Consider the following 72,089-nt stretch of genomic DNA (forward strand, 5'->3'; position numbering starts at 1 on the left):
ACAATGAGGGCTGAGAAGCAAGAGAAACAGTACTTGTTTGACACATGTCCCACATGACTAAAACCCTCCCATGCATGCACCCTCACTGCGTATGAAGGGCAGGCAAATGGCACACACTGATGACACCAAGATTGAAGATGAACACATTTTCTGCATGCTGCCTGGCAGTGGCATCACACATTGGCCTGTGATTGGCAGGTGAAACACACATGCCATCACACAGATGGCATCTACCATTGCTATTGAGTGAAGATGGAGAGGAGGGCAGCACCTATGCATACTGTCCAGTTCCCGCATGTAATAGCTTTTCTAATTCTAACAGGTCAGATTCTTCATCTGGAGCTGGCAATCCGAAATGGTGCAATTGCACAGGGACATGTTTGAACAAATGATATCCAGGTAACAAAGTCACTCAACTTTACCATAGCCATGTCAGACATGTGACTAGAGGACTGGGACATGCCTAGTAAAAGTGGTGTAATGGAAAATATCTGACTAAATGAACAGTGCTAAATTTTGCAACAATGTTGTGGCAAGGTGACACTTCAAGGGCAACTGGCGTGCAGTTGGACTACATGTCTACTGTTGGCAGAAGGGATACAGCTATGGCCAAATGCAGCTGCGCAGGATGTATTGCATGAAGCACATGGCTGACCCATATGACTCAGGCGCACACACTCTCACCTGGCACACAAACAGAAGCCCTCACACACACCATGCACATGGATGACACACACATGCATGTGCACTCACCGGACAATGCCTCGTAATCAGGGAGATCTCCCACGCCTTGGATCTGTTCCTCCGTGACGTAGGTCCCAGCGACTGACTCATGTGGAGTGAGTTCCATGTCTACTACTGGAGACCCACCTCCAGTCACTAGAGTTGCGGCATGACTTGAGGCCAGCTTACTCTTTGCCCTGCGCTTTAGGTCATTCCAGCGCTTATAGCAATCATTGGCTGTGCGCCTCACGATTCCAAGGGCACTTACGATGTCCGCAACGGTCTGCCAGTGTGCCTGGCATTGTGCAGGTGTGGTCTTGGATCCTGCAACAATGACCATCTCGTTGTCATGTGCGGACACATACTCGACAAGTGCATTCAGTTCGTCATCCGTGAAGCTGGGCTTCCTGGACGGGCCGGACTGTGTAGCCGTGTCTGGGGCATCAGCCTGTGCCGGACGAGCACTCTTCCTCTTCCGCTTGGAAGGTGGTGGTGATCCTGAGTGTCCTGCGCCACTCTGGACACTAGGGGCAGGAGCCCTGGTGGACTCTGTATCAGGAGTGTGGGATTGCACACTCAGCATGGGAGTTGGTGCAGGCATTGGCTCTAGTGTGATGGTGTCAGGGGGAATATCAGCAGCATGGACTAGGACCGACACTGTCCGGGCTGGGTGTGTGAGGGCTGGGGTGGATGGAGCCGCAGCTGCCCCTGCAGCCTCTCCGCCCTGCCTACTTGGTGCAGCAGATGACCTTGCTGCCCCAGATGCACGTGGCATGGTGACATCAACGTGCACCAGCGCACGTGTCATAGGCCTGCTGACCTGGAAGTCAGCCATGGAGTCAGCCAGGTCTGGTGCCACAATGGGCTGGTCCAACAAGGGCTGAGCATGGATGGTGTCAGCCACATCAGCCTCAACGGGAGGGGGGGGGATAATGGGTGCCCTTGACTGGTCCTCCACACATGGGGGGACAGGCTCACCCTGCAAGTAACGACCACGTCCCCTACCGGATCCACCACGGCCACCACTTGTGGCTCTTCCACCTTTGCCACCCTTACGGAAACCTCGCCTCCCAACCATGGCACTGATGTTGATGTGCGTATGGGAGTGGCTGTAAAATATTGTCCTGGGCAATTGGGGGTCAAAGGGGTTGGGTACCAGATGGTAATTGTACCCTAGTGCTCTTGCAAGGCTGATTGTAACCCCTGGGGAAAGATGACGGGTCACGCTACGCACAGGAGCCCCAAAAAAGGGAGATGACGTGCACGCAACCCCTCCTAGACCACGTGTGCAGAAAGAAAAACCTGCATTACACTGTGGCACCCAGTAACACAAGAATGAACGTATGCGTGTCACACGCAGCCTAGAATGACCTCTGAAGGGGTAGGCTAGACACGGGGCAAGCACAGATGTTAGATACGTGCGTGACTCACCGTCTACCAGGTAAAAGAGCGTGAAAAAGGAGCGCGTTTGGTTGGCAACACCCCCGCCAAAAGAAGATTTGTACGCTGTCTGAGGAGACAGGACAACAGTAGAAGGGAACACTGTTTGAGGGAACAGGCCCAGGTAAACCAGTAAAAGAGAAAAAAGAGAAAAATCTGTCAGAGGTAACAGGGAATACGAACTTGAAACGCCGTGAAGTAAATCTCGTGTGAACCGACAAGAAGTACAGAATTCACCCACTCGCTCTCCACGAAAAGCACGTACAAGGAAATGGTGTTCTACGCGTACCTTTTATACAGGCACACACGTTCAACGTCACTTACGTGGCGTGTACGCGCTAGGCCATTTCCACCAATTACACGCTTTGTGACTTCTGTGTGTACGGCCATTTCCACCAATTACACGCTTTGTCACTTCTGCCTGTACGGCCATTTCCACCAATCACACGCGATGAGACTCTGACGTGCAGTCTTTCCACGTGTGCTCTGTCATCACGTGCTATGTGGGAAACACCCGTGCGGGTCACGTCACAGACGCGCTTACGCGCTGAGGGCCTTTGGCCCAATAGAATCGCGTATGCGTGCTGACGCGCTTACGCGCTAAGGGCCTTTCCTCGGTTTTCACGCTGACGTGCAGGATTTTCACGTGCCAAATCACTCCGTACCAAGCTGGCCACGCGTAAGAACACGGAAGACCACGCTCCTGCCCAGAAGGCCGAACTACTGCCCCCCCAGAGCCCCGAGCACGCTCCCACCTGCCATCTGCTGCTGCCTCACTGCCTGCTGCCCACGTGCACTGCCATTTGCTGCCTGCACATCATCCAGGGGTGCTGTTGCTGTGACCACCCCTGCTGGAACCGAAGACTCCCGACTGGAATTCCATCGCTCCACAGCCCAGCCCCAGGACCCAGTTGCCCACCCACTCCTGCCTCTGGGGTTGTCATGTCGGGGCAAACACCATCTGTGACCACTGACAACCCCCAGCCAGAGAGGCAGAGGGGCACCAGCTTCAGTGCCACCGAAGTTGGTGTCCTGGTGGAGCAAGTCCTGGGGCAGTATGATGCCCTCTTTGGAAGTTCCCGCGCCGACAAGGAAGGACAGACTCGGATCTGGACTGACATCGTGACTGCCATCAACGCGGAGGGGGTGGCAGTCCGGGACTTACAACATGTCCGGAAGCGCTGGGAGGACTTCAGGTCCAGGACCCTGAACAAGGCCCGGCGCCTCTTGAAGGCAGAGGATTACAAGGGGCGCCGGGGCCACTTGTCGGAAGAACAGATGGGGGTCCTGGAACGCATATCCCCAGCGCTCCACGTCCAGGTCCTAGAGAAGCAGACCCGTCTGGAGTCGAGCGGTGAGTGGACATGCATCCTGGTTGTGAGCAGTGCGTGTGGTGATCATTCGCCATTGTGCCGGTTGCACATCTGTTTGTATGGGGTTGAGTATGGGTGGGGGTGTACAGGGCCGTGGGGATGACACATGCGAGGGCTGTAATGTGTGAGACATGGATGGTGCTTGTGTGTGTGGGCTTGCATGGCAAATGCAGTTGTGCGTGCACACATGTTTGGATGAATGTGTATGTAAGTAGACATGTCAGTGATGTCAGGCATGTATGTTGTTTTCGGCTGCATGTATGAGCACTGTGTACATGTGCATGTGTGTGTATTTGACAAGGGTGCAACAGTGATGCAACATGGATGCATGTGACAGCGGTATGTGGAAGCCTGATTGGCAGATGTGACATGGATGCCCGTCTGAACAGTGCGACACTTGGCAGAGGTGTAGACATGCATGCAAGTGTGGTGGTGTGTGTACATGTGTGGTGCACTTCCTGTGTTGCATGTGATGTCTGGCTCCCCTTTGGCTGCTGATGCTGTTGTATGTGTAGGGATGGTGGTGGCAGTTGCGATATGGCTGTGGTATGGCTCATGTGTGCCAGTTGCAATGACATGTGTGTTGGGGATTGTGATGACATGTCTGAGGTATGCCAATGCCACTCCTGTGCAACTGTCATGCGTGTATGTGTCCATTGTACAATGCCCTGATGCCTGTGTTTTGTTTCTCCCTGTCTGCAGCGTCAACTGATGAAGAGGGCGGAGAAGGTGCTGTGGAGCACAGCGGCGGGGATCCGACCGCCAGCCGGAGACGCAAGGCCCGGCTCCCCTCCCGTGTTGTCATCTCGTCGGGGAATGAGGAGTCCGGTGCCGCGTCCCAGGCCGCAGCTGCCGGGGGGAGGTCCAAGAGGCGGAGGTTGCAGTTGGACTCCTCGGCAGCAGAAGGGGCAGCTGGGACCCCACAGGGCCCAACAGGGGAAGATGGCACGGAGTCATCCAGGTTGGTGGAGGGTTTGGTGGAGGAGGGGGCCGCGCAAGCACCAGAGACGGGGTCTGGAGGTGGGGATCCCACTGGTGCTAGTGGTGCAGTGCAGGACCAGGGACAGGAGGCAGCACAGGCGGCCGTGGAGGTGCCTGTGTGCAATCCTGTCCCCGATCCTGTCGCTGCATCATCTTGCACCAGCAGGGATGCCTACGTCCAGACCCGTTTTCAGGCAGGGGATGAGCTGACGTCAACTGGCCTTCCTCTGCCTGCGGACGTGGCCATCCAGGTCTGGGTTGAGCCTGTCCTGGCTGGTGTGGCGTTGCGTCAACGGGCCATGCGAGGTGACCTGCAGTCTTTTCATGGAGAGATTGCACGTCATCTCGAATGGCTCATTGACCACGTCAGCCTGCTGGGACAGGTCACCCAGGCCGGATTCCTCCATCTGATGGGGCTTGCTCCGACCCCCTCCTCAACTGGACCCCCTACGCGCCAGTCGTCCTCTGTGCCATCTTCCCACCCATCAGTCACCTGGGTGCCCTGTGGAGCTGCCTCTGACGGTGCGGCCAGGCTGGTGGAGAAGGCATCCCTGCCACAGTCGGGAGTCGGACATCCAGCAGGGGTGGCCACATCAACAAGTGCACCCCAGCCGGCGGAGGATGTGCACGTGCAGAGGCAGAGCAGCAGCAGCAGCAACATGGTGGGAGACATGAAGGCTCGGGGCTTTCGACATCGGAGGGGCGGCCATCGGCCGGAGGGCAGGGGGACCCAGGACAGAGAGTGTCTTCCGTGTGGCAGCGGTTGGGCCACGCCATAGGTGCGGAGCGGCGGCGGGCGGAAGAGGCGCGGCTCACAATGGTCAGAGCGGAGAACTCCATGCGGAGGGCCCTGAGGCAGGCCGAGTGCCTCGAGGCAATCCGCAGGGGGTTGGAGGAGGGCACAGCGTCGTCCCTGCGGACCCTCGGGGCCATGGAACTGGACCGCCTCTGGGACATCGAACAGGAGTTCGATGATGCCCTGGCCCGGGACACCACAGAGTGAGCCGCTGGACTTGCCCGCCGCCTTTGTATATAGTTCTTTAGTTTTAGGTTTCCTTTCGTTCTTATTATGATTTGGAGTCGACGGACACTGCTCCACTTTTTGTATATAGTTGATATTTAGGTAGGTTTTTTAGGAGGTTTCCTTAGTTCAGTTGGGCTCATGGACCCTTGTTATTTTTGTACATAGTTCTTTGTTGCATGGAGATTTTTTTACATTTGACTTTGGACAACATTTTTTAGGATTTGGATTTCTTGTTTTGTGTTTTTATGCGGACATGCAGCTTATTTTTTCACATTTACATTGTAGTTAGTTTTCTTTCTTTAGCATTCTTTATTTTTTTAAATACAATTTTGTTGGCATAGTTCACTGTGTGGTATCATCTCATTGGTTTCATGCATTTCATGTTGTGTTTTTTCACATTCAATTGCAAAAAATGTGTGTGACGGACATGGGTTCATTAGCTTCATGAACATTGGGGGTGTAACATGTGATTTCCATTTCCATGTGGGTGAATGGGTTACTTGGTAGGGCTTTTTGGCTGTGGAGGCTGACCATTACGCACATGATTGGGGATTGTGAGGACCTGGTGGGGGCTGCCCATGGTGGCAGGGGGGTGGGGGTGGTGGGAGACATGAGTGGGTGCCTGATGGAGGGTGCCCTGCACTGCCGGGGGGTGGAGGTGGTGGGAGACATGAGTGGGGGCCTGGTGGGGGCTGCCCATGGTGGCAGGGGGGTGGGGGTGGTGGGAGACATGAGTAGGGGCCTGGTGGAGGGTGACCCTGCACTGCCGGGGGGTGGGGGTGGTGGGAGACATGAGTGGGGGCCTGGTGGAGGGTGACCCTGGATGCTGGGGGTGGGGGTGCAGGGGGACATGAGTGGGTGCCTGGTGGAGGGTGACCCTGCACTGCCGGGGGGTGGGGGTGGTGGGAGACATGAGTGTGGGCCTGGTGGGGGCTGTCCATGGTGGCTGGGGGGTGGGGGTGGTGGGAGACATGAGTGGGGGCCTGGTGGAGGGTGACCCTGCACTGCCAGGGGGTGGGGGTGGTGGGAGACATGAGTGGGGGCCTGGTGGGGGCTGCCCATGGTGGCTGGGGGGTGGGGGTGGTGGGAGACATGAGTGGGGGCCTGGTGGAGGCTGCCCCTGCACTGCCGGGGGGTGGGGGTGGTGGGAGACATGACTGGGGGCCTGGTGGAGGCTGCCCATGGTGGCTGGGGGGTGTGGGTGGTGGGAGACATGAGTGGGGGCCTGGTGGAGGGTGACCCTGGATGCTGGGGGGTGGGGGTGCAGGGGGACATGAGTGGGGGCCTGGTGGAGGCTGCCCCTGCACTGCCGGGGGGTGGGGGTGCAGGGGGACATGATTGGGGGCCTGGTGGAGGGTGACCCTGCACTGCCGGGGGGTGGGGGTGGTGGGAGACATGAGTGTGGGCCTGGTGGGGGCTGCCCATGGTGGCTGGGGGGTGGGGGTGGTGGGAGACATGAGTGGGGGCCTGGTGGAGGGTGACCCTGCACTGCCGGGGGGTGGGGGTGGTGGGAGACATGAGTGGGGGCCTGGTGGGGGCTGCCCATGGTGGCTGGGGGGTGGGGGTGGTGGGAGACATGAGTGGGGGCCTGGTGGAGGCTGCCCCTGCACTGCCGGGGGGTGGGGGTGGTGGGAGACTTGAGTGGGGGCCTGGTGGAGGCTGCCCATGGTGGCTGGGGGGTGGGGGTGGTGTGAGACATGAGTGGGGGCCTGGTGGAGGGTGACCCAGGATGCTGGGGGGTGGGGGTGCAGGGGGACATGACTGGGGGCCTGGTGGAGGGTGACCCTGCACTGTCGGGGGGTGGGGGTGGTGGGAGACATGAGTGGGGGCCTGGTGGGGGCTGCCCATGGTGGCTGGGGGGTGGGGGTGGTGGGAGACATGAGTGGGGGCCTGGTGGAGGCTGCCCCTGCACTGCCGGGGGGTGGGGGTGGTGGGAGACATGAGTGGGGGCCTGGTGGGGGCTGACCATGGTGGCAGGGGGGTGGGGGTGGTGGGAGACATGAGTGGGGGCCTGGTGGAGGGTGACCCTGGATGCTGGGGGGTGGGGGTGCAGGGGGACATGAGTGGGGGCCTGGTGGGGGCTGCCCATGGTGGCTGGGGGGTGGGGGTGGTGGGAGACATGAGTGGGGGCCTGGTGGAGGGTGACCCTGCACTGCCGGGGGTGGGGGTGGTGGGTGACATGAGTGGGGGCCTGGTGGGGGCTGCCCATGGTGGCTGGGGGGTGGGGGTGGTGGGAGACATGAGTGGGGGCCTGGTGGAGGCTGCCCCTGCACTGCCGGGGGGTGGGGGTGGTGGGAGACATAAGTGGGGGCCTGGTGGAGGCTGCCCATGGTGGCTGGGGGGTGGGGGTGGTGGGAGACATGAGTGGGGGCCTGGTGGAGGGTGACCCAGGATGCTGGGGGGTGGGGGTGCAGGGGGACATGAGTGGGGGCCTGGTGGAGGCTGCCCCTGCACTGCCGGGGGGTGGGGGTGCAGGGGGACATGAGTGGGGGACTGGTGGAGGGTGACCCTGCACTGCCGGGGGGTGGGGGTGGTGGGAGACATGAGTGTGGGCCTGGTGGGGGCTGCCCATGGTGGCTTGGGGGTGGGGGTGGTGGGAGACATGAGTGGGGGCCTGGTGGAGGGTGACCCTGCACTGCCGGGGGGTGGGGGTGGTGGGAGACATGAGTGGGGGCCTGGTGGGGGCTGCCCATGGTGGCAGGGGGGTGGGGGTGGTGGGAGACATGAGTGGGGGCCTGGTGGAGGCTGCCCATGGTGGTTGGGGGGTGGGGTGGTGGGAGACATGAGTGGGGGCCTGGTGGAGGCTGCCCATGGTGGCTGGGGGGTGTGGGTGGTGGGAGACATGAGTGGGGGCCTGGTGGAGGGTGACCCTGGATGCTGGGGGGTGGGGGTGCAGGGGGACATGATTGGGGGCCTGGTGGAGGGTGACCCTGCACTGCCGGGGGGTGAGGGTGGTGGGAGACATGAGTGGGGGCCTGGTGGGGGCTGCCCATGGTGTTTGGGGGGGGTGGTGGGAGACATGAGTGGGGGCCTGGTGGAGGCTGCCCCTGCACTGCCGGGGGGTGGGGGTGGTGGGAGACATGACTGGGGGCCTGGTGGAGGCTGCCCATGGTGGCTGGGGGGTGTGGGTGGTGGGAGACATGAGTGGGGGCCTGGTGGAGGGTGACCCTGGATGCTGGGGGGTGGGGGTGCAGGGGGACATGAGTGGGGGCCTGGTGGAGGCTGCCCCTGCACTGCCGGGGGGTGGGGGTGCAGGGGGACATGAGTGGGGGCCTGGTGGAGGGTGACCCTGCACTGCCGGGGGGTGGGGTGGTGGGAGACATGAGTGTGGGCCTGGTGGGGGCTGCCCATGGTGGCTGGGGGGTGGGGGTGGTGGGAGACATGAGTGGGGGCCTGGTGGAGGGTGACCCTGCACTGCCGGGGGGTGGGGGTGGTGGGAGACATGAGTGGGGGCCTGGTGGGGGCTGCCCATGGTGGCTGGGGGGTGGGGGTGGTGGGAGACATGAGTGGGGGCCTGGTGGAGGCTGCCCCTGCACTGCCGGGGGGTGGGGGTGGTGGGAGACTTGAGTGGGGGCCTGGTGGAGGCTGCCCATGGTGGCTGGGGGGTGGGGGTGGTGTGAGACATGAGTGGGGGCCTGGTGGAGGGTGACCCAGGATGCTGGGGGGTGGGGGTGCAGGGGGACATGACTGGGGGCCTGGTGGAGGGTGACCCTGCACTGCCGGGGGGTGGGGGTGGTGGGAGACATGAGTGGGGGCCTGGTGGGGGCTGCCCATGGTGGCTGGGGGTTGGGGGTGGTGGGAGACATGAGTGGGGGCCTGGTGGAGGCTGCCCCTGCACTGCCGGGGGGTGGGGGTGGTGGGAGACATGAGTGGGGGCCTGGTGGGGGCTGCCCATGGTGGCAGGGGGGTGGGGGTGGTGGGAGACATGAGTGGGGGCCTGGTGGAGGGTGACCCTGGATGCTGGGGGGTGGGGGTGCAGGGGGACATGAGTGGGGGCCTGGTGGGGGCTGCCCATGGTGGCTGGGGGGTGGGGGTGGTGGGAGACATGAGTGGGGGCCTGGTGGAGGGTGACCCTGCACTGCCGGGGGTGGGGGTGGTGGGAGACATGAGTGGGGGCCTGGTGGGGGCTGCCCATGGTGGCTGGGGGGTGGGGGTGGTGGGAGACATGAGTGGGGGCCTGGTGGAGGCTGCCCCTGCACTGCCGGGGGTGGGGGTGGTGGGAGACATGAGTGGGGGCCTGGTGGACGCTGCCCATGGTGGCTTGGGGGTGGGGGTGGTGGGAGACATGAGTGGGGGCCTGGTGGAGGGTGTCCCTGGATGCTGGGGGGTGGGGGTGCAGGGGGACATGAGTGGGGGCCTGGTGGAGGCTGCCCCTGCACTGCCGGGGGGTGGGGGTGCAGGGGGACATGAGTGGGGGACTGGTGGAGGGTGACTCTGCACTGCCGGGGGGTGGGGGTGGTGGGAGACATGAGTGTGGGCCTGGTGGGGGCTGCCCATGGTGGCTGGGGGGTGGGGGTGGTGGGAGACATGAGTGGGGGCCTTGTGGAGGGTGACCATGCACTGCCGGGGGGTGGGGGTGGTGGGAGACATGAGTGGGGGCCTGGTGGGGGCTGCCCATGGTGGCAGGGGGTGGGGTGGTGGGAGACATGAGTGGGGGCCTGGTGGAGGCTGCCCATGGTGGCTGGGGGGTGGGGGTGGTGGGAGACATGAGTGGGGGCCTGGTGGAGGCTGCCCATGGTGGCTGGGGGGTGGGGGTGGTGGGAGTCATGAGTGGGGGCCTGGTGGAGGGTGACCCTGGATGCTGGGGGGTGGGGGTGCAGGGGGACATGAGTGGGGGCCTGGTGGAGGCTGCCCCTGCACTGCCGGGGGGTGGGGGTGGTGGGAGACATGAGTGGGGGCCTTTTGGGGGCTGCCCATGGTGGCAGGGGGGTGGGGGGGGTGGGAGACATGAGTGGGGGCCTGGTGGAGGCTGCCCCTGCACTGCCGGGGGGTGGGGGTGCAGGGGGACATGAGTGGGGGCCTGGTGGAGGTTGCCCCTGCACTGCCGGGGGGTGGGGGTGGTGGGAGACATGAGTGGGGGCCTGGTGGGGGCTGCCCATGGTGGCTGGGGGGTGGGGGTGGTGGGAGACATGAGTGGGGGCCTGGTGGAGGGTGACCATGGATGCTGGGGGGTGGGGGTGCAGGGGGACATGAGTGGGGGCCTGGTGGAGGCTGCCCCTGCACTGCCGGGGGGTGGGGGTGGTGGGAGACATGAGTGGGGGCCTGGTGGAGGCTGCCCCTGCACTGCCGGGGGGTGGGGGTGGTGGGAGACATGAGTGGGGGCCTGGTGGAGGCTGCCCATGGTGGCTGGTGGGTGGGGGTGGTGGGAGACATGAGTGGGGGCCTGGTGGAGGGTGACCCTGGATGCTGGGGGGTGGGGGTGCAGGGGGACATGAGTGGGGGCCTGGTGGAGGCTGCCCCTGCACTGCTGGGGGGTGGGGGCGGTGGGAGACATGCATTGTTGATCAGTAGTGCAAGGTGACATGTGGGTTGGCTGGGGGGCATGCCCATGGTGAATGGGCTGCCTGCGGGACATGGGCAGGGGTGCAGGGTAGTCCCCCGTGGTGTGGGCTGCCTGCAGGGGCCGTGAAGGTTGTGGAGCGTACACCTGGGAGGACCCACATGGCCATTTCACGTGTAGTACTCCCCAGAACCCCTGAAATACACATTCCCTGCTGGTATCGCGTGTGGAACTTCCCGCGCACCCCTGAAATACACGTACCCTGCTCGCACTGGGACTATCGCGTGTGGAATTTCCCGCGCACCCCTGAAATACACGTACCCTGCTCACACTGGGACTATCGCGTGTGGAACTTCCCGCGCACCCCTGAAATACACGTACCCTGCTCGCACTGGGACTATCGCATGTGCAACTTCACGCTAACCCCTGAAATACACGTAGGCCGCTCCCCCAGGCCCGATCGCGTGAGAAAGTTCACGCGAACCCCTGAAATATACGTAGCCCGCACCCCCAGGCCCGATCGCGTGAGAAAGTTCACGCGAACCCCTGTAATACACATAGCCCGCTCCCCCAGGCCCGATCGCGTGAGAAAATTCACTCGAACCCCTGAAATACACATAGCCCGCTCCCCCAGGCCCGATCGCGTGAGAAAATTCACGCGAAGCCCTGTAATACACGTAGCCCGCTCCCCCAGGCCCGATCGCGTGAGAAACTTTCCGCGAACCCCTGAAATACACGTACCCTGCTGAAATCGCGTGTGGAACTTCCCGCGCACCCCTGAAATTCACATACCTTGCTCGCACTGGGCCAATCGCGTGTGGAAATTCCCGCGCACCCCTGAAATACACGTTCCCCGCTTGCCGTTTGCTGTTTGCCAGCCCGGTGAACTGGTCCAGGGTTAGCGCAGCCCTTTGCGATGATTTAGCGATTTTGATGGCTTTTCCTTGCGCGAGGGCGTTCTTCGGGGCGTTACTGGCGCTGCTGCAGGGTCGCTGCGATTCTCTGCGCCACGGCTGGTTTGGGAGCCTGAAATCCATGAATACACTGTGCGCGGAAATCGGTTTTAGCGCACGTGCCTGGCGCAGACAATCGCACGCGGACACTCTGCGCCAGCCGCTTGCGACACTTTTCTGCGAATTTCTATGAATTACCCTGTAAATGTACTAATACATAAGAAATGTAACCGATATATACAACACACTAACCATTCATTTAAATGCACTATGTTCTAAAATGGAATATACCACAAGAAAATAAATTGGCTTCCAACATAATTACCTCACAAACCTGACATAACTGAGAACAAGAGCAGACCCACTGAGTACATAGGACATATCTTACCTGAAATAGTAAGTGTACATAATTTTATTCATATATTTATAAACTTTCTGTATTAGATAACAAAAATATATTATCTTTTTTTTTCTCTCACAGAAATGTCTAGTACTCTGGAATGGCTAGAGGAGCATTATTCACATGAAGAAATGTCACAAGATAGTGAAACTAATGGTAAACACTTTATAACATAAACCATTTAATTATTATTATTTTGTATACATTTAACATATATATATATATATTTTTTTGTACAGAGCATACCAAAATAGAAAATACTTCAGAAAAACCTGTTATGGATAATACTTTTCACAGTATCGAAGAAAAAATGGATTTATTGTTGACTAATTTTAATAATTTGAAAACATTTGTGGAAGATCATTTTAAACCAAAAACCTCATACCATTGCCCCACATGTACTTGTCCCTCCTCACCATATCCCCGTCAATTATCCCCAAACCCTCTCCATAACCCAAAACGTTTTGATGAGACTTCCATCCCTTCTTCACCTAATAACAATCATGTTGAAACCCCTAATTCTCCTGTTTCTGCCTCACCTTCTCTGTCATAAATTATTAGTATATGTTAAATAAAGTTACATTTTTATATTGTGTTGTAAGTAGTTTAGTTTTTTTTAAAAAAAACAATGTAGGTGTCCGCTGACAGTGCAGGTGTTCTGAAATGTTCGTAAATAAACGAAAATGGAGGTGTCCTGAAGAACACTATACCTGTTCGTACTGTTCGCTAGCAAGATGAAACTATTCTAAGAACACATGCGGTGTCCTGAAATGTTCGTAAAAAAAAAAATTAAAGTGTCCTAAAGAACACTATATCTGTCCGTAGTGTTCGCTATCAAGTTTAAACTGTTCTAAGAACACAATTGGTGTCCTGAAATGTTCGTATGTAAACTAAAATGGAGGTGTCCTGAAGAACACTATACCTGTTCGTAGTGTTCGCTAGCAAGTTCAAACTGTTCTAAGAACACACGCGGTGTCCTGAATTGTTTGTAATTAAATGAAAATGGAGGTGTCTTAAAGAACACTATACCTGTCCGTACTGTTCGCTAGCAAGTTGAAAATGTTCTAAGAACACAATTGGTGTCCTGAAATGTTCATACATAAACGAAATTGGACGTGTCCTGAAGAACACTATATTTGTCCTTACTGTTCGCTAGCAAGTTTAAACTGTTCTAAGAACACACGCAGTGTCCTGAAATGTTCGTTTCACGTGTGACGCAATTTTAATTAGTTCAGGACCCGAACAGTGTCCGTAGAACATCAACGCGCATGCGCTAGCCAATCTCTGTGCATTTGATGCCCTGCGGACTTGCGCTTCATTCACGGACTTTTTCGCGAACAAATTAAAAGTACATTTTCAATTAATCCATAATATTTTTCAATAAAATCTCACCATGGCACAAGTCCCACATAGTAATCCTGGGTTTCTACATACCTTTTGAAACTTTTCAAACTTTTTTTTGTGTTCGATCTGTCTGCGGACAGCGCGCATGTCCGCGGACCGCGCACAAGCACCCCTATAAAAGACCACGCTCTAGAGCTTATTCTCATTGTGTTTCTGGCTATTCTTCAGAAGACAGCTATTTTTGCTGCCACCTGCAGATTACACCATCATCGAGATGGCATCCCTGTCTGCTGAACTGCCAACTGGTGCTGCACCTGCTTCAGCACCACCCCGACCCCCTCCACCACCACCACCTCCCCAAGGGCCTGAAGAGGGGAACAGGAGTGAGGATGCAGAGGAGGAGGAAGAGGATGATGAGAATCTGGCGTGAGTCTTGGGTGTGGCGGTTATTTACAATTCATGGGAATGTTCCTAAGGCTTGTGCGAACTGTGTTACCTGCAATGAGTGCAAAATGATACTGAGTCGCGGGAAGCACGGTGAGTACAGCTTTGGGACCACTACTATGAAGCAACACCTGAGGTCATTTCACTCTGGGGCTATTCGCAGGGTTGTACCTTGCGAAGAACTTATCAGGTTGATTTCCTCTACTTCATCCTCTGTTTCTGATCCTGTCACCACAAGGATCACCTCTGTGGGACAGAGTCTTCCTCAAGCTGCCTCACAGGCCATACAGAATGCTGATGACCCTTACCTTTCGAGGGTCACAGTTGTATGTATGTACTGTGACACAGTACTCTGCAGGGGGGAGCGACTTTGTAGTGCTTTTGAGACTATCGTCTCAGAGCACGAGATGATTTGCTCACTACCCAAATAAAAGCCACTCTACATCTTCCTCTCTCAGCTCGCCCTTTCTTATCCCTGTGGTTGGTGTCCCCCCTTTACCTTCCTTTCCCCTCCTCTCCTAGTGTGTCGTGTATAAAAAAAACAAAAAAAATACAAAATATCAAAAATCAAAAACAAAATAAGGCTCTTTTCAGAGCCGCCTTTGACAGTTAAAAAATAGAAGTGAAAATAAATGAAGCAGTGCCCTTTGTATTTTTTAGAAGTCCGCGGACAGTTCGCCGAACATTTAAACATTTAGGTTGCTACCCTATCACAAACATTGCAATTTTCTCTGGGAGGAAGTGGTGGCTCTGAAAAGAGCCTTTGGGAGGTGTTTGTAAGTCAAAAACTATAAATGCTTAACACCTACTTCAAAATGGATGTTGTAATTCCAAAGAAGGTCGCAATGCATTTTGTACATTTCTCAGAAAAATCTAATTGCCACCATAAGTAAGATGGACTCCATCTTTGCGAAAAATGTTTGTACTACGAAACAGAATATTTTCATTGTGAAAAGAAGACATGCCAAAATCTTTTAGAAAGGCACAAACAGCTTTATTAATATTGCGCCTTGCTTTTTCCATTTGTGGGCCAAATGAAGAAGAACAAAGCCACATTTGTCTCTGCGCAATCCGTGAAAATATCACTTGAGAATTAGAAAACATGTCCATAACCTTCCCAAGTCCTTCTTTCATAGCAAATTGCAAAAAAATTCCAGTCGCATGTCCTAAACTGTTCCCTCCACAATGAATTACAATTATGTCTGGATGTTGCTCTGTCTCCAAAGTAGCACAGAGAGGTAGCAAGTCCAACCACTTCATTCCACGTACTCCATGCCAGTGTACTTCCACATGTGGGAATCCAAGATCTACAGCTACTCCACAGCTTTCTGCATGAACCTTCAACCAATATATCCATGAATCTCCCAAAATCCATACAATCTTTTTCCTAAAATACACAGACATAGCTATCTGTTGTTCTGTCAGCAAACACAGTATATGAGAAACTCTCTTCTGGCACAACACACCCACTAAACTTTCCTGACTAATCCCTTTTAGTACTCATTCTCATTTGCATGACTTCTGAACCCAAAAATCCCCAGATGTAACTCCTGATGTCCGCGAATACCGCCATGTCCGCGGACATATCGTAACATGAACAGCCCTTCTACCATTTCCACTTCACTCTCTCTGCCATTCCTTCATTGCATGTTACTAAGAAATCACATGACCATGCACCAATCACATTCAAGACCTCTACATCTAACTGCATCATCATAGATCACCACTGCAAATGTACTGTGAATCTCTCTGAGTACAAGTGTCTTATCATTGGCAAGCACCATCTACCGGAAATACTGTACAAGTCTCCAATATTTCTACTTGCAGCTACATGCATATCCATATGCATGAACACAAACTTCAGGTATGCATATTTTCTGTACAGTAGATGAACACATTTTCAAACAGACTTTTAGCTTGTGTAATCTGTAAAATGAATTTACTGTATTTTTTTCAATTTCCTTAAATCAACTATCACTCATAAACCTTTATACTATTTACTTTCTTTATACACACACACTCAAATCATGTTAAACTAACATTTTTTAAATGAAATATATAGACTACATATATTCAAACAAAATTGCATGCAAACACAATCTATGTTTAAATCTTTAAAAAAATACTTATACAATTTCATATTTTTTTGTTTTTATTTATTTATTTACTTAATCACTTTAATTTAGACATGGCATTGATGCGCTATTACCTAGAACAGCTTAGTTACAGAAATAGTGGTATTCACTGGTATATTATACATTTCGCAAGACATAGTAAAGATATTTTTTTTTGCTACAGTTAGTCATTCAATACAATTTGTTCATTAAGACCATATCATATGTACTGAACTGATGCAATGTATTTTATGTAAATAAATTAGTTTAATGGTTTTAAAGAAGGCACTGAGGATTTCAATTAAAAAAATCAATATCTAAATTAAAAACAGCACTATATACAAACAAAGTTACTAATTTGAAGCTTTTACAATTGCAGTGAAGACCAGTCTCCTGAAAAGAAGCAGCCGAATTCGAAGAACAAAGAAGAACTAAGAAGTTACCTGTTAATTTAAGAAAAAAGTAAGTAAAATACCACCATAATATTTGTATAATTACTCAAACATACTATAACGTTAATACAAGCTATTTCTGTGCCTAAAAATAGAGATTTTGTACCATTTTGTCCAAAAATCACCATGTCTTAAACAGCGATTTACAGCCAGAATGCCCCTCAAATTCCTATTTTTGGACACACAAATTATCCAACTGAACCGCTACAATTTTCATATTATAGAACAAACAACTGTTTTAATTGTATACATTAGATTTACTATTTGTACTTTTCCACACCACTAGCTTACTTTTTTTTTGTCATCTGAACCCCAGTTTAGTAACACATAAATTCAAGAATACCTATCCCTACTAGTTGTAGTTCCCAATGCACAATCACATACCATTACATACATCTTTATCATCTTACTCAAACACTCATGCACACAGCACACATACATTCTAGAACATCCCAACCTATACCTTCTTTATTTTTTTCAACAGACCCTAAAGAATGCCTACCAAAAGTCAAGTCCGTAGAAAGCAACACAAAAGTAGAGCAAATGAAAATAAAAGTGTCCAACATAAACATCCATCTCTAGCAGAATTTGTAAAATAAGTTGAAACAAAACAGTTAATACAGTCATTTAGTGAAACATAAGAAGTTTCAAGTACAAAAACTTTGCCTCCTCTATCAAAATGTAAAACAAACCAAAAAACAATTAACAGAAATCAGCTATCACCACAGATAAAACTACTTCTTCAAATTTTAATATAGTGCAAAGTAAGCATACCAAGAAAAGTATTTTAGCCAAAATGTACCGTCACAAAGTCCTTCAAAATCTTATAACAACAGGAGAGAAATCAGGTTCAATGCTTAAAACCTATCGTAGGAAATTAATCTTAGAAGCGTTGATGGACAGTGCATTTCTTCTCAAAATAAAGTTATTTATTTTACTGTTAAACAAAATGAAACCACTAACAAAACTAATAACTAAATTACAAAAAAGACTTCTCAATAAGCGAAATGTCAACAGAAAGAACTTCTTAAGTATCTGCGGAGGTGAATGGAATCACACTACGAGCACAGAACCATATTTTAATGAAGAAGCGTACAAACAAAAGCAAACAAATACAATTGCCATATATAGCAGTGGTCGAGGTTATGAAAAAGTGAATAATACCAAATGGAACAAGTACTCCTTACAAAAATATGCCCTGAAAACTTAGAATTACCCCTCCATTCAACTGAATCAGAACGTCTAGTGTACAAATGGCCATGCACGTCAATGTGTAACCTTCCCAAACAATGTTTCAAATCTTTACGCCAATTCCTCAATAAATATGTATAAAGCAAAGACAAAATCAAAATTAAATTACTGCAAAATATGGATACCTGTCCAGTGCGCAAGTACACAGGACTACAAGGACATTCATTGGCCTGCATTACAGGACCTACTTGTAAAACCACTTTCCATGATATCAAAAGGATATCAACACATCATTCAACTATAAGAAATCTAGTGTATAAACTGTACTATGCTAAAAGTCCTGCTTTAGCACTAGCAAAGTTAAATAACATCCTTCTACATGGTACAGCAAATGACCTACTTGAAGAAATTCACTATATCCAGAAAAAATATTTTGGAAGTGAAAGCCATTTACAGAATGAAATAGCTATAAAACCAATTAAGCAACAATTCTACACTTGGCAACCTTTTGCTAAACACATACAAAAAAGAAATACTAAAATTTAAAAGTACATCAGCTGAAGTACCAAACCATGTATGTGTATGTTGCCGTGGAACTTTTTATAAAAGTAACACAAAAACTGTCGACCTATCATAAAAAATAGAAGACAATGAAGATTCTAAATGGTTTGAATTAGCTCTCTACCTTGTAGCAGAAAACAAATATGAAATAACTGAGCCCTTAATACTTTGCAGTTACTGCACTACAAAACTTGACAACAACCAAACTCCTTCATCACAAGCTAGTACAAATAATTTGGAATTATACCCAGTACCAAAACCCCTACAACAACTTAATTTATATGAGAGCATCATAATTCAAACAGTACACCCATTTCAAGCAATAATACGCCTTGAACCAAAAACAGCAAAATTACCTCCCTCTGAATTGGTAAAAGGCATTCGTGGAAAAGTAATTTATTTACCATTAGATCTAAAAGAAAATGTGCATACTCTAGGAGTGCAATGTCCAATGCAGCAATCTTTAATTATCTTAGTAAATGGAGTACCTACAAAAGACAAAAAAATATGGCAACAGCTGGTAGATTTATATAAAGTTAGACAAGTCTTCCAATATCTTAAAGAGAATAATGAATATTACAAAGAAATTAATATTGAAGAAAACTTGAAAGATACAACTGAAATAATTCAAGAAACACAAGAAGCTGGTCAATTTGAGCTACTAGATCCTGCTACAATATCAAATACTTTAGACTATTAGACAATTCATCCTTTGTACTGTTATAACACGTAGAAGATGTACTGGAAACGTACCAAACGCGTCAAACAAAAGGATTGCCAATCAGCATCTTTCCTACTGGAAAAGGAGGAAGGTATGATGATAGACCTATTCAAATATCAGCTTCAGAATACCGCTCATTACGGATGTATTCTGAAGATCCCAGATTTAGACAAAATGTGGAATACATATTCCACCTACTCTTTGAAAGTGAACTAGCAACACATATTAAAATCAGGATCACACTTTCAAAATATGACAGCTACACAATTATTAAAAAAAGGGCAACAAAAGGATGAGGTTTTACAATCAAATATTGCAAATCTATTACTAAAGAGTACTGGTTTCAAAGTCATGGAGATGTACGTTGTATGATCAGAAACCTTGGCCCACCCACTTGGTTTGTTACATTAAGTTGTGCAGAATATGCATGGGAAGATTTACATAATTTCCTACGCATATCAAATAAAAACAAACAAACATAGATATACTAACACCTGGAGAACTTTGTTCTTTGGATCCTGTTAATCTTTCAAGATATTTTCACCATCGCTTCATTGCTATGCTACATTTTATTTGTAATAAAACTGTTCCTCCCCTTGGAGAAGTGCAACACTTCTTTTGGAGAAATGAATACCAAGCCAGAGGGGCACCGCATATCCACATGCTTTTATGGATTAAAGATGCTCCTAAATTTGGTCAAGACAGTGATGCCACTGTTTTACAGTTTATTGAAAAATATGTCACTTGTGAAATTCCATCAGAAGCCACAAATAGTGATCTTCATGCACAAATTTTACAATTTCAAAGACACAAATGTGGAAAATATTGTCGTCGCAAATAAAAAAAACAAAGGGAAATACTACACCAAATGCTGATTTGGTTTCCCTAGACCAGTTACAAATACAGGTCAAGTGAACAACCTCATGTCTTCAGTTAGACATAGTGTTAAAGGTAAGTTACCTAAAAATACATATTACATAAAAAGAAAAGAAGAAGAAAAATATATCAATGATTATAATGCAATCATTGCCCACTTATGGAATGCAAACATAGATGTGCACTACATTGCAGACATGTCTACTGCAGTTGCACGATATGTCACAGCATACTTAACTAAAGCAGAAAAGACAGAGCTCCAAGACCTCTGGAATGACCTGTCATCAGATAAAACAGTGTCTCAGAAATTATACAGCTTGGGCATAAAAATGCTCACCCATAGAGAATGTGGATCATATGAAGCAGCTGATCGTTTAACTGGTACTGCATTGTATGGTAAATCTGAAAATATAGTATGGCTAAGTCTTGGTCCAGCTAAATCTAGAAAAAGAGTTCTAAAATCATATGAAGGTATAGAAACAATAGCCAAACATGATCCCAACAGCCAAGACATTTTAAAAAAAACTATTTATTGGACACATACTACCCAAACAGAAGTAATACTTTGGAAAACATGTGTCTATACCACATAGCCCAAAACTACACATACAAAAATAATATGAAACCTGATGAAAAAAAGGTAAATATAGAGTGACAAACTGTGAAGGCAGCTTAGTTGAACTCACTAAACAAAATTTAATTAATCATATCAAATTGTCATTAAAGACTCATCAACATAAAGAAGTATATTACATGTCCCTGCTACAACTCTTCAAACCATGGAGAAAAGAAGAACAATTACTAGATAACTATGACTCATATGAGGATGCTTTCAAAGAAAATGAAAGCACTATAACTGATGTAAACTTTACACAGTACAAAACAATGTTGCAAAATTAACAGCAACACGAAGAAGAACTCCAAGCCCAACTAGATAAGGACACTCCTGACAGTAGTCAACCTTCTGTGACAGGAAGCCAAGAATCACTGGGAGAACCACTAATAATAAATGAGGCAGAATTAGCTATGATAGAAGTAGAAAACACCATGTGTCAGTATGAAGATAAAGAAGACTTAACTATACTACAATCAAAACTAAACAATGAGCAAAGTAGCATTTGTCAAGAAGTAACAAAACAAATTGCACATGGTGTAAAACATGAAAATAAAGAATGTTCCTGCCATAATTATAAACCTATACTACTGTACGTCAGTGGTGAAGCTGGTTCTGGCAAAACATTCCTAATCAAAATCATTAGCAAGCTCCTTCAACAATTGACAACAAAAAACTGTGAGCTGTTGTCACTGCCCCCACAGGTCTAGCTGCCTACAACATAGGTGGTGTTACATTACACCGATTACTACTATTACCAGTAGAACACCAGAACAAATTAGACTATTACAAACTTTCTACAGAAGCTGCAATGGAATTATGCAGAGTATTGAAACAAATGAAAATGCTACTAATAGATGAAGTGAGCATGGTCTCCAACCTAATGTTAGCTTTGATTCACCTCAGATTACAAGAAGTACTCAAAACAGACTATGAAGAGCTCTTTGCAGGAAAACACATTATTGTTTTTGGAGATCTGCTTCAAATAACACCAGTAAAAGGTGAGCCTATTTTTAAAACATTAGGACACAAACCCTGCTGTAAAACTGTTGGCAGCATTGGAAATGTCAACCTTTGGCCACATTTCCAATACAGAGAATTAACAGAAAACATGCAGCAATCTGCAGATCTCACTTATGCCAACATTTTAAAAAGTATCAGAGTTGGTATACATTCTAAAGAAGCAGAAGCAATATTGAAAACCCGGCACATTAATGCACTTTATGGCGATAATGCATGTGCTACAGATGTTATGGAGCAATTAGCCCACAAAAATGTCAATTGTATGGCCTTAATGCCAACTCTTGCAAATTTAATGAAATCATGCTAAGTAAAGAAATGCAACCAATCGTGGAACTTAGTGCCAGAGACAAACTAGATGTACATGGTATGACACTACCCATGTGTGACCAAGCCACAAAAAGACTAAATAGTTTAGAAAAATCAATCTCAAACACAGCAGGCTTAGAAAAGATATTAAAATTATCCTTAAATTGCAGAGTAATGCTGAAACGTAACCTTGACGTGGACCAAGGACTAGTTAATGGAGCACTGGGTACAGTTGTTGGCTTTCAAACATACCCACGCGAAAACAAAATTCAGTTTGTCAATATACTCTTTGACAAACTTTCAGAAGTAAAAAGGATAGGACGTTCAACAGCTAGATTCCTTCTCTTCAAAGATATGTATGTACGCAGAGAACAATTTTCTCTAACTCTTGCATACGCAGTCACGATTCATAAATCACAAGGTCTTACCCTAGACAAAGCAATGATAGATATTGGTAAAGAAGGCATGAGCTACGTAGCACTATAACGCTTACGTACACTTGACGGTCTATTTCTAATCAACTTTGATGCAAGTAAAATAAACGCTGAAATTCCTTGCATTTTAGAATACAATAGACTTTGCTCACTATACACCCCCCACCTAAACACATATTCTGTTCCACAAAAAGTAAAACGTTATAAAAGAAAAATAAATCAAACAGAAATGCAACAGGATGTCACTGCAAATCCTCCAAAGAGAGTAAAAGAAACTAATACTTCATCAAGTACCACAAGCAAAAAAGAATCAATTAGGGAAAGTAAACCAGGTACTTCTTTAAAGAAGGAAGACAAACTCCAAAAAAAGCAGTTAGATACAGAACTACCTGGACCATTTAAATTCTCAAATATAGTAGGTGTAAATTGCTAGGCAAATGTAGCAATGAATATTCTATTTCAATTACCACCAATTGTTGACAACATTTACTTACACAGTACAGACCCATTGTGTTTACAAATGTTAGTACTTCACACAAACGCAGCAAACAATCCTGACAACACGTATAGTTTTTATGGAATAAGACAACAATTGGACTACTGTGCTGGAATGGTGAAATTCACTATAAACTCACAGGAAGATCCACAAGAATTTCTAATGTACTTCCTACAAGTACTGGAAAACAAAAACATACCTATAAATGAAATCTTTCAGATTTCATACATGTGGAAACATACATGCACTCTCTGCAACAATGTGACACAAGAAGAAATCCCCAATGAACGCTTCATATATATATCAATACCAAATTGTGAATCCATTCAATTTCAGCGACTTGTACAAAATGCAAACCATGGTAGATTATGCTCTCTACCTGCAATTCAGATAATCGCTCTACGTTAGTAATACAAACACATAGTAAATACATAATACTAATGCTTCTACGTTACAATGCAGATGGTACCAAAAACAACTGCAAGCTGACTGGATTCACACATTGTCAAATATCACTTGGTAAGAAAACCTTCATAACAATAGGTATAATCTACCACGCAGGAGCCACAACCAATTCAGGGCGGTACACTGCATATATAAAAAAGAAATGTGGATGGTTTGAATGTAATGATAGTACCATTACTCGAAAGCAGAGATTACCAGGAAATCTTACAAACGCTTACTTGATGTTCTTAAAACCAAAACTTGATAACTAAACTGTATTTAAACCCTAAGTAAACTTGTGTTAAAAAAATATAAACTGTTAGAATACTCCAAAAGCTATCTAACTGCTCAAAGATTCTACAACAACTAATCAGATAAATGAATACCACTAAATTAAACCAAAAAACACACAGTTAGAATACGCCAATTGGTATCTAACTGTCACAAAATTTAACAATATCCAAATAGATAAATCAATACCACTAAAATATATCAAAAAATAGACAGTTAGAATACGCCAATTGGTATCTAACTGGTTAAAAAATGTATAATATGCAAACAAATAAATAATATGTTACTGCTCCAAAAAAATGCAACAAGCCAAAGTATAAAGCATTAGCCAGAAACAACAAGTGAACACTGAAAACAAACCAACAAATAACCTGTAGCATAACAGAAAAAGTTTTTTTTTTTAATCCAACATGGATTTTTTTTTCTCTCACAGTCCCAATGATTTTAGCAACAAATACAGAAACTGAGCAAATTGCACAGTACTCTGATTTGTAATCTACTAAATATGAGGGTCCAAAAAAAAAGTATGTTGATTATACAATGTAATAATTCATTACAAAATACTAATACCAACATGCTCTTTTCTTTTATCACAGAAATTAACAAGAAATACATGTACTCCGGTTACTAGACCAAACAGTAAGTATACAATAATAAGGAGAACCATAGCAGCATATCACATCCATAGTATCTAATACCTTTGTTCCTTATACATTTGTTTTTCAACCAAAATTACAAGCAAATATGAATGTGATATGCTGCGGTGGTTGTCGCCAGGGCATAGAGTCTTGGGTGCATGGCCAAATGCACCCAAGACTCTATGCCCTGGCAACAACCACCGCAGCATATCACATCCATAGAGTCAAACATTTCAACTATGGTCTATGGAAACTTTTAATGTCCGCGGACATTATGAGTGTTCTTAGAACACTTTCAACTTGCCAGCGAACAATACAGACAGCGTTTTCAGGACACCCCCTATGAACATTTCAGAACAACGCGATAGTTCTTAGAACACTTTCAACTTGACAACGAACAATATGGACAGTGTCCTCAGGACACCCCCATTTTGTTTATTTGCGAACATTTCAGGACTCTGCGAGTGTTCTTAAAACACATTCAACTTGCCAGCGAACAATAGGGACTACGCCTTCAGGACACCCCCTACGAACATTCCAGGACACCGCAAGTGTTCTTAGAAACGTCTTCAGAACACCCCCATTTTGTTTATTTGCGAACATTTCAGGACACCGCGAGTGTTCTTAGAACACATTCAACTTGACAGAGAACAATACGGACAGCGTCCTCAGGACACCCCCTACGAACATTCCCCGGACACCGTGAGTGTTCTTAGAAGCGTCTTCAGAACACCACCATCTTGTTTATTTGCGAACATTTCAGGACACCGCGAGTGTTCTTAGAACACATTCAACTTGACAACGAACAATACGGACAGTGTCCTCATAACACCCCCATTTCATTTATTTGCGAACATTTCAGGACACCATGAGTGTTCTAAGAACACATTCAACTTGCCATCGAACAATACGAACAGCATCTTCAGGACACCCCCTACGAACATTTCAGAACAACGCGAGAGTTCTTAGAACACATTCAACTTGACAAAGAGCAATATGGACAGCGTCCTCAGGACACCCCCATTTTGTTTTTTTGCAAACATTTCAGGACACCGCTAGTGTTCTTAGAACACATTCAACTTGCAAGCGAACAATACGGACTACGCCTTCAGGACACCCCCTACGAACATTCCAGGACACCGTGAGTGTTCTTAAAAACGTCTTCAGAACACCCCCATTTTGATTATTTGCGAACATTTCAGGACACCACAAGTGTTCTTAGAAGCGTCTTCAGAATACCACCATCTTGTTTATTTGCGAACATTTCAGGACACCGCAAGTGTTCTTAGATCACATTCAACTTGACAGAGAACAATACGGACAGCGTCCTCAGGACACCCCCATTTTGTGTATTTGCAAACATTTCAGGACACCGCGAGAGCTCTTAGAACACATTCAACTTGCCAGCCACAACCCCCATTCATATTTGCGAACATTTCAGGACACAGCGAGTGTTCGACAACGTCTTCAGAACACCCCCATTTTGTGTATTTGCGAACATTTCAGGACACCGCGAGTGTTCTTAGAACACATTCAACTTGACAGAGAACAATGCAGACAGCGTCCTCAGGACACCCTCTACGAACATTCCCCGGACACCGCAAGTGTTCTTAGAAACATCTTCAGAACACCCCCATTTTGTTTATTTGCGAACATTTCAGGACACCGCGAGTGTTCTTAGAACACATTCAACTTGTCAGCCACAACCCCCATTCATATTTGCGAACATTTCAGGACACAGCGAGTGTTCGACAACGTCTTCAGAACACCCCCATTTTGTGTATTTGCGAACAATTCAGGACACCGCGAGTGTTCTTAGAACACATTCAACTTGACAGAGAACAATGCGGACAGCGTCCTCAGGACACCCCCTACGAACATTCCCCGGACACCGCAAGTGTTCTTGGAAACGTCTTCAGAACACCCCCATTTTGTTTATTTGCGAACATTTCAGGACACCGCAAGTGTTCTTAGAACACATTCAACTTGCCAGCCACAACCCCCATTCATATTTGCGAACATTTCAAGACACAGCGAGTGTTCGACAACGTCTTCAGAACACCCCCATTTTGTGTATTTGCGAACATTTCAGGACACGGCGAGTGTTCTTAGAACACATTCAACTTGACTGACAACAATACGGACAGCGTCCTCAGGACACCCCCTACGAACACTCCCCGGACACTGCAAGTGATCTTAGAAGCGTCTTCAAAACACCACCATCTTGTTTATTTGCGAACATTTCAGGACACCGCGAGTGTTCTTAGAACACATTTAACTTGACAGAGAACAATACGGACAGCGTCCTCAGGACACCCCCATTTTGTTTATTTGCGAACATTTCAGGACACCACGAGTGTTCTTAGAACACATTCAACTTGCCAGCCACAACCTCCCATTCATATTTGCGAACATTTCAGGACACAGCGAGTGTTCGACAACGTCTTCAGAACACCCCCATTTTGTGTATTTGCGAACATTTCAGGACACCGCGAGTGTTCTTAGAACACACTCAACTTGACAACGAACAATACGGACAGCGTCCTTAGGACACCCCCATTTTGTTTATTTGCGAACATTTCAGGACAACCCGAGTGTTCTTAGAACAGTTTCAGTTTGCTTGCAAACAAAACGGACACATATTGAGTCCTCAGAACACCCCCGGTTCAGTTTATTTAGAACATTTTAGAACACCCGTGATGTCCGCAGACAAATCGAACACAAAAAGAACATCTAACACATAAAAAAACACAACTTTCATCATATCTCATACACTCCCACCCTCCCCAAACACTCCTACACACCAACACACTCTACTAAATACAAATTTTGAACAAAGTTTCACCGCGCTGTCCACGGACGACCGCAAATCCAAGATGGCGTGTGCTACCGAAAATCTGACGCGCTTCACGCTCCACGCCGTCCAATCAGCGAACACGTTGCATGTCCGCGGACATCACGCAAGCTGATTGGCCAATCAGGACACTGTCTGCGGAGCGAACAGGGAAGTGTGTCCGCGGACCGAACACAGATATCACTAATTTTTTTTACCTACTTTTTGGTCATTTAAAAAAAAAACACTGGACGGATTTTCACCAAATTTACAAAAGCACACTTTCGGGACCAGGCCGCTGCTTCTGGTCCAAATTTGGTGAAAATCCGTCCAGCGGTTTGGGCTGTAGACGCGAGCAAAAATGTTTTCCCATTCAGTCTATGGGAAAAAAAAAGTTTTGGGACCCCCCCTATAACTTTGCCCTCCCTGGACAAATCCTCACCAAACTTTGCAAAAAAAAAAGTCAGAGTGACCCAAATACATTTTTTGCAAAGTTTGGTGAGGATTCGTCCAGGGAGAGCGAAGTTATAAGCCGCCAAAAAAGTGCTCTTCCTATGGAAACACCAACTTAACCATATATACTTTCTTAGAGGATCCTTCTCCCAATTTTCTGGGTCTTACTGAAACCTGGTTTACCCGCTGCAGGGCCTGATATTATGCAAATGTTGCCACCTAAATATAAATTGCTACATCTCGATAGACGTTCCCCCTCTTCAGGAGGTGGTTTAGCTTTGATTCACCTGGCAGCTATCAACTGCTCCCCAATCCCTCTGGTACACAACTTACCTTGTGAACTTTATTTTGTTCAACTTCAGCCTACGCCCAATATCTCACATTTCATTGGTGCATGGTTTCCCCCTTTCAATCACTGTCTAGTTTTGTTAGTGCATCTTCTGAATTAGTTGCAGATTTGGCTCTAACTCTTTCTAAGCTCATTCTCAGGGGTATTCATTTTTACCCAAATGATCCTGCAGATTTGCATGCAAAGAATTTAGTTGATACTTTAGCAGTCATTTCTACTTTTCATCGTCCTGCTCATCGTTTGGAAAATGTTTTGGATTGAATCTGTTCAGATAAATCCTAAAAGCCACATGTAATCCACTTCCGGTGGTGTGCCCAGGTCAGTTCTTCCTCCATTTACGGTATGTTGCTCTGCACCTTTTCCTCTGCTGTAAAAAGAATTGTAGATTCAGCGTCACTGGAGTCACGTCTCTCTTTCTTCTTTGGAAGATTGACTATTGACCAGCACAAATAACTTTATTAAATCAGATGGGCAAGAGCCTTGTGGTGATCTACCCAATAACGGACGTAGCTGACACTTTTGCCCCTTTTAAGTCTCGGGTAGGCTGGTCTAAACCTTCGGCCCTGTGATCTTCGTGCACATAAGAAGACTTGCCTCGTTTAAAATGCAAATGGCGCACAAGTTATGATTCAGAAACTAAGCAGATATACAAGCAGGAGATGTCCTTTTATCATGATGCAATTGAAGTAGCAAAATACCTTTTTTATTCAAAACATGTTACTTCGGCTTCCTGTTCCTCTCAGGAACTTTTCCAGAGTATCAAAGGAACTTTCTTCTCTGCCTCTTGCCAGAAATTGATTTTTCTTGTTCCCAAGCTCAATGTGACTGGATTCGCTTGCATTTTGTTGGGAATATCGGTAAGATCTGACATGCTTTTTCTTATGAAAGTTTAATGACCTCAAATGTCATTCACCCAGAACATTCCACCAATGGGGTGAATTTTTCAGATCTCTTTCAGTTTGAACCTGTAACAGACGAGGCTTTATATGCTGCCTTAGGTCAGCTTAAGTCATCTTCTATGAATGATCCTCTCACTCTTCATGTTTTCAGTCTCTGCCTAAATTATCTATCCCATTGTTTACAGCAGGTCTTCATCACTCTTTGACTTCTATTGTGATCCTGGATTCTCTGAAACACACAGTGGTTACCCCATTCCTCAAGAAGCCCCACCTGGACCCAATTTCTCGTGGCTAACTATCATCCTGTATCCTTCCTATCAGTTCTGATGAAGCTTATTAAAACTATTGTTACCCCCAATCCTCTCAATTGTTTTAGTCCAGACACCTTTTCAATTATGTTCAATCTGGGTTCAGACCCTCCTGGGCACTGAGTTTGTCCTAATCTCACTTCTAGGTGATCTTGCTATGCTTAAAGACCATGGCAAGGTTAGAGTGCTCATTCTCTTTGACCTCTCGACAGCCTTTGATAAGTTTGACCACAGCATTCTCCTGAGTTGCCTTGAACATGCAGGTATATCTGGTCTCCTTCCTGCCTGGTTCTCCTCATTCCTCACAGATCAAACACACACTCTATCTCTTTGTCCATATCAATAGGCCCCCACTACTATTTCCTGTGGTGTCCACTAAGGGTCCTCTCTATCCTATATTCTTTTTCATTTATATTTTCTTCGACCGGCTGACCTTATTTCATGGACATGGGGTTGGTTTGTCTACCTACGCAGATGACACACAGCAAATGTTTCATTTTGATTCCTCAACAGCAGAGCCACTGTCCAAATTACAAAATTGTTTATCTGCAATAGGGGACTGGATGGCTAGGAATTGGTTGAAACTGAGCAGTGAGCAAATTGGGGTTTTGATGATTGAATCCACAAACTCTTTTACGAGCTGGAATTCTCTGGGTACCTGTCCTATTCCCAGTAAAGGAGTACAAATCTTAGAAGTGAAACTGCTACCGTCAGGCTCAAGAGAAGCCCAAATATCATCCATCTGCAATGCTGGTTATACTAAACTGAAAGTTCTAAGGGAGATTCTGGAGAATGTCGCACAGTGGTCACTTCTTCTTTTATGGAATCACTGGACTATTGTAATTGGATATATCTTGGTCAACTGGCTTTTTTTTTAATTCAATGCATGCAAATTCTTCAAAACTTGGCATCCCAACTAGCTTTGGGCACACCTAGACTTTCTCGCTCCCAGCTTTTGCTACGTCAAATCCACTGGCGGGCAGTGAATGATCGAATTCAAGTTAAATCTCTGTATCACGCATAGAGTGATCCATATAACAGGAGCAGCTTATTTGCAATGTAAATTGGTTCCTTACCTCCGAGCTAGGTGTTTGCACTCAACCACCAAAAATCTACTAAACATCTCTCGATATCATAGGAGCACACTGGACGCTGTTCCTTTTTCTCTCCTTGCCCCTGCTCTTTGGAACTCTCTCCCAGCTCAGTTGCGGGAGAATATGACCATTTTAGCTTTCAGAAGGCTTTGAAAACTCATTTAATTTAATCTTCTACCTTTTTATCAAGCAGTGTGCCAACCTATTTTTCCTGCTTATCACCTAGATGCCTGTTCTGTAATAAATCATGCTGCTTTATCATAGATGCTCACTGAAAAACTCCATGCCAAAGAAATCGCTTTACTGGCCATACCAAAATGCCCACGGAATAACACATCATACTTGCGTTATAATAGATGCCCCACAAAAAAATGTCATGCCGAAGTAAGAAATAGCTCTACTGGCCGTACCAAAAATGCCAGTCTAACCATGTGATAACATTTCATGCTTGCTTTATTACAGATGCCAAGCAAAAAATGCCATGCCAAAGTAAGAAATAATTACATGGGATGCACCAAAATGCCAGTCTAGCCATGTATTAACAAATCATACTTGCTTTATCATAGATGCCCAGTAAGCAATTCCATGCAAAAGAAATAGCTTTACTGACTGCATCAAAATACCAATTTAGCCCTGTAATAAGACTTATCATGCTTGCTTTAAAATAGATTCCCGGTAGAATGCCATACCAAAGATATAGCTAAACTGGCTGCACTAAAATGCCAATTTAGCAAGGTAATAACAGCTAATCTACCTACCAGATTGGCCTATGCTCATCGCATCACCCAGCCCAAATGTAAACTGGCCAAAGCTGGCGGCTAAAGTTTCCCAACCATTGCAGCCAAACAACGGAACTTACTCCTGCCAGCCTTGTGAGCGGAACGCTCCTACTGGGCTTTCTGGAAATCTCTAAAAAAATATCCTATTTGCATAACTTCTGAACCTATGGTCTGTCTCATCCTCTCTTACTGTTCTTGTTCTGTATTGCATTTTAAACCACTCATGCTCTGTTCTTTGCAAGTAACTGGCGATGTAAGAGTGTCTTAATTCCGGAGGGTTTAGTGCGCTATACAAATGAAAAAATAAATAAATCATGCTTGTTTTATCATAGATACCCAGTAAAAAATGTTATGCCACAGTAATAAGTGGCTAGACTGCCTGCACCAAAATGGCAGTCTTTTGCCACCACAGCATCATTTATTTTATAGGAATCCATGATTTTGCTGTTATATCCCCAGCGCAAGCTCCTCAGCCCCAGAATCAGCAGCCCGGCTAGGCAGCAAAATGCCTGTTTAGCCATGTAATACCACTTGTCCTTCTTGCTTTATTATGGATGCACAGTGAAACATAAAGGAAAAGCTATATTGGCCGGACCAGAACGCCAGGCTATCTACAAGATAACACATATCATGCTTGCTTTATGAAAGATACCCAGTAAAGCCATGTCATTCCGTTGTAAGAAATGCCTAGCACAGACACACCAAAATGCCTGCCTAGCCAGGTAATAACACTTATCATGCCTGCTATATCAAAGATGTTCAGTAAAAATATCAGTATCCACAAAGAAGGGACGGACAACTTCCATCCCTGGATGAGCTCACTCTAAATTCCCTTATCGGGTTTCAATCAACTTTAGAAATTGTTAGTTCTTCTTTAGGTATTTGTATTTCAAATCATCAATCCACAGTTCTTTGTGTGGTTTTATCAAGTATTCTTATTTATTCCTGACCAGTCAATGTCACAATATTATTGCCAATGCATTTCGGACCTCCGTCCATCATCAGGGCTGTTAACACTACTATTTATAAATCAGTGACAATCCCATCATTGTAATTCATTCCCAATTGCTCACCATAAAGTGAAATCCGTAAAGAAAATTACACATAGCAGATTATAGTCGTGATCCAAAGTGAAATTCAACCAAAGCAGAAATACAAGAGACATAGAGAAATTCATTGTAGACCATTGTTATTAAGCGTTGCTTGTTATTACATTAGTTTAAAGTATACACTTAAAGATCTCTACCTGTTTATCTTCTATCCCCCAGAGTGTATGTTCACCTCTGTTGTATTTACTTCTGTGCAGCACGTGTTCTGTAAATTTAAATGACCATGTTTAACTCTCCCATATAGTTCAATTGCATCCCTTCTGCAACCTCTCATGTTGCTCTCCTCGATCTCATCCTTACATTGTGCTTGCTCAACTCTCTCGAGGAGCTGGCTGCTCAAAAGGAGCTGCCACCGTCGAAATTTGCACTTATAAACGCTACTCACTTACGCGCGTGCGTGCAATGTCATTTTCCGTGCTGCTAATCACTATTGCGCATGCGCGCGATGTTATGTCCCGTACTACCGGTCTGCATATTGCAGAAACCGCTAATAACTGGCCTATTTGTGCACCTAATCGCATATGTATTGCTTGCTAACTATTTCTCGGGAATTGAAGATGTTGAAACTGTTGTTTCATGAATATCTGTTTCGTGTGCATACATTTGTTGATCACGCGTGCGCACGCGTTAACCACTATACTGTCGGGATCCCGCGCGTGCGCATGGGTCCCGAGTATAGTGTCACTCCTATGATACACATTATGGAAAATCTCTATAAATGTCTTCTATTTCTTTGTTAATATTGTCATAACCTTTCATTAACTTCTGTATGTGCAATTACCAGGGTAGTATATATTCAAAGATCGATTTAACCACCTGTTCCAATTGTAAAGGGACTGAGATTAGGGTTGTTCACATACCATGCTTATAGTCTCGAATTCACTGATCCTGATTTTAATTGTACACTACAATGTACTCCCTGTTCCCCCTGTAGATTCAACTGTACACATCTTTCTCCCCCATTGGCATAAACAATCTCATCCATGGTTCAATAAAGAGCATCCACTACCTGCCAGTGTGACACTGCCTTACGTCCCACAGGGGGTAAACTCCCTGTGGGACATAATGTGGATCCTCTATTGGTACTTTATAGGCACACTATATTACCCAACCCCTGTAGGTTCTCCTTCCAGATGTTCATGTTGTCTACAAATTCACAGAAAACACATCCAGTTCAACTCCTCATTTATGCCTCCTGGTCTCAGGGAGTCAAGTCGATCTAACCAGAGCGACTCTCGTTGGTTAAATCTTCTTCCCAAATATTCATGTGCATTTTGGTGTCTAATGACTTCAAGAACTTGTATCCTCATCTGACTAATGTTATGCTTCATTGAGTTCCAGTGTTTAGCCACCGCTGAGTTCACAGTATTGTTCCAAATGCACGATCTGTGCTCATTCCATCGTAGCTTTCCTGGTCTCTTTGATTGACTTACATAATAGATGCCGCACAGGCATTTGATACCATAAATTATGTTGGGTGTGTCACATGTTGCATATCCTCTTAATTTTATCTTTTCGCCCATACGGGGGTAATCTACGGTATCTCCTTTTGTTATAAAGTTACAGTTACTACAGTGTAAACAAGGATATGTTCCTTTTCTTGTTGTCTCTAGTGATTTCTTTCCAGGTCTTGTTTTCACCAATCTATCTCTTAGGTTCACACTCCTTTTGTACGCAAAGGTGGGCAGTTCTCTAAACAAGTGTTCAACTCTCATGTGATTTGTCAATGTGCTCCAATTTTTCTTGATTACACTCTTGATCCTGTTGCTCTGTACTGAGTAACATGAAACGTAAACCATATTTGGTTCTTTCTTTTCTTTCTTAGTATCACTGATTGGGGGTTCTCTCAAACGCTCTTTGGCTGCCTCTATCTCTGCAGGTTTGTACCCTCTTGCCTCAAATCTTTTCCCCATGTTCTCAATTTCTGTTTCACATGTCCTGCTTTACTCTCATCATCTGACTGAAGGGTAAATTCCTGATTAGGCTTGGTTGATGAAAGCTAAGATGGTGGAGTAGATTGTTGCGATCTGTCTCTTTCTTGTAAATGTTGGTCAAGAAACTGCTGTTTTGAATTTGTATAGCCACATCCAAGAAATGAATTTGAGTTTTTGAAGTTTCATGTGTAAATTGGATGCGCTGGTCTATATTGTTGAGGTATGCAAAAAAGTAATTAAGGGATTCCTCTGTGCCAATCCATATTCCGAAAATGTCGTTGATAAATCTGACCCACGCTGAAATGTAATTTCTCCATATTGCATGGTCAAACACATACTTCTTTTCAAATGTATGCATAAAGGTATTTGCTGTACCGGATGTTTGAATAAAGAAGTTATTTCTGTATTGAAAATACGAATTTTCGGAAATAAATTGTAATAATACCAAAATGAATTCCTTGATTGCCTTCAAATCTCCTTCCTTGAGGAGTAGCCATTCTATCGTTTCTATGCCCCGATTGTGTGGGATAGACGTGTAAAGGCTCTTTACATCAATGGTAAACATAATCGAATCAGCTGTATATTTATTCTTTCTTAATAACTCAAAAAAGTGAGTGGTGTCCTTGATGTAGGTATCTGTTTTTTGTATCAGTGGTTGTAAAAATTGGTCAATGGATTGTCCTAATGGTTGTAGCACACTATCCACACCGGAAACTATGGGTCTGCCTGGCGGTTTGATCAGACTTTTATGTATTTTAGGCAACGTATAGAAGTTCGGTATTCTTGGATGTTTAATGGTAAGAAAAGATCTTGTTTTTTCACTTATCCATCCTAGTTCTTCTGCCTTCTCCAAGAGTTCTTCCAGGTTCTTCAATATTTCACTTGTCGGATCATTATCTAGCTCTGAATATACATCAGTATTCTTGAGTTGGTCCATGCATTCATTGTGGTAATCCTGACTATTCATAATAACAAGCGCTCCCCCTTTGTCTGCTGGACGTATGGTTATGGCTAATCCAGTAAAAATATCAGGCCACAGTAAGAAATGGCTAAACTGGCTGCACCAAAATGTCAGACTTACGCCATCACACCTTCTTTGTTTTAATAAGCATCTATGACTGGTGTCATAGCCCCACCCCAAGCTCCCTGACCGCCAAATCAGTGGCCTGGGTCAGCACAAACACACAAACACACACTGCCATGCACATACACCCAACATTCACTCACTCATTCACACAGCATTGATATGATATGCTATATGGTATTCATAACACGCCTGGACACAAGTGTTTCTAGGCGCGACAAGACAAGGAGGGGGAAAACAAAGGGAGGACAAAACAACGATCTTACTAGGCAGTGTCATTCAAATCGTGCCAGAGCGGGAAGGGGGAGGGGAAAAGTGCCGAGGGAGGGGAGTGGGAGGAGAACCGTGGATAAAAATAAACATAGAGTGCAGCCAATGGGTGGCAAGTGCAGGTGCTTTGAAGCACAGCCAACGGGTGGCTAATACATGCAAGAGAGGGGACTGTAGGGTGGCAGATACATACCACAAGCGCAGGGGGACCCACGAGGCAGTGCGGGTTGCAGCTGGACAGGCAGGGACCTGGGCTCAAATTCAGAGGGTGGCCAGGTGACCAGTGCATGGATCAGACAGGAGATCAGCAGAGGGGGGGAGGAAGAGAGAAGGCGGAAGCAAAGAGTACGTTCTTCAGGTGCTTCAGGAACCAGAGATGCTTCTGCTCAAGCTTCAGAGAGGCATTCACTCATGCACCCATATACCATATACTCACTCATTCATATGCGTGTACAGCATCCACCCATGCATCATACACTCACTCATTCATTCACACATGCACATACACATAATACAGGTTCTTACCTTCAGCCCCCGTCTGGACTCGCACACACGCACCAACCTCTCAGAAAACACAGAAGTCCACTGGCTTCCACACCACATGAACAGAAACAAGGTAGCAAAGAGTGCTTCCTGGTTACTTCACATGCACACAGGAGCTGTAGCATTACCATGTCACCGCCGCAGACTGTTTGAATGTGCGGGGAGGTGTGGGGGCTCCCTCACTCACATTGAGAGGTGCCGTTCCCCAAACTGCATCCACAAAGGGCCATGCAAGGCTGGGGAGGCAAAATGTCCCTCGCTTTGCATGGTCCATTGGACATGTAAGTTGGGGAACCGAACCAGTCAACTGGAAACCGCATTTCCCTTTGACATTTTAAGCCAGGCCAGGAGCGATCTCTCAGTTGCAAAAAGATATTGGGCGTGCACTCCATATTTAGACTGGGCTGGCTCAGTGCCTACGTAATGAGTGAGGGTACTGGCGGGTAGGCACCCCCAATCCCATTATGCACTTCAGGCAAGAACTACAGTGGCAAACCCCACAGTAACATGACTGTGATAATGGAATGCACACTCTCACGTTGCCCATCAATTATTTCAGAAGATGCCAAATGGAAATAATGAATGACAGGTGACTACATGAGCAGAACATCCTCTTAATTGAGGATGAACCTGACTATCCATAGCCAAAAACAGATCTGTCCTAGCTGACTTTTGCAAGCCAGACCTAAAAAAAGAATTGTGACTCGTATTTTAACAAACATGACTAATTATATAGGATCTGTCATCTGCTTAACCCACTTTAGAGACATTATTTGGACAAGGCAAAGGCTCTTCTGCAAATGAACAATTACCAGGCTAACATGTCAACAGCATTGGATAAGAGGCAGATGAGAGAAAAGATGCAAATGCTTACACAAAAAGTAATTGGTACTTGATCAAACTATTGATAAAAAAAAGTACACAGTAACCTTTCCTTGGCCCCAGACAGCTGTTTATCCGTTGCCAAGTAATTCTCTGTAATTACGCCACTGAGGAAACAAGCTGCACACAGGAAGGGCTGGTGGAGCAAGTCAGAAAATAAACAGCTTCCCTGCCAAGTGTTCCATCTACTGTTTAAACGTGTGCGCCCATTTGAAAGACGATAGCCACACTGTTGTGAAATGCTGAGCCTGGCTTTCAAGGGGAAGGAGATGTACGCAGGCACAGCAGCGCCTCCCGCTTCAGGCAGCCTTGCGCGATATATCACTCGCGCGCAGCGAGGAGCTCTCGAGACATTTGTTTTAAAACATGCTTCTCTTTCCGGAGAGGGAAACATGACAGCACTGTAAATGTTTACTGAAATAAACCTTGAAATCCTTTGATTACTGGGGCTCAGACAAATCCCCTGAGATCGCTGGAAGGAAATCCCCCCAATTGAAGTCCATGACAGTGTGAGAACTGATACGAATAACCTATGTCACCGAATCAAGCCTGGAGCCCAGAGCTCATATTTTTATTTGTTTTATTTATAGTCTTGAAAGATACACTGATTATCCATCCGTATTTTGATGAGCACCAGGATATGCCTCCTGAATTCAATGGAAAATATCAGTGCGTTGTTTTCTGATGTCCATCCCTTAAAATCTACTATGTTTCAATTACTTGAGAGGAATCAGAAGTGTTCCATGATTCACATGCTCAGTGGAGAATGTGTGGGTTCACTGATTGAGTCTCTACTGCAGTGTACACACAGCCACCACGTGTATCCGGGACCAGGGAAGGCACTGCAGGTGTAAGTCAATGAACACATTCAACACATACAAGGAGGAGATGCTGTTAGCACTGATCCTGCACATCTTTTGTAATGCAAACGTGATCCATTCTATTTACAAACAGAATGGTGCATTAAGCAGTGACCTAGTCTATCTTGGCAGAGACAATAGGCCAGATTCTTAAAAACGACCACAAATACAAACTCAGAGGATGTCCTTTTAAAAAAATGTACGTTAGTCACCTTATTTGCAATAGTGACCTGCACATTTCAGGGGGGCTTTGTGGCAACGCAAACGTTTTGGTGAGAAGGCCCCTGCATACATTAGCATTACCAGCATGTATTAAAGCCTCTCATCACCTGCATTGTGAAATGTGTGCAAATGTGCTTGCCTCTCTGCACTTGGTGAGGCATCAACTCATACAGGAGTCGAGGGGAACTGGGCATTTCACATCACTGCTCACTTTTTGGGGAGGTGTATGTATAACAGTGTGAGGGCTGGGAGTCTTTGTGATATTTGAGGTGCCCAAAAGGGACAGCAATGTTTGGCTAACCATGTAACTATCCTCTGCTCAATAACGGAGAATAATTGAGGTTGGCTGTGAAACTGCTAACCCCACCCCCTGGTCCATCATCAGCTACCTTGTAGATGTTTGCAGTCCCCTTGGTCACGCCACTAGATGACCCCAGACTAAGAAAGTGGACATTGTCACAGAGGGTAAGTGGTATGAGGAGTTGGGAAGGTGATGGGTGATGGGCTCTAGGCAGGTGGGCAGCTTGGAGATTGACATGGAGTCTCCTCCCACCCCACGGAGCCCCTAAACGTCTGAGCCTCAATTTGTAGGTAGCACCACCCCAACAGAGCGACCTACTCCAGCAACTGACTGTTACTAGTGGTGAACATTATCTTGGGTTTCAAGAAGTCTTTGATGTGTCCTCTGTGCCAGTACTCTGAACATGAAAATGGGTAAAAAGAGATAGAATCAACTCTCGAAATCCCTTATTCAAAAGGGGCCTCCCTAAAGTTCTCCTGTATCACACTGTGAGGGTTTAGACCATCTGCACGCGAGTGTGTGCCCGCCTGTGCTCTTTTGGATGATTTTTTAGGAAATGGAATGATGGGAGATCAACCTCAGAAAATGTGAGGGGCTAATCCGCACACATTTTCTAATGCTCGCCGCGCAACAAACACATAGTCCAGTGTGCTCTGGGGGGCACAGCCTACAGTCGCATGGGAGCCTGCCCACTTCATAGGTCAGAAATCAAATGGCTAAACACGATGCTGTCTTCCTCGAAGGTCCGCGTCCGTGAGGTGTTATTTGTGGCTCTGGCTCTGAGTCGCTATGGCAACCACCATGTGAATACAGCCATCCCATTAGTGATAGTTACCACACACATAGAACCGTCTGGTACAAGGGAACAAACCTCCCTCCCCACCGTCAACTGCGACCACCGCACAAAGCTTGCAGAAACCGCCCTGAAGACACAAAAGACCCCTGAGTATGCATCAAAGTTAGAGACTCCCGAGAGTCTGAGATACCCCATTGAGTACTGCTTCCCACCTCGGGGTCACCAATCACGTTCAGTTTTGGTCCTGAAGAAGGTGGGCATAGCCACACCAGACCACCATAACGTGCAGCCCCACATGTTTGATTAATTCACGCATCACAGTGGCTGCACTATTGTTACATCTACATTAGCGCTTTAAGTAGACCTCCAAACTGTTTAATTGAATTCTCGTGACAACATGAAAAGCAAGACACTTAGGTTGTGTAGTTAGATAGACAGGCAAAACAAATTATAATGTCTATAATCTCTAAGCTTTATTAATTGCTCAAACTGTTTTGTGGAATTGCATTTACTAACAGGTTTTCCGCTCTCTTCCGTTGTCTGTTTTACGTTTGTTTGAAGTACCAACAGTACTCCTCCCAGGTTTAGCCTGGAATCAACATTCAGTATACACTTCTGTTCTTTGCACAAATATGCATGTCTAAAAACATGTGGAAATGTTTTTTTCATTGTATACAAATTTTAAAAAATATATTGAAAGTGACAAATCTAAGGATGAAGTAGGACGTGTTCTGTTTTAATATATACAGGATAGCCAAATGTGCTCCATGAAAAATGTAGGCGAGACACATGTTAATGAACTCTGTCTACTGTTTGCATCAAGTAAAAAGATCTAGTGATTTATCACACTAGACCAATCCTTTCTGGTTTTCCTGTCAAGACATTTAAGTTGTATTGCATGAAGGGCAGTGAATGTCATGTTTGGGACAACTATTGACAATAGGCAAACTCCCTTTCAGAGGGACGAAGTATATAATTTGAGGGAGACAGAAGACTGTTCTCACCACAACCCTTCAAGGGGGACCTGGGCTTTGATCAAGAGCCACAGAGGGCTCAGTTATCCAGAGAGACACTTTGATCTACAACAGACAGGAAGATGGGTGGGATTTATGAGTACATGCTGTCACCTCTTACCTTTCATGTTGCAAAGCACTCTGGTCCTGACCTCACACATAACAGAAGATTGTTGGTGGTGACCCCAGATTGGTTCCTTAAGGTAGGCATAGCCCACATCAATCACTGGGGCCCATTTGTCTTAAAAGAGGGCTGAGCCCCTCACTTAGCAGATCATCCGATGACTTCGAAAGGAGTAAGGAGGACTCATTTGGACCGTGGCTGAAGGTACAGTCTGCCTTACATCTTCTGCCAGTGAAGGAATGCCAGGATTTCCAAGAGGGAAGCAAGATCCCTCCCTAAACATCTCCTGGGGAACAGAGGGAGATACTGCACTCAGAGGAACTGCCCAGCAGTTCCAGAACCGGTACCCAGGTAGCACACAGCGTGCCCTGCTAGGTTCTTCTTTTTAAAAAAATGTTATTTGCATTTTTAAAGCACTCACACAGCCCAGGGCATCGAGGCGCTGGTACAGGAATATGTTTTAGTTGCATATTTATAATGCGCTTAATACCCAGAGGTTTCTAAGCGCGGACCCGGGGATCGAACCTCTGTTGCTTCGTGTCGTCTTGTTTCCAAGGCGTGCACGTTGCCTCTGAGCTATCATCCTGGGATGAAGCAAGCTTCATAGGTGGGAAGTGCCAGAGAGTCTCTAAACAAAGGACAAGACCGTTGCCTGCAAACACTCTCCTCGGCTTTGGGCTATCCGCCTTAAAGGACGACACAAGCCCAGCAAAGAAGCTCAGAGGACTGCCACAAAAAGCATCAGCCAGCATCCATCTATTAAGGCCATTTTCGAAGCAGTCAAGCCCTCGAACCATGACCGGCTGCACCACTGACTGTTGTCACACTGCAAGCACTAAAGCCGTCCGAGACACCTTGACCAGCATGCCAGATCCGCCAAGCAGCAAAGAGACAGCGATTCTTGACCCCGAGCCGCCATGTAGGCCAGCCTGCAGCCGTCCGTCCTGCCTCACTTGCGAACTGCCTGGAACCGACTCAACACTGTCGAGCATCAAGACCAACTCAAGCACCATGTACATTGTGGTTCTGTACCCCTGGTCCTTCTCCTAACGCCCCTAGTGACACGTACGACCCAATGCTCCCTTGGTGCTGAAACCAAATAACCTTGAACAGTTAAGACTGATTGCTTTACCGACTATCCTCCTGTCAGTAGGCAAAGTGCATCCCTTTCCTTTGTGAAACTGTCTGTCTTCTGTGTTCCTTTATAGGGTGGGTTGTATTTTTTAGTGTGCTAGAAGTGTCTGTTGCAATAATAATAAAGTAGATATTTTAATACAACCTTCACTGGACAGTCCTTTTTATTATTGGGTAATAATTGTATTTTCGCTGTGTTTTAACTAACCGACAATCCACGACCTTGCGGAGATAAGCCTGCCGTTCCGTCCACGTGTCCACAAATTGGACAAGGAGGTTTATAATTGACTCTTGTTTCCAATCTGTTTGGATCCCTTCTGGTGTACTAGAGATGTGGGGCTGATTGAAGGTTTAAAAACCAATATTCATACCTGGACCACTGGTGTAATATAGGTGTGGGGCTGATGGATGGTTTAGAAACAGATATTCATCCCTAGACCACTGGTGCCCCCGGAAATTGATTCATCAACTTGGTGGCAGAGTGAGATCAGTTGGAGCCTTGTGCACAGCTTAGTCATCCAACAATAAAAGTACTCTTACAGGCAACATTTAGTCACTGCTAGGTAATAGTAATACTCATGGAGAATCACATGGAGACTATAGAAGGCATGACCAAGGATGTCCTGCACTTATTATGTCAAGACAGGGGACTTCCCCACAGCACTTAGGTTAATAACCCTGAGTTGCAGACCAGCCTCCAAGCTTGGGTAGAAGTGAGGGTGGTTGGGGAGAAGACCGCAGGGGACGGGCAAGGCCTGTGAACCCAAACGGACAAGACCTTCCAGAGGGGGAAAATTACGAGGATAACCGCATGAGCAGTGGTTCTCGCCAATCATCCTGCCAGGTGGCAAGTGTGGTTTCTCAACACTCAAGAGTGTCAGTGAGGACAGGGGCTAGTGCGGCATCCCACAGGTTCCAGGCCTAAGTACTGCCTCTAAGTGGCCCAGTAATTGTTCCAGCTGTTAATGAAGTAGCTGCTAGAAAGCTCCTGCTGGAGGAGAGTAGACTAGCACTAGAGGAAAAGAAACAGTGTGACACTATAGAGCTGCACAAGCTTGAAGAGCAGAAGGAGGCCAACAGAACCCCCTCTAGTGAAAGCAGCAGTAGTGGTTTAAACCAGACTGCCCGGGATAAGCCCCAACGGCACATCCCCAAAGACTTAGTACAGGCTTATGAAGAGGGGAAAGATATTTTTGACTGGTTTGAAGCACTTGATCTGGCTTTCCAGGTACAGGAGGTGGATGAGCTACTGTGGGGCACAGCCCTGATGAGTCGCCTACCGACACCAGGGCCTGATGCAATTCTTCAGTTAACTCCTGAGGAAAGGCTCATTTATGAGGGCATGAAGGCAGTCCTCCTCAGGAATTTCTGAAAAAAAACAGGACAGTATCTCAAGAGCTTCAAAGAGCTCGGAAAGAAAAGTGGGCAGACATTTGCAGCGTTAACACACGTGTTGAAATATCTGAGTGGGTCAGGGGGTGGACACATTTAAAGGGATGTACAATTTGATTGCATGTGAGCTTGTATTGAAAGTTGTGAGGTTGACCAACACCAGCATCTTGTTAACAATACTATCACAGACCCTAGGGACCTTGCAAAGGCTGCTGACAGGTTTGAGAGTACTCAAGTACAGAAAAAGGCTCAGGCAAGCTCACCCAAACCCGGAAGAGAAATTGGCAGACAAAGAAGTAAACAAGGATGGGAAGGACAAAGGTCCAGCCCAATCTTAAGCCAGGTCCCCAAAAGAAAGAAGGGAAATCCCAAAACTGTAGTTGGGCTGTGCACACCAAAAAGAAGAGTGCAGACACCCCTAACACTGGGACACCTGCGTTCTCACCACCCAAAGGTTGTTTCGTGTGTAAGGAGCTGGGCCATAGGAAAGGGAATCCTGCTTGCAAGGGCTTACCCAAGCATGCCATAGTGAATGTTGGACTTGTGGAAGAGACCATCATTAGTGTGCGCCCTCTTAGAGGACTTCCCACTAGGCCAGGGAGTGGGAGAATGTGGAATGGTTACACTGATTGGAAACGGTACCGGTTCTCCAGAAGAGATCCCAGTTCCCAATAATACTCAACTCTATCTAGAACATGTGTACACCAATGGACACAAAACTCCTGCGGTCCGTGACACCGTGGCTAGCGTCACTGCTGTCACCCGGCTGTGGCTACAGCCAGGTCAGTATATTGATGGGCCTGATTGTAGCCTAAGTAGTTTTGAGGGAAAGAGTAACTGCCCCTTGGTGATAGCAGAGTTCAGCTGTGAGGTGAAATGACCCAGTGCCATGTAGCAGTGAAAGACTCCATCCCTGTCCCATGTTTGTCGGGTAATGATCTTCCTGATCCAGAGATAGTTGCAGCGGCTACCCGATTGAGTGCCAAAGAGATCGCCAGATTGAGCACTCTCAGAGCCTTAGGGCCTGGAGTACTCCCAGAGGGCTTGCTGGAAGGACAGGCATGGTGGTAGCCCTTAGTCCAGTTTCACAGATTACAGAGTGGCATATTTCTGTGGGAGAAGGGCTAGTAGCCACCGAGGACCCTACTTTGGTAGCAGCGGACTCCGTAACTTCAGAGTTGCCTGGCGCAGTGCAGGAACCTGAGGTGGAGGACACAGGGCCGGTGAAAGGAATTTTGGTACCCTAGGCAAACTGTCAGATTGGCACCCCCTACTTTGGATTGTAACCCTTCTCAACCCGTTACCTGCACCTAACACATTGCCCACGTCTTCTGCTGTGGATGGATCCCATTGCACTTTCCTCACTCTCACGCCCATCACCCCTCACGCCCATTCACAGAGCTAGGTTTCGGAAGTTGTAATCATTTGTGAAAAAACGCACAATTGCCTTGCCTTAACTGTAGTCTATGTCAAAGGAAGCTTCCAGTGGCCCTGCCCTGGCTGCACCTGTGATCATTTCTAAGGGAACTAACATTGGCCCTGTCATTTTCGTTAAGTACAGGATTACGAGGGAACCTTGCACTAGACTGACAAATGTTGTTCTTGTCCCTGTCTGTAAGGGTTTTTACCCAGGTCCTGCACGACTTTGAAGGAAATCTTGCAGTGAACCTGCTCATGCTACTACCCATTTGTGAGGGAAGGCTACAGTGGCATTGTGAGTGTTACGATGGCCGCGCCAATGGCAAACCTTCATTTAAGGATACCTTGCACTGCTGCCAAGTTTGTGTTTTACCTGTTGTTTGTAAGTGAAGCTTGCACACTGCATGCCCATGCAGTAACTATTCTATTTGTAAACGACGCTTGCACTAGACCTGCCCTTCTTGTACCTATTCTATTTGTGAGGAACGATTACACTAGACCTACACTTTCTGCACCAGTATATTTCTGGTGCTGGCCCCATGCTGTACCTGTTCAGGGTGTGAGATAGAAGCTTTTAGTGCTGCTCTTTTTTGTGATATGTAGCTTGTTCTGCTACTTCCAATACTAAAACTGTTCCTGTATTTGACTGAAGTTGGAACTCTTTCTGCATGGACACTAAGTGCAGATGAAGTTTGCACTGCTTCTGCCAGTGCAGAACCTGTTTAGTGTCATAAGGAAATGGATGCCATGCACTGCCACGCCCATGCCCACACTCATGACCCTGACACAACCCCAATCATTCATTTCACGGTGCCTGGTGCCGCACTGCCTGGCCTCCTGATGCTGCAGCCAGCCTCAACCTGCAGGCTGCAGACAGTGTGAACAGGGCTGGTGCTATAACAGGCAGTGTTAGTGTAGCAGAGGTTACATGACTTACAGCATTTTGCCGCTCTAACATTTGCAAATATAGACAAATGCCTATCCTTGCCTAGTGATAGCACCGGCCCTGGGAGGACCAGGTGGGTACGGATCTGAAGCGGCCAGCCATGCTGGATGAGTTCACATCAGCTGGGGGCCCTGGTCAGACTGACTTCTTCACAGCACAGAAAGAGTGTCCCACTCTGGTGTGTCTGCAGAAGCAGGTGGAAGAGTAGGCTAAGAGGGAGGCTCCTGGGCTGTTCAAAATGTACCGGGAGGATGGACTCCTGTACAGTGAGCCAAAAGACTCTGAGGGCGAGGGCACCAGGATTTTGGTGATTCCCCAATGCCACAGAAAGTTCCTTTTGGATTTGGCTCGTAGTGACTAAGACATCAGACTAGTTGTCTGTGCACTTTTACTGGTGGCAGTTCGGCATAAAGGTTAAGGAATTTGTCCGGTTCTGCCCGACTTGTCAAACTTCTGGCAAGTTAGGTGGTGCCATAAAGGCCCCCTTAATTCCATTACTCATGGTTGGGTGGCCTTAAAGAGAATAGGCATTGATATTGTGGGTCCTTTGGATCCTCAAACCAGCTCAGGGAACAGATATATCTTGGTGGTGGTGGACCATGCTGCAAGATACCTTGACGCTGTCCCTCTGAGGAGCATGAAAGCCCAAGTGTTTGCGAAAGCTCTGATTGGGATATTCTCCTGTGTTGGATTCCCCAAGGAAGTCATTTCTGACAGGGGATCAAACTTCATATTAGCAAATACTGGTTCACCTACATCCTTCCATCCACAAACCAATGGGCTTGTTGAGTGGTTAAACAAGACCCTAAAAGGCATGATAGGTGGTTTGAAAGAGCACCTGAGGAGAAAATGGGATATTCTCCTGCTATGCCTTTTGTTCGCCAACAGGGAGGTGTCACAGAACGAAGTAGGGTTTAGCCCCTTTGAGCTTCTGTTTGGACACCCTGTATGAGGTCCCCTCAGTCTAGTGAAAAAGGGATGGCAAAGCAAACCCCCATCCCCTACACGAGATGTGGTGGATTATGTACTCGGCCTTTGGTCTAGAATGGCAAAGTACATGGAACAGTCAACCAAGAACCTAAAAGCCAGTCAGGAGCTAATGAAGCACTGGCACGACCAGAAGGCCACAGTGACAGTCTATTCTTCAGGCCAGTGGGTGTGGATTGTGGAGCCTGTCAAACCCAGTGCCCTTCAGGACAAGTGGACTGGGCCTTAGTGTGTGCTGGAAAAGGTCAGTCAGGTGAATTATCTCACTTACGTGAAAGGACCTAAACAGATGTGCAGGGTCTTTCACGTCAACCGGCTAAAACCAATTATACCCGGGATGACTTGGTCATGGCATTTGTAACTCCCAGACCTCTTGCACACTAAAGCCACAGATGGGTTGGTTGAAGTTGTCAACCTTGCAACGGACCTGTCAGAACAGCAACTGACAGACTGTCGCCATTTACTGGGACAGTTTTGCATGATGTGGACACTAGAGACAGTAAGCCGCTAAAGAGTAGGACCACCGGATGTCCAATAAGTTCAGGGACACCATCAAGGAGGATGTTTGCAAGATATTGTCCCTAGGTGTAATAGAGTCATCCCACTGTAAGACGGGACAGGGACAAGACAGGGACAGACAGACAGGGACAAGAACAACATATGTCAATCAGTCTAGAGTCATCCCACAGACCCATGGCTACCCCAGTGGTACTGGTCCCTAAAAAACCCAGTGAAAGTTGCTTTTGTGTGGACTACGAGGGGCTCATTTCTGTCATGAAGACAGATGCTGGCAGATGAGCTCATTGACAAGCGTGGCACTACCAAGTACATGAGAACTTTTGACCTCACGGCAGTTTATTGGCAGGTCGGCTTGACAGATGGAGCGAGAGAGAGGTCAGCATTTGCAACCCCGGAAGGACATTATCAGTTCACTGTGATGCCCTTCGGATTGAAGAATACCACTGCCACTATTCAGCGGATGGTTAACCAGGTTTTGTCTGGTCTGGAAAACATCTGTGTCGTCTATTTAGATGACATTTCTGTGTTCAGCCACACCTGGGAGGATGATTTATCCCACCTGAAACAAGTGCTTCAGGTGCTGGAGAATGCAAGTCTGACTATGAAGGCCACAAAGTGCCAAATAGCGCAGGGTACTTTGACTTACCTAGGCCACATGGTCGGTGAAGGCAATAAACTACCTCTCGAAGCAAAGGTACATGCTGTGAAGGAGTGGGACATCCCCACCACACAGATGCAGGTCAAAGCCTTTCTAGGTCACAGCGGGTACTACCAGTTGTTCATCAGAGGGTATGGGACCATTGCCGTGCCCCTGAATGATGTAACTTCCAAGAAGATGCCGAAGAAGGTAACTTGGAGCCCCGCCTGTCAAGCCTCCTTTCAGGATTTAAAGGATGTATTGTGCAGGGCCTCAGTTCTGAAAGTGCCAGACTATGGTCAGGAATTAATGATTTATTTATTTATTTATTTATTTATTTATTTATTTATTCATTCATTTATTCCTTTGTAAAGCGCCCCACAGCCCTTGGGCATCGAGGCACTGTTACAGAGGTGCTTACAGAATACAGTAGAATGCTTGCAAAATTTAGGGTATGGGTTATACATAATTACATGGAAACAGGAAAGGGGGGTGCAAGAGAGGAAGGCATATACATGGTTTTAGGTGAACAACCAAGTTTTGAGAACTTTCTGGAACATATAGTGAGAGGGTTCTGCTCTGAGAGAGGTTGGCAGGGAGTTCCAATGTCTGGCTGCAATAAAAGGGAAGCTAGCCACACCCGCTTTGGCGCATTTGACTCTGATCAGCATGAGACGATGGGATTAGGGTGTTCTGTTGGGTCTGGATGAGCTTGCCCTAGTTACCTTGTTGGCGAGGTAAGAGTGGCTGTGTTGTCAATGCACTTGTGAGTGATGGCTAGCATTTTAAAAAGGATGCATTCACTGATGGGGAGCCAGTGAGCATTACACGTTGCTGCGCTTATGTGATCCCTTTTGGGAATGCTGAGGGCAGATATGAGTGCATTATTCTGGATGATTTGTAGTTTTGTTAGATCTTTTGAGGAGGAGCCAGCGAAGAGGACATTACAATAGTCCAGTGTTGACCCAATGATGGCTCTGGCAATGGTGAGGCAGTTATCGGTGGACAGGTAGGGTTCTGCTGCATTGAGTAGTTTGATTGCATAGGCAGCAGAGGATGCAATGGTGCTAACCTGCCGGGACATCGAGAGGGTGGCGTCTAGATGGACTCCTAAGGTTTTGACTGATGAGGATAGAGGGATGTGTATGTTGTCTATGGTGAATGCGGTGTATTGGTTGCAGAGTTTTTTTGGGGTTTTCATGTCATCCAACCAGTAGGATGTCTATGTTGTCTCCATTGAGTCATAGCCAGTTGTCAGCCATACATGTCTGAATGGTGGAGTAGGCTGTATTGAGGGTATTGGTGTCAGAGTCATAGTTACCAGTGAGGGGGGAGTAGGACTTGGGTGTCATCGGCATAGTTGGTGTATTCTATGCTGATGGAGTCAAGGATGTTGAACAGTGGTCTTGTGAAGATGTTGTATAGTGTGGGTGAGATGCATGAGCCCTGTAGGACTCCACAGCGGATTGTGGCTGGGGTGGCACAGGCCTGTTCAGAAAAAACTCTCAGTGCTCTTCCTTCGAGGAATGGGCAATCCAGGCTGTGACATTCAGTGACAAGTGGGTAAAGGTAGTGAGGTGGTGGCAGAGAGTGTTGTGGTCCGCTAAGTCAAAGGCAGCTGACAAGTCTAGGAAGAGGCGAAGGGTTGGCTTGCACAAGTCCCTAAATTCGGCCAGTTGGTTTTTAAATCTAGTAGTGCTGATTCCCTGCCATGGCCGCGTCGAAAGCCGGATTGTCGTAATTCTAGGATGAGATTAGTTTCGAGGAAGTGTTGGACCTGTGGATAAGCTCTCTTATCAAGGATATTTCATAAGAAGCGGACAGTTGTGATGGGCCTGTAGGTTTTGAGTGCAGTGGTACAGAGAGAAGGTTTTACTAGGAATGGCCTTACCCATGCTTCCTTAAATTGTGAGGGGACGAGTCCTGAGGCAAATTATGCATTCATAAGGTGGTGAAGAAAGAGCCAAGGGTGGCTGCGCATTTCTTGATAATGGTGGGTGGGCAGGAATCCCCTTTGCATTTTGAGGGTTTAAGGTTTTTCAATAGGCTACGGACTTCAGGTTCAGAGACTTCTCTGAAAGTCAAAGGGGGGAGTTCTGGGAGGGTGTGTTCAGGATGCTAGTGGTGACTGTGTGGTGTGGGGTATTCAGGCTGTTCAGGTTTGTCTGAATTTTGCTGTGTTCGAGGTCTATTTTTTAGCATGGCTGATTGGATGTTGGAGCACCAGGCTTCATCTTTGGTGATGTATTGCGCAGGGGGGACTGGAGCTTCGAGTTCCCTAACGATAGAGAAGATTTCTCTGGTGTCTGATTTTGCGTTGGAAATCCTGGTGTTGAAGGAGGCATCCTTGGCTAAGAAGATGGCTTTTTTGTATTTGGCTGAAAGCTTGTTGAATTCTAGTTTCAGGGACTCAGTTGTTTTTTCTTTGCCAGGCGGTGAGGGCGATACATTGAATGTTTCGCAATGCAAGTAGCTCTGGGGTATACCATGAGTTTGAGTGTCTGATGAGTTTCGCTCTATGTGCTACTAGAGGGGCTATAGCATTGACTGCTTGGGTTAGTGTGGAGTTGTATATGTCAGCGAGGATGTTGGGGTCCTTGGAGAACGGTGGTCTGAGCAGGGGTACTTCTAGGAATGGTAGAAGGTTGTCTTTAGTCAGTTTGTGTGTGCTACATGAGCTTGGGGTAAATGGGTGGTGACTTGTTTGTATTTCTGGGGTGTGGTTGGGGGGATGGTGAAGAGGATAATGTGATGGTCTGTCCCTGGGCAGAAATCATTTGAACTTATCGAGGGCAAGCATTTGGGGTTGGCAATCCAGTCCAGGGTGCAGCCTTTGATGTGGGTAGGGTTGGTGACACATTGTGAGACTCCAAGGGTTTCTAAGGCCCTGGCAAGTTTATCAGCATGTAGGTCTGCTGGATCATTGAGGCCTAGGTTTGGGTCTTCTAGCAGGATTATTTTTGAGGATATCTTAATGTTGTCCTCAAAGAGGTGGAGGAAGTTATCATGGAAACTTGTTGTGTGACCTGGTGGATGGTAGACGATGTGGAATGTGATGGTGCAGGTGGGGGAGGTGGAGAGCTTGAGGGAAAGGATGTTGCTGGTGTTTTCTAGCGAGGTATTGAACTGCCTGAAGGGCAGGGACTCTTTGGCTATGAGGGCCACTCCTCCCCCTCTAGTATTTGGGCGGTTCTGTCAGTAGATGGTCTAGCCTGATGGGAGGGCTACGTAAAAGGCAGGTCCGGATGCTTCATGGAGCCATGTCTCTGAGATGGCTAGGGCATCTAGGTTGTGGGCTGTAAGCAGGTCATGGATATCGAGGGCGTGCAATGGCAGGGAGCGAGCATTAACAAGAGCACAGTTATTGTGTACTAGGGTTTTTTGGGGGCAGCTTAGGAGTGGGCGCTGTAGTGGCAGGTTTGTCAGTGGAGAGCAGTGGGGTGGACTTGGATGTTTCAGCTATAGTATGCAGAGTAATAGAATTTAAATTGGTGTGCATTTCTGCTTTGGTATGCAAGATATTGATATTGACATTAGTATGCATTTCAACAATATTATGCGTTACATTGACATTGTTCTGCAGGGTTTTGGCAGAGAATTCCTTTGGTGGGACGGCAAGAATGTTGGTAGTTTCCCATTTGTGATCGAGGGTGGCCATAGTTTGAGTATGACCAGTGCTGGAATGGGGGGGTGAGAGCCACATGGGCTCGTAGACGTCTTGATGGCATCTGAAGGGTTAAGTAAGTCAATAGAGATGTTTGTTTAGGAGAAGTGGGGGGTGGCTTTCCCTTTAAAGATCCTTTGTAGGTGTTCCTTTCTTAGCCTGGGCAAGGAGACGACTCTCATGTTGCAGGTGCCTGCAGGCAGGCCTGAGGTATTGAGATGGCTTGGCTGTTGCATGGGGCAGGCATGCTTTGTTGAGGTTTTGGTTGCAATCATGGGATGGGGCCTCTTGGCTGGGTATGTGGGTGTAGCGACACCGTGTGGGTAAGAGTGTGACTGGTTGGTGGTTAGGTGGGCAGACGGACTGTGAGTGGGGCTAATGCTAGGGTGAGGGTGCAGCTGTGACCTTCATGGCTGGGTGAGTCAGGGGCCGGCAGGTGGGCTTACATGTATGAAAGGGATGTTCTGTGCCTAAGGAGGGCACTGTGGGCTTAGTGCAGAACCCAAGCAGATGGTTCCTGTTGTGGTGAACCTATGTAGGGTGGGCTGAAGTGCAGGTCGGGTTCGGGCACATAGAGTATTGGTCCTACATGTGATGGATGCTGCAATGGGTGAGATATCCTGGCCTGGTGTTGCATATGAATTGAGGGGAGTGGCTGGAGCAGGCAATTGAGTGACGGGCATGCATCATATGAATCTGGCATGCAGATATGGGGCAGCTATCTTGGCGGGTCTGTGTCTAGTGTGGACAGGGCATGTCTTACTTTCAGGACATTCCATGCCAGTGCAGCGGAAAACAGAAGGACTGGCATGGCATTCTGGTGGGGACTGGATTTGCAGGGAGGGTGCCGTAAGGGCTCTTGGCTTACCAGCTCTGGCCTTGGAGAAGTGTTTTAGCTGAGGTTTCGAAGGTGGCCAAGATCTGTGGCTCCATTCTGCATGTGACGCCTAGCACCTGTGGCATGCAACACTGTGCCCTTGGCCTGTGCGGGCTTTGCTGCAGAGGGTCAGGTGCATGGGTTTTATCGTAAGCGTCGGCGGAAGTGAGCATCTAACATGTCGTTGAACTTAGTTTAGAATGAAGATCGGGCATCGTGCTCTGCAGACCTGCGGCACACAACTCTGCTGACCTGCAGTGCACAACACTGCACCCTTGGCCTGCCCACAGAAGGTCAGGTGCATGGGTTTTATCATAAGCGTCGATGGAAGTGAGCATCTAACGTGGCTTCAAACATAGTGTGGAATGAAAATCGGGCAGCATGCTCTACAGACCTGTGGTGCACAACACTGCACCCTTGGCTTGTGTGGGCTTTGCCGCAGAGGGTCGGGTGGTGGGTTTTAATCTGAGCATCACTGGAAGTGAGCATCTAATGTGGCATTGAATGTAGTGTAGAATGAAAATTGGGCAGAGTGCTCTGCGGACTTGCGGCGCACACCACTGCGCCGTTGGCCTGCGCGGACTTTGGCGCAGAGGGTCAGTTGCTTGGATTTTGTGTCGGCGGAAGTGAGCGTTTTACGTAACATCGAACGTAGTCTAGAACGAAGATTGGGCAGCGTGCTCTGTGAACCTGCTGCACACAACACAACACCCTCGGCCCGCACTGGCTTTGCCGTAGAGGGTTGGGTGAGTGAGTTTTATCGTAAGCATTGGCGGAAGTGGGCATCTAACGTGGTGTCGAATGAAGTGTAAAATGAAAATTGGGCAGCATGCTCTACGGACCTTCCGCACACAACACTGAGCCCTTGGTCTGCGCAGGCTTTGCCCCTGAGAGTCGGGTGAGTGGATTTTATCGTAAGCGTCGGCGGAAGTGAGCATCGTAAGCGTCAGTGGAAGTGAGCATCTAACGTGGCATTGAACATAGTGTAGAAAGAAGATTGGCAGCATGCTCTGTGGACCTTTGGTGCACGACACTGCACCCTTGGCCTGCACAGGCTTTGCTGCACAGGGCCGGTGCTTGGGTTTTATTGTAAGTGTCTGCAGAAGTGAGTGTCTAAAGTGGCATCGAACATAGTGTAGAAAGAAGATTGGGCAGCGAGCTGTGATTTTAGGATTGGAGCAGTGTTTGCGCAGCTGAACTCTGAAGGGGTAGAGCAACCTGTCGCCTACATCATCAGGCGGTTGACAAAAAGGGAAAGGAACTGGTCTGTCAGAGAAAAAGAGGTTTATGCAGTCGTGTGGGCCGTAAAGAAGCTGAAACCCTACATCTTTGGGTCTCACTTTATGATCCAGACAGAACACCGGCCTCTACAATGGTTAATGGCCATGCAAGGGGAGAACATCACATTTTTGCATTGGACATCCAGCACCAGCCAGGCTCCCAATGCAGATGGACCCATCTGGTACTTTCGCCTTGATGACGAACCAGACCCTCAGTAGGGTGGTGGTTCACATGTTGATGCTGGGAGGCATGTGCACCACCCAAGAATCTAGGCACTGGCCACAACCACCAGAGCATAATATGGCCATGAACCCAAGAATCCAGCCACCCGCCACAACAACCACAACTTGCCCTGAACTTCCCAATTCAAATGACATCTGCAGACATCAAGATAGACCGCCAACCCTATTTTTCACCTATGCCAATATCCCCATATCATCTAGATACCACTCCCCTACTTTAACCCAGCCCTCTTGTAGTCACCAAATAACCCCAAACGTATTTCTCAGACTGCCAGCCGAAGACTTATTATTACAATGGTTGTGGCCAGATTCTTGGGTGCATAGCCGTATTATGCTGTGGTGGTTGTGCCAGTGCCTACATTCTCAAGTGCATGGCCTAATTTTCACCTATGCAAATATCCCCATATGATCTAGATTACACTCCCCTGCCCTAACAAAGCCTACTTGCAGTCACCAAATAGGCTGCCTGCCCAAGATTCTGTCCGCAGACTACCGCTGTGTCTGCTGACTGGCATGCCCCATACGCTCTTCTTCCACCTAAACAAATAGCCCAATATCATCTTTATTTCTCTCCCTCACCCTTCTCAGCCCCTCTTTCCAACACCAAATGACCCAAAATGTGTTTCCCAGCCTTGATCCGCACTGCGCTATCCGCTGACCGTTGTGGCTGTCCGCGGATACAACATGGCAGGCGTTTCGGAAAAATATGATGCACCTCATACTTTTCGCCAACCAATCAGCAGGTGCGTCTGATGTCCGCAGACATCCCGTCGGCCCCTGGGCCAATCGGAGGCCCGTCCATGGAGCAAACAGGGAAGTGAGTCAGCGGACTTTTTTTTACCTACTTTTGGCCCTTTTTAAAGAAAACCACTGGATGAATTTACACCAAATTTACAAAATCTTTCTGGACCAAGCAGTGGCTCCTGTTGCAAATTTGGTGAAAATCCATCCAGCGGCATGGGTGGAAGTGAGCAGCTAACAATTTATTTACATTGTGTGTATGGAAAGAACAGACATTTTGGGACACCTCTATAACTTTGACCCACTTGATGAAATCTAACCAAACTTGCCATACAAATTCAAACAGGGCCATATACTTTTTCTGCAAAGTTTGTTGAGGATTTGTTCAGGGGGAACAAAGTTAGAAGCCACCCAAAATGTGTTTTTCCTATGAGTTGAGCAACTTAACCATAACATCAGGGCCACTACGGCATACCTGTAATATTCACTAAAAAACTTTATTAAAGGGACGTTATGGTTAAGTTGCACTAATAAAAACCTATGAAATGCACTGAAAACACTTTCTTAGAGGAACGTTATGATTAGTTTACACTAATAAAAACCTATGAAATTCAATGAAAAAACATTGTTAAAGGGACGTTATGATTACAAGTAAAACCGAAAAACCTCTGAAATTTGCCAGTTATGGTAAGCTAAGCAACCATAACTTGTGCCACCACCGTGCACTGCTAAGACTAACATCCAGGACATGAAATATGACATCACAAATGTCATTGATGACATTACTGATGACATCACATATCTGGCCCACTTGTTTTTGTTTGCTGACATGATTAGGCTAGTTTTTTGTTTTTACTGACAATAAGAATTTCCAAAATTTAAAAGGTTCTATATATCCACACATTAACCTTTTTTTATATGTTTTTAAAGCACTTTCCTTAGAGTTTAATCTGAGCTCATAGTGCACATACATGTGGCAATAAGCAAGCCTCAAACACACAGTTTTTGTACATGATGATTAACTCTAATGTTCTTGTTATGTTTCGGTGCTGTTGTTTCTTTCTTCCTTACTTTATTTTCCATGTGTGTGCCTCTAATTTGTATGCATTGTGCATTTGTATATGTATTGTTATTACTAACACAAGTGTGTGGTAAGTTTTGAATTGTTACCTATTTATTCTATGTTTAACATCACTCAAAACTCTCATAAGGTAGCATTTATTATTTTACTATGGGAAATTACCAGATGAAAAATATTGTACTTCTATGGTGCATGCTGCAACCATTTCCTATATGTATGAATGATTAGGTTCCTCTACTAACAACAACACTAGAATATAATGATTTGTTTACATGAAAACATTCTTTAATACATTAAGTAGTTCATGATAGTTCTCCCAATCACCCCTAACATCTTGTTTCCAACATTATAAACTCAACCCCTTGCAGGGACTGTTTATGAAAATGAATGTAATATGTGATGTCATTTTGCAAGTCCTGAGTGTTACTCTTAACAGTGCACAGTGGTGTTGTGAGATATGGTTGCTTAGCTTGACATAACTGGCGAATTTCTGAGGTTTTGTGGTTTTACTTGTAACCATAACATCCCTTTAAGACAGTTTTTCATTGAATTTCATAGGTTTTTATTAGTGCAACTTAACCATAACGTCCCTTTACAAATGTTTTTTCAGTACATTTTATGGGTGTTTACCAGTGCACACAAATTTCCTACAACTTGCTAAAATCATACATTCCCAAATATAGCAACATTTTTGGCCAATTTACTCAGTTTCACCTTAAAACTCTGCATTTCCCACAATCTAGCATCCATTTTAACACTTCTATACACTTCTATACACTTTTTGCAACATTTTACACTGTTTATGTGTTCGTCGACACTCGCGAACATCTGAAGTCATCGCAGACTTTTCAGATAGTGTCACTTGACCCCCCTCTCGCATGCGGTATAATGACGAATGAGTCTGTGCTTTGTGATTAGTTTGTAACTGCATTTTCAGCTGATCTAGGAACTTTGATGCTCAGAATTTACCTTTGCACAGCTCCTACACCTATTCTTACTCATTATCCATTAACAATCTAGCACACAGCACATACTTGAAAGAATATTAGCAAAACTGCTATTTATCTTAAAAATGGCAGCCGCTATTTCCATCCCTCCTCAAGAACCACCAACACCACCAGCTGGAAGACGTATACAACAAAAGAAGCAAAAGTACTTCAAAAGACAATGAAGATGACCAAGAAGATGAGGTAGAAGAAGTGCCTACCGATAGCAACCACAAAGAATCATGGGTGTGGCACTTCTTTACCACTGTTGGGAATGTGCCACAGACTAAAACTACCAAAGTGAAATGCACTGAGTTCAACGTTGTACTCAGTCGCAGACTACCTGGACAGTACTCTTCCATAACCACGTCAATGCACTGACACACCAAATCCAACCACTGCACTGCTCTCAGAAAGTTTGTTAATTTCTTAGCAAGTAGTAGGCTGTCTTCCTCCACCTCATCTTCCTTAACCAATACTGTAACCACACAGCCTACTTCTGTGGGACACAAAATCCCACACAAAATCCCACCAGCTACCTTGCAGGTGATTAAAGAGACTGTTAAGACAACAGTACTATGTATATACTGCAACACACCACTCTGCAGGGGGGAGCAATTTCAAAGTCCTTTTGAAGCTGTAATGAAGGAGAATGAGAAACACTGCCCCTACCTTAGATATAGCACACGCGCAACATCTTACCCTGTCCACCTGCCCTTCCATATTTGTCATTGGTGCCTCTTCCCTCATTTCCCTCCCCACCTTAGTTTCTGACCTCTACTGCAAAAAATAAAAAATAAAAATAAAAAACACCATAAAAAAGGTTCCTTAAGAAACCACCTTTTGAAGTTAAAATATAAAACTAACAAAACAAATCTTATGGACTCCATTTATTTTACATTTCTAAGTAAAGTAGTTAGACCCAATATGATTCTCCAACATTTCCATTAGCATTGTGTGTTATGCCAATGTGAATAATGGACAATTTTATACTAGAGAAAAATATAGGACAGAAAGAATTTTCTGGACCAAACACTTTTCTCTACCATACAATAAGGACCATAATCGATGTACCTTACAACTATCCAGAGCATCCACAGTCCCGTTTCCAGGCCACGGATCATTAAAAGACCCGGATGGCACGTGCACACCATCGCACAGGGCAGCCCTTCTACCCTTTTAAATTTTATATTTGTAACACTCCCTCGATTGCTGCTTTCAAACAGTAGCACATCCATCCACCAATCACTTCCAAAAACTGTACATATAACTCTTTGGCCATATTAAGCTTCCACAAGCCAACTGCCACTTAACAATCTTCTACTCATCTTTTGCAGCTGCATTTCCATTACTTATACAAAAACAAAAACATTGTACACAGTGCTCCTTTAAATGCACATATGCATTGTGCAGTGAGAGAAGAGCATAAATAGAAGGGGCAGTACGGATGGGAAAGTGCTCATGAGAACGCAGTAGAGAAATGCCAAAGGATGCCAAGGTGGGATGCCACTGGCTAAACTACTGGAGCAGAGAAGTCCCAAGGGTGGGTTGCATCTTAACCCTAACATCCCTTTATCAAAAGTTTTTCTGTCAATTTAATAGGTTTTTATAAGTGAAAATATTTCATGGTGTTACATCACTGTTATTAATCATTCCTCTTTTCATATATATATATGAAAGAACTATAAACCTCTTTTAAGAAACATATTTTTTGCAACACATACTTATGTCTGTCGTTAACAGCAGCACATGCTGGGGATGCAAATCAGCATTCAATTGCCTACGGCAGAAGGCTCAACCATGACCCCTGCCCAACCAAACCACCCCAATTATTCACTGCACTTACCCTGCATCCTAGCACAATGCCCACTATACCATAATAATCTAACAAATGGCAAGTGCTCATGGTTTGCAGCCATGGCCAGTCTCCAAATCAGGGCATGAGTTTTGGCCATGCTCCATTCCCCAGTAACAAATCAGAGTACACATTTGCGTTTGCCGAGGGCCAGGTCCACTACCTAGACACCAAATGTATCTCACTAGTTTTCTACTTAGATTCTTACACTTTGAAAAAAAAGAGACATATTTCCCAAAACATGCTTTCAGGTCCTTGCTAATGCTCGTCGAGCAAGTTTGTTGTAATCTAGTCCACCACTTCAGGCTGTAACCGCAAGCAGAATATTTTTTCCCGTTCAAACCTACCGCATCGGCCATGCCGCATGCCCCAATATGCAATTTACAGTACACATTTCTCCTTGCTGACGGTCAAGCCCATTGGGCAGACAGTAATGTTATATCACTGTGTTGTGTACTTACATATTCACACTTTCAAAAAATAAAACATAGGACATGTTTGCAAAACCATGCTTTGAAGTGCTTGCTGACCCTCCTTTTGCATATTTACTGCAATCCCATCCAGCAGTTCAACCTGTACCCACGGGCAGATTTTTGTTTCCCATTCAAACCTCTCCCAATTTTGAAAAACATTAGCACATAGCCGGTCCCTGGTGGCAGTGGCGTGACACAAAATGTGGGGGCACCCCTGTGAGCCATTCTGTGGGGGCCCCCCATTACAACTCGGCAACAAATCACGGGTCGCGCCACACTCTGGGCCGGCCTAGATTGTCACGCTTGTGCAATAAACACGAACGTGCTGCTGAAGGGGTATGCTGCAAATTGTACTAGGAGAAAGATATAAATATGTATTTTAATTCATTATACAGCACACTTTCTGAGAAAAATTGGCTACAAAGCCACAGTGTTTGCAATTGTTTTGTAGGGTAACACCAATCCAATACATGTAAGTCACCAACAGTGCACAGGAACATTAATGTTTTGCTATTAAAAATGCCATTCCACAATGAAAACATGTCCAACAGGCTGCATAATGTAGACCAGTGTAGACACGTAATAACAATGCAGTAAAGCATGCCAGGCCACATTTAGACATACCGAGACTGGTTGCACCAAAATGGCAGTCAAAGCAATAACACTCATCAAGAAGAGAGCACACATTAAAGCCTGCGTCTCCACGGCCTCTACCAACAAGGCCAAACTCTTTCAAATCTGCAAGGAACTGGTCAATCCTGTTGCGGTTGCTACCTCTCCTGTTCCCTCCAAGGCACTGTGTACGGATCTGGCATATCACTTCTCCGCTAAATCTCAGGACATTCTGTCCTCTATCTCATCTTCCTCTTCCTCTCTCTGCCCACTTTGGTCATCTCTACCTCTCCCCCTCCTTTTTCCTCTTTCTCTCTGACAACACCTGACAAGGTTTCTAGACAAGTCTGATTCATGAAAGCTTCGTCCAAACAGGTGATCCCCTACTACTCCAGAACCATCAAGGACCATATTGACACCCTCGCTCCAGCCTTGGCTGATTTTTGTAATCACTCTTTAGCCACTGCAACGTTCCCCTCTCCCCTTAAGTACTCCCTTGTGCACTCACTCCTCAAGAAGCCGTCTGCTGATCCTACCTGCCCAGAAAACTATTGCCCAATCTCCATCACCCCTTTCTTGGGCAAACTCTTGGAAAAGCTTGCCATCTCCCAGCTTACTCTCGACACTGAATCTGTTGGTTGTCTTCATGACAATCAGTCTGGCTTCAGAGCTGCCAGAGGCATGGAAGCTGCTCACCTGAACACCCATGAAGATCTGCTCTCTAACCTTGATTCCAGCATTCCTTCTGTCCTCACCCTCCTCTTTCCTCTGCTTTCGACACAGTCAACAACGCCATCCTGATCAATCGACTCCGTGAGAACCTGGACATCACGGATCAGGCCTGGAGTGACTGACCTCCTTCCTCTTGTACTGCCCCGCCCCCCTCCCAGGTCCAACCTGGTCCCAATCTCTCTGCTATCTCTCTTTACCTGTGGCGTTCCCCATGGCTCTAGTCTCTCACCCTGGTTTTTCAAACTCCACTTGGCCCCTTTGGCCGACCTGATCTCTACCTTCTCCTCTAACTTTCAGTGTTATGACTCAGCTTTCCTTCAAGCTCCCCTCAGCCTCCTCTCCTCTCGTGCTCATTCCTGACTGTCTATCCGTGATTCAGGATTGGTGTGCCTCCAACGATCTCTGCCTTAATGCCAGTAAGATGGAGATCCTTCTCATTGGGACCCTGGCACCAGCTTTCCCTCTCTCACTTTGGCCGTCCGCCTTGGGCCCTCTTCCTTCACCTTCCTGTGAGGCAAAAAACCTTGGTGTCATCTTCTATGCCACTCTCTCCTTCTCTCCTGAAATCTCGGCTATCACCAAGAAGTTCCACTACCAGCTGCTCCTCCTCAAAGGGACACTTCCCTTTCTCACTTTCCACCAGAAGCTCACTGTCTCCAGAGCCCTGGTTCTCTCTAGGCTGGGCTAATGCAATAGCCTCTTTCTCATTCTGCCTTCCTCTACTCTCCGTCATCTGCAACTAATCAAGAACAGGACTGCAAGACTTATCCTTGGCCTCAAGCCCAGGGATCATATCTCTCCAGCCCTGAAATCTCTCCACTGGCTCCCGGTGGCTGCAAGGGTCAAGTTTGAGACCCTTTGCCTTGTCCAAAAGGCTTTCTGAGGCTGGGGCCGGCACTACATCCAATGTTCTACTCCAAAATACCTTCCTTCTCGAGCCCTTCGCTCAGATACCTCCAACTCTCTAAGGGTTAGACGTTTCTCCAGGCAGAGAGTGGGGGGTAGCTCTCTCTCCTCTGCTGGTGCCTCTCTCTGAAATGGCCTCCCTGCCCCTTCAAACTTGAGCCGGACCATATGAAGTTTCGGAAGCAGCTCAAAACTTTCCTTTTCTCCTCTGCTTTCTGTCTCTCCCTCCCCTGCTGACCTACCTGTCTGCTGTACCGACCGGTTGCTTGGATACCGTCATAGTCTCTCCGAGTCCAGGCTTTTTCTTGATCGGTCACCCTTGCACTGTCTCTGTGTCTACATGGACTGTAACTGTAACCCTGCAGCCCCTTGTTCGCCTTGCACTACCCATAGCCGCGCTGCCCTGGCTGCACTTCCTCAGAGCATTGCAGCCGTTTTCCCCTGCCCTCTCCCTTGCACTTCCCCCTCCCTTTCCTCTTACACCTCTCATTCTCACAATGACACAAGGCCTAGTGAGATTGTTTGTCTTGTCCTCCCTCTATCTTCCCTCCCTTGTCTTGTCGCGCATAGAAACACTTGTGTACAGGCGCATTATAAATGACTTTTATCATATCATTTTATCACAGATGCCCAGAAAAATATACAATGCCACAGTAAGAAATGGCTAGACTGGAAGCCAAATGCCAATCTAGCCAGGTAATTACACTTAGCAGGACTGCTTTATCAGAAATTCCCAGTTAAAAGAAAGGCATACCAAACTGAGGAATGACTAGACTGGCTGCACCAAAATGCCTCTCTAGCCACTAATACCAGATATCATGCCTGCTTAGACTGGGCATGGACTACCATTATGATTTATCGCACAATCCCGTCCCCCCCACACATCCCCTCTCCCTCCCATCCCCTAGCCCAACCTCCAAATTCAGCTCCTTGGCCAAGCATTACCTCCATGTCCCTCTTCCTTGTCCCAGAGCTTTTGTATGAGGCTGCTTGCCTCATAGGTAAGTACTGGGATGAGGAAGAGTGGGACTAGGAGTAATGAAGATTACAGGTAGCTAAGTCAGGCATTACCTCCATGTACCTCTACCTCATCCCAGTACTTGTGTTTGAGGCAAAGTCCACAAGCACTGCCTCATACATAAGTACTGGGACAAGGAAGAATAGGGCTAGGAGTAATCAAGGCATTAAACACAAGTAGTGGTGCAACACCATTGAGTTGACTGGGCTTCAGCACTCCCCCCCTGACATTTTGGGCTATGTTGACTCGACCTGACTGACCTTTAGAGCAGTTGCCAGACAGAACAGGATACAGATGTTAAACGGCACATGGGTTTTGCTGTTAATAAGGGCCCAGCAATTACACACGTAAAGCATTTCACTGCTAGTACCTGCATTCAAATGCCACATTTTTTAGGCAATTGAAATCGCAACATTTGAAGGTTAAGCCCCCGTAATCAGGGTTCAAGTCGAGGGTACACACGGAGGGACAGAGTCCACCCATGTTTTTCAGAGGGTGGACTCAGTCCCCCCCAGCTAAAGTGAGAAACATTGATTGTCTTCTTTGAATTTATGAATTAAAGCCAACCTCGGGGATCAAACCACAGTCAGCAGATTTGTAGGCCAGACACTTCACCACTAAACTATACAACCTGATGAAAAATAAGAGCCAACTAAAGGTGAAATGTCCCATTTCGGTACTGCAAGTCCCAGGGAAAACATGCCTATTTTTTCTTGGAGTTTAAAAACATGCACACCTTTTAAAGTTTTCGAAAACACTATTAGAAGAAAATATCCTTTCTCGGTTATGTGCGTGTGTTGATTTTATGAAAGGCAAATGCCATTCGTCCTGTTCAATTTGGGTGGTAATGCAAAGCCAATTTAATGAAATGTGCACATTTCACCTTGATATGCTAATTTATGGCGACATCACATCCCACTGCGTTTGTTGAGTCCCCCCACTTTATTTTTTAGGACTTGACCCCTGCCCGAAATGTAGGTTTTGTTGTTCCCCTTTAAATAAGCACACACACCATTCACCATATACACACCCAGCCATCCATACATTTAAGCGTGCACTCTTTCACCATACAGGCACACCCTGGCAGCCATCCATACATTTAAGTGTGCACCCTTTCACCATACAGGCACACCCAGGCAGCCACCCGTACATTTAAGTGTGCACCATTTCACCATACAGGCAAACGCAGGCAGCCACCCGTACATTTAAGTGTGCACCCTTTCATCATACACGGACACCCAGCTACCCATACATCTGTGTGCACCCTTTCACCATACACTCACACAGGCAGCCAGCTATACATTTAAGTGTGCACCCTTTCACCATATACTCACACACGCACATGACATGGGGTTAATGGGAGCCCTATTGCTTCAAAAAGAAATTGGGGCTCATTACAGGTCTGGTGGTAATCGTGCCGGTGCTACAGGCGGGTTGCCGCCAGACCCATAAATAATTACCGGCGCCTGACTTCCCAGTGCCACAGGGCTCTTCCAAGTCCAGTGGCCAGGAAGTCAGGCACCAGTAATTTCAGTAATCCCCATTCCCGTGGAGTCCCACAGGACTCCATGGGTTTGGGGACACGGAAGCACTGGCACCGTTGTTAACGGTGCCAGTGCTTTTATGATGGGTCCACCTACCATGGCCGATGTGCCCAGTATGGTCAGACCTGCTGGGCACAACGGCCCCAGCAAGTAGACCTGTAATATGCCGGTCTGGAAACAACAGTGCCGGTAAGATTACCAGCACCGTTGTTTCCGGCCCGGCATGGTCGGAATGAGCCCCATTATTTCTTTTTGAAGTCACTCTAACTTCATTAAGAAATTATTCAGTTAAGGACCGAACCATAACGGAAATAATTTCTTTATGAGGCAGAGTGACTTCAAAAATAAACTATTTATTTTTGAAGTGATAGGGATGCCCCTCACCCCATGACATGGAGCCCACCAGCCTAGGGTCTAATTTGCCACTTTTCCCACTTGCATCGCTTAATCATATTCTCTTAATTTCCATTTTATTTTAACATGGTTCTGCACCAAGTAATACATTCCTTATGGAATTTATTTAACACTTGTGAAGAGCCAATGGCCCAAACTTCTTTCAACTTCTCATAGAGGGAATCTTTAGGGGGACCTACAATCTTCTGCAATATATTCAATTGTTTTTCCCTAAATAGGAATTGGAGACCAAACTCAAATCTTATTGTGACCATAGGGAGGCTTGATGGGAGATTCCATTTTTTTTTGCAATAGAATGACATCAAACAAGGCTAAATCCATCTCTGCCAATTGTTCTCCCATTTCTAACCAATATGTGAAACTTCCCACGCACCGCAGAAATACATGTACCCCGCTCGCCCAAGCCCTATCGTGTGTGAAACTTCCCGCGCACCCCAGAAATACACGTACCCCGCTCGCCCAGGGCCTATTGCGTGTAAAACTTCCTCCCGCGCACCCACACAATACATGTCCCCGCTCGCACAAGGCCTATCACATGTAAAACTTCCCGCGCACCGCAGAAATACACGTACCCCGCTCGCACAAGGCCTATCGCGTGGAAAACTTCCTGCGCACCCCCAGAATACACGTACCCCGCTCGCACAAGGCCTATCGCATGTAAAACTTCCCGCACACCCACAGAATACATGTACCCTGCTCGCACAAGGCCTATCGCATGTGATACTTCCCACGCACCCCCAGAATACACGTACCCCACTCGCACAAGGCCTATCGCATGTGATACTTCCCGCGCACCCCCGAAATACATGTACCCCGCTTGCACAAGGCCTATCGCATGTCAAACTTCCCACGCACCCCCAAAATACATGTACCCCGCTCGCCCAAGGCCTATCGCGTGTAAAACTTCCCGCGCACCCCCGAAATACATGCAGGCACCCCATCCATCATGGCCATGCCCCACAGGCAGCCCATTCACCCTCCCCATGCCCTGCAGACAGCTCATCCACCCTGGCCATGCCCCACAGGCAGCCCACGCCACAGGGGGGTGCTTTTTCTGCGCAATTTACCTGGTGCGAGCGGGGTACGCTTATTCCGAGGGGTGCACCAGTACATTTTCACACTTTTGGCTGCCGTGAACGGGGTATGTGTAGTATTTTCACGCAATTACAGTGTACCGGCCCTGTAAACTGGTGCAGGGTTAGCGCGGCCCTTTGCGCTGCATTGGGGATTTCAATGCCTTTTCCTTGTGCAAGGGGTGTTCTTGGGGGTGTAACTGGCGCTGCGGGATGTTCTATGCACCAGCGCTCAAAATGGCTTTGAAATTCCATGAATACGCGGTGCACCAGAATGCTGTTTAGCGCACACGGCTGGCGCACGCTGGCGCACGCTCCCTCTCTGCGCTGCTCACGTGCACTGCCCTGCGCTGAAATCTATGAATTACCCCCCATATCTGCATTTACAGCGGCACTGAGTGTCATAGAAGAAAGGAAAAGCAGATAGTATCGATTCGTAGAACATTTTAAGTGACACTTAGTTTGCGCCAGTTCAATATGTTGGCAGCACATGCATATACCATTCCAATCTGTAGGTACTTATCAAGTCTTCATTTATTCCTTTGCATTCTGTTACTTTCAATTCCACTTCCCCGATTCTAAAGAACAAACTACAATGCCCAGAATGCAAAAAAAAACAGGACTGGACTTGAAGATTTGAAACTGTGACATACGTATCAAATAAACATAAAACGCTGTGCATTCCAATTATTTATTTTTGGGAGCATTTTGATGAAAGTAAAAAAAAAACATATCTGCATTTATAGCTGCACTGTCTCACTTTTTCTTAAAAGAAAGTAAAAGCTGATAAAATTGATGTGTACACCATTTCTTATTGGCGCTCAGTGTGTTCCAGTTTAATATATTGACAGTATATGTATACTTCCTAACATTACCCATTCCAATCTTTAGCTGCTTATGCAGTCCTCATTTTTCCTCTACAGTCTGGGACTTGTACGCCAACTTTTATAATGGGATAAGTGGAACTACCAGTCCCGGAACGCAAACAAAACATCTAGGGCTACATAAACACCTACCGATTCGAATGCATCATGTTGGCAAGTGCACGTATTCTAACATATTAAACATCCACACTCCAACTGCCATTTAAAAAGTGTACTGCAAATCTTTTCCATCAACTTTTCTTCTATTTTACAAAATGTTACACACAGATCTTCTATAAATGCACATCCACATTTCTAAACTTTCATGAAAATGCTCCTAAAAACAATTTTTTAAAAATCCAGCAATTTCATTAACTGTTTTTCCCAACAACTCCTACCTTCATAAATAACAACCATGCTTACTAAAGGTACTTCACCATTACCACATATCCCTACTAACTTTCCTTTACAATTACAGGAAAGAATCACATTGCCAAAAACGAGAACTGAAAAAAGAATACCCTTCGTATCCTACAAAGTAAGTACATTAATGAACCATGTATATGTATATAATTACAGCAGCACATGTTCCACTGCATATAACCCCAGAATACTCTTTTTGAACCAACACTTCTTTCACTCTAAGCCATTATATTGCACCATTCACACTCTTTCTATTCCCATCTAAACACCCCCATTGCAACACCCACTCTTTTCCTGAAAACAGCACAATGTCCCTACAGTTTCAATCACACCACCACTGCCTTACTCACTGACCCAATGCAATCACACCTCTGCAGACTACTACTCTCACAACCTTCCCACCACACCTAATATACCACCTCACAATCAAACAGCACTGTAATCTCTCCAATCACACCCACACACCCATGTACAATACATGCATATACATTGCACAACTTTCGAACCCAAACTTTCTCTTTTCCTAACGGATAAAACAAAATGCCTACTAAAAAGCAACTCTGTAGAAAAGAAAGAAAAAATAGATATAAGAATAAAAGCAAACCATACAGTCATCCACCTCTAAAACAATGTATAGAAAACATTAAAACAAAAGAGCTAGTAACCTCACTCAACAAAACTAAACCGCCCATGACTAGAAAAGGTAAGGCCCCTCTTGCAACAAATAAAAGTATAAAAATATGTACGAAGAAAAGAAGACCTACTAACAAACCTAACACTATATTTACCAGCGTTAATATAGTCACAGTAAAGCAATCCCAAAAATGGATGTTACAAAAAACTTCCCATAGAGTTCTTCACAATCTTATAAAACAGCTGAAAAGTCATGACCTACCTTTAATCCCTTAAGTGCCAAGGAAGAGTATGCTCGTCCTTCTTGCATAGACTTAGCCTGGGACCTAAGGGGTTAAAAACTACCACTTGAGACTAATCCTGGAAGCTCTAATTGAGAGCACTTTTCTACTAAAGAGAAAATTGTTTATGTTGATTTTAAACAGAATGAAAATCACTAACTAAATTAATCAAAATATTAGAAAAAGTACTTCTAAACATGCACAGTGCCAATATGGAGATCTTTGCAAACTTCTGTGTTAGTGAATGGATTCAAACAAGCAGCACAGAACCATATTTCAATGAAGAAGCTCATAAACAAGAACAGCAAACACACAATTGCTACAGACAATAATGGTCGAGGATATGAAATAGTAGAAGACACCATTATGACAAAATAAACCCTTATAGAAAAAACGTTCCCAAACGTGTAGAAATGAACATGCAGCTCAATGTGTGACATACGCCAACAATCCTTTAAATCTTTACAACAATTCCTCAATCACTATGTGAAACTAAAAGACAAACGTAGAATGAAAAATATACAAATCATGGACTCCTGTCCAGTACACGGTCAAACTGGACTTCAAGGACATTCATTTGCCTGCATTGTAGGAACTTCTTGCAAAAGTCCTGCTCTAGAACTGCAAACTCTAAATAACATTCTCCTAAATGGAACAGCCAAAGAACTACTGCAAGAAATAGAGCACATGCAATGTACATACCTTGAAGTTGACTTAGAAAATTCTGTAACTTCAGAAAACATTACCAAAAACCTCATAAACAATAACGTCCTAATAAAGACATACAAAAAAGAAACAGTCAAGTTTCAAAACACATCTGCTGAAATACCAGACCAAATATGTGTCTGTTATTGCAGAACTTTTTATAAAAAGAGCACAAAAATATTAGATATAGCCGACATAAAAGAGGGCAATGAGAAATCCCAATGTTTCCAATTAGCTTTATATCTAACAGCAGAAACAAAATACAAAATAACTGACCCCTCAATAGTTTGCACATACTGCAGTACAAACCTTGACAATAACAAAATGCCATCAGGTGCTATCACTAATAACTTAGAAATATTCCCACCTCCACAAGGTCGCCAACAAATTAACTTGTATGAGAGCATTATAATCCAACAGCACACCCTTTTCAAGCTATAATACGCATTCAACCGAAATTAGCCAAATTACCTCCATCCCAGTTACTAAAGGGCATCCATGCAATGTAGTATATTTGCCATTAGATCTCAAAGAAAACATAGAAACTCTAGGAGTACAGAGATCAAAAGATCAATCTTTGATTGTACTAGTTAATGGTGTACCAACAAAGACAAAAACATTTGTCGGGAAATAGTCAATTTAAATAAAGTTAGACAAGCCCTACAATATCTAAAAGAAAAAATGAATACTACAAAGATATAAACATAGAGGAACACTTAAGAGAAACCACCCAAATAATTCAAGACTCACCAGTAACTGGCCAATTGGACGTGTAGATCCTGTTACTGCAGCCAACATTTTAGACCAGTAAAGAATTCACCCACTACACTCCAAACACACCATTGATGATGCATTCAAAACATATCAACTGCATCAAGCCAAAGAATTCCCAATGAGCAGATGGGGAAAAAAGTGTAGAAGCATGTTTTTTCTCTACTCTTTCCTACAGGAAAAGGAGGAAGATATGATGAAAGGCCAAACAAATGAATGCATCAGAATATCAGTCTTTAAGAATATATTCTGAAGACCCCAGATTCAGACAAAATGTCAAATACATTTTCCACCTCCTCTTCTAAAGCAAACTGGCAACTCTATGTTTTGGAGATGCACACACATTAAAAACAGGCTCTAACTTTTTAAACATATCTGATATCCTCTGCTATTCAACTACTTAAAATAAAAAGACAAAGATACATGTTTGCAGTCAAGTCTCACAAATCTCTTGCCAAGCATGTGTTGTACAAAAGAATACTGGTTCCAACGTCATGCTGATGTACATTGTATGCTAAGGAACCTATGCCCTCCCACATGCTTTGTTTCTTTAAGTTGTGCAGAGTATGCCTGGGATGACTTGCACGACTTCTTACACACTGCAAAGGAAAATAAAGATAGAATAGATTTAAAAACACTGGGAAAACTCTGTTCTCTTGACCCTGTCAATGTATCAGGGTACTTTCACAATCACTTCATTGCTATGAAGCACTTTATCTACAATAAAACTACTGCTCCGCTTGGAAAAGTGCAACACTTCTTTTGGAGAAAATAATACCAATCCAGAGGAGCACTACTCATCCACATGCTTTTGTGGATAAAAGGTGATCCTAAATTTTTGCATGATAATGACGCCACTGTTTTATAGTTTATTGAAAAATACATTACCTGCAACATCCCATCAGAATGCACAGATAGTGAGCTACATATGCAAATCTTGAGCTTCCAAAAACATAAGTTTGGCAAATAATGCAGATGTAGATATAAAAACAAAGCCAAATACTTTATCAAATCCCTAGACCAGTTTGCACAAGGGGACAAGTAAATAGCTTGATACATTCTGTTAGACACAGCAAAAAAGGCAAATTCCCTAAAAACACATACAACATTAAAAGGGATGACAGATCCAAGTACATCAATGATACCAATGCAATCATTGCCCTCTTGTGGAATGCAAATATAGACATACAATGCATTGCAGATAATTCCACTGTATTTGCAAGATGCAAGATATGTAACAGCCTAGCTCACCAAAGTTGAGAAAACAGAGCTAAAAGAACTCTGTGATGACGTATCATCTGACAAAACACTATCATCAAATTGTACAGCTCTGGTATAAAAATGCTCTCCCATAGAGAATGTGGGTACTACAAAGCTGTAGACCGTTTAAAAGGTACAATCTTATATACCAAATCTGAACAAATTGGCTGAACTTTGGTCCAGATTCATCCTGAAAAAGAGTACTAAACTCCTACCAAGCGATAGAAAACATAGCCACAAATGATCCCAACAGCTGGGATATTTTGAAAAACTATTTAATTGACACATGCTACCCAAACAGAAGTACTGCTTTTGAAAACATGTGTCTCTATGACATTGCCCAAAACTACACATACAAAATCAATGTCACACCACAGGTGAAAACTGGCAAATATTCAGTCTCAAATTGTGAAGGAAGCCTGGTCAAACTCACAAAACTCAATCTAATTAATTATATACAGTTATCATTTAAATCTCCACAACATAGAGAACTGTATTAAACAGCCCTACTCCAACTTTTTAAACTTTTGAGAAAAGAAAAAGAATTATTAGATGCCTATCACCAACTTGAAGCTGCATTCAAAGCAAATGAAAGCAGTATAGAAAATTACAATTTCAAACAATACAAAGAAATGTTGGACAATGAACGCCAAAAAGAGGAAGAAATTGAAGCTCAACTAGATAAAGACACACCTGAGGGCAGTCAACCTTCCCTTACAGGAAGCCAATTACCACTTGGAGAACTGTTCATTCTAAATGAAGCAGAAACAGCCATGAGTGAGGTAAAAAATAGCATGTATCAATGTAAACAATCAGAGGAAAACTTGTCAGTCCTCCAATCACAGATAAATGATGAATAACTCACCATTTATATAGAAGTTATTCAAGAAAGTGAATATGGTTTTAAACATGAAACTAAAACATGTAGCTGTAAACCGTTTGTAATAAAAATAATCAGCACATTTCTACAAAACTTAAAAAACAACAACCTTTCAGTTGTAGTAACAGCCCCGACAGGTTTATCTGCAAATTAGAATATTACAAATTATCAGCAAAAGCTGCTACTGAAGTATGCAGAATTCTGAAACAAATGAGAGTGCTCCCAATAGATGAGGTAAGCATGGTTTCCAACCTCATGTTGGCTTTAATTCATATCAGAATGCAAGAAGTCCTAAAAACCACCTACACAGAACCTTTTGGAGGAAAACATGGTATTGTTGTCGGAGACTGCCGACAGTTAACACCAGTAAAATGTCAACCTATTTTCAAAACATTAGTACACAAACAATTCCGCAATACACTCAACAGCATTGGAAATGTAAATCTCTGGCAATATTTTCAATACAGAGAACCAAAACATGCGTCAATTTGCAGACCTCACCTAAGCTAACATTTTAAAAAGCATTACCACTAAAGAAACAACGGCCAACTCCTTCTGCATCAAAAATAAAACCACAAATCTGTCTAGTACAAAGTCAACTGCATGTCCATTAGAAAACCAAGACACAAATGTCTTTGCTCCAGAAAAATCTGCAGAACCATCAAACGATCCACAAACAGAACTCTCTGATCGATTTAAATTCAGCAACACAACTGGAGTAAATTGTTATGCTAAAGTTACAATCATTCTTCTTTTTCAATTGCCACCAATTGTTCACAACATTTACTTGAACGGCTCAGACTAGTTGTGTTTGCAAATGTTTGTCCTTCATAGAAATGTCACAAATAATTCTGACAACACTTACAGTGTCTATGGTATAAGGCAAGAAGTGGACTACTTTAAAGGAATGGTAAAATGTACCAAAAACACACAGGAAGATCCACAAGAATTCCTGATGTACTTACTACAAGTACTGGAAACCAAAAACATCCATATAAATGATTTCATAAATGTGGAAACATATATACACTCTCTGCAAGAGCACATCCCTAATGAACGATGTGTATATGTATCCATACCATATTCTGAATCCATTGCATTTCACTAACTTCTGCAAAATGCAAATCATGGCATGTTATGCCATTTTTGCAATTCAGACAATCGTTTCACCATACAAATTAACTCACATAGCCAATATGTCATACTAATGCTTCTAAGGTACAATGCAGATGGTACCAAAAATAACTGTAAACTTACAGGCTTCACACATGGCCAAGTATCCCTTGGAAAGAAAACCTTCACAACAGTACATATAATATACCACACTAGAGCTAAAACCACTTCAGGACACTATACTGCACATGCCAAAAAAAGAGGTGGTTGATTTGAATGTAACAACACCTGTGTTAATTCAAAACATAGGTTATCAGCAAATCTAACAAATGCCTATTTAATATTCCTTCAACCCAAATTTAGTGACTAAACTGTACCACAATTAACAGTTAGAATATGCTAACAGGTATTTAACTACATCTATAATACTAC

This window comes from Ambystoma mexicanum, chromosome 4q, assembly GCF_040938575.1.
Source record: "Ambystoma mexicanum isolate Mex_15411 chromosome 4q, UKY_AmexF1_1, whole genome shotgun sequence".
NCBI classification, from domain to species: domain Eukaryota; kingdom Metazoa; phylum Chordata; class Amphibia; order Caudata; family Ambystomatidae; genus Ambystoma; species Ambystoma mexicanum.